This window comes from Anomaloglossus baeobatrachus, chromosome 7 (assembly GCF_048569485.1).
Source record: "Anomaloglossus baeobatrachus isolate aAnoBae1 chromosome 7, aAnoBae1.hap1, whole genome shotgun sequence".
Lineage (NCBI taxonomy): Eukaryota > Metazoa > Chordata > Amphibia > Anura > Aromobatidae > Anomaloglossus > Anomaloglossus baeobatrachus.
In genome coordinates, this window is record NC_134359.1 from 271,859,623 (window position 1) to 271,931,562 (window position 71,940).

At 49.2% G+C, this 71,940-nt stretch overlaps 2 protein-coding genes and 1 pseudogene across 2 annotated transcripts; 2 read left to right on the plus strand and 1 right to left on the minus strand.

The window, feature by feature from the left end:
• Positions 1-26,460: 26,460 nt before the first annotated feature.
• Positions 26,461-27,681, minus strand: LOC142246719 (high mobility group protein B1 pseudogene; annotated as a pseudogene).
• Positions 27,682-28,160: 479 nt separating this feature from the next.
• Positions 28,161-30,458, plus strand: LOC142246323 (histone H1.5-like). The gene is made up of 2 exons (XM_075319359.1): positions 28,161-28,606; positions 30,255-30,458. The coding sequence occupies exons 1-2, from the start codon at positions 28,187-28,189 to the stop codon at positions 30,456-30,458; spliced, it is 624 nt and encodes a 207-aa protein (XP_075175474.1). The 5' UTR covers positions 28,161-28,186.
• Positions 30,459-31,170: 712 nt separating this feature from the next.
• On the plus strand, positions 31,171-31,581 carry LOC142246324 (histone H3). Its single transcript, XM_075319360.1, has one exon. It carries the CDS (start codon positions 31,171-31,173, stop codon positions 31,579-31,581), a length of 411 nt encoding a protein of 136 aa, XP_075175475.1.
• The last annotated feature ends 40,359 nt before the right edge of the window (positions 31,582-71,940 follow it).

Here is a 71,940-nt window from a genome sequence, read left to right on the forward strand (position 1 = left end):
GATCTGCCTGCTGTTTCAGAGCTGTCCACACCTCTTCTGCATTGTGGGGTTTGTCACCTATGCAGATTAGCTTCAGCACTGCCTGTTGCCGCTTCGCCGAGGCAGTGCTGCAGTGCTTCTGTGTCGCCCTGGACAAGCCAGGGGCCACAGAGCACAACACTTAAACACCCCACACTCCCTGCAGGCATATCATAGTCAAAACACAAAATCCTTGTTGCCTTCCCCAGGGGCTGTTGTCCACACCAGGGTGTGGAGCCAGGCGGTTGGTCTCCACCCACCGAGGAGGAGGGAAAACACAGGCAGTGAGAGTTAAGCTAAGGAAGTGGAAGGAGGAAAGTAGTAGAGAGGAGAAAAGTGACAGCAAAGAGCCTGAAGTTGGTCCGGGTGTGTGGCCTGGACAGGACAGCAAGGTTGGCAGGATGTGCTGACCGTCTGCAGTGGAGGCCGATTGGAGTCTGCCGTAAGGACCGTGGACGGGTGGTGACCCGGCCGTACCGGACCGGTATACAAAGCGAAGCCAGCACCATTGGCAGAGGACTTTCGGATCCCGGCAAGGCTTGGTGTCGCCGTGAATTTGCCAAATCCGTTATTGAAGGGGACCTCAGGGTTTCCAAACAGCCAAGTCCAGATAGAAGGCAACCGTACAACCGTGAAGGGGAGACACAGCCACCGGCAAGGGCAACCGTCTCCCAGGGCCAGCGCCTGTGGGCAAAAGGGGCTCCTCCGGCCCATATCCAGGTCAGGGAGCGGGTTACCGTTGGGAAACCATCACTACCAACACTTAACTTCGGTGCAGGGAGAGACAGTCATCACTAACCTGCAGGGAGGAACAACCGCAGCCGTCCGAGTGACCTGTCCATCCAGCCACTTGTTTTACCCTGAACTGTGTCATCATCATTGGGCTGAGTGAGTACCTCCGTGCCGTGCGGCACAGCGCTGCCCCTGCGACCATGCACTTCATCAGGCCCCGCAACCCGCCTGTCATCCATCTCTACCCCATCACCAGGCCCCGGGACAACCAACCCCCCTACCCACGTAGGGGAGAAATAACAACAAAGCTGCTCCCTGTCACAGGCTCCCGGGATCCCCGTCCAGAGCAGCGGTGGTGTCCACACAATCACCACAACCGTGGGTGGCGTCACGGACAATATCCCCAAAACCCAAACCACCCCTTTTCACTCACGGGCGAGTAGCGCCGCTCGAGTCCCCGGGATCCGGCCATCGCTCGAGCCAACGAGCAGCAGCAGCCGTAGAGCTGCGTCAGCCGGACCCGAGCAGTGGGAGAGCGCACCGTCCCCTCCTCCGCCAGCGACACTTACAGCTTGGGACTGGTGTGGAGGGTAAAGTGGATCAGGATGCGCAGGAGGAGGAGGAGGCTGAGGAGCATGACATTCCGGAGCTGTAGAGTGTGTGTGAAACCCTGACTGAGGTAGGGCCTGCAAAACTTGGTGTGTGAAGGACGTATTCCGTCCCTCGCTCAGACTGGGTCCCAGCTTGCACAATATTAACCCAGTGTGACGTCAACGAGATGTAGCGGCCTTGCCCACATGCACTTGTCCACGTGTCTGTGGTTAGGTGGACTTTGGCTGAAACAGCGTTGTTCCGGGCACGTGTGATGTTTTGTGACACGTGGTTAGTTATGCAATGCGGGGACGGCACACAGGGAGAAATAGTGGCGGCTGTGGACCGAGTAACGTGGGACAGCTGCCACCATCAGTTCGCGGAATGCTTCTGTCTCAACCAGCCTAAAAGGCAACATTTCCAGCGCAAGCAGTCGCGAAATGTTAGCATTTAGAACTGTGGCATGTGGGGTGTTGGCAGTGTATTTGCGCCTGCGCTCAAAGGTTTCCTGAATGGATAACTGAACGCTGCGCTGGGACAAGGACGTGCTTGATGATGGTGTTCTTTCTGCGTAGGCAACTGCAGGTGCAGGAGTGGAGGAGGCTTGTTCGCAGGCAGCATGGACAGGGGATTGGCTCGCATGCACAACCAGCGAAGACGTAGCAGTGACATCAGCAAGCACTGCTCCTCGACTCTGTTGTACTTCCCACAAAGTCGGGTGCTTGGCTGACATGTGCCTGATCATGCTGGTGGTGGTCAGGCTGCTAGTTTTGGTACCCCTGGTGATGCTGGCATGGCAGGTGTTGCAAATGGCCTTTTTAGAATCATCTGGAGCCAACTTAAAAAACTGCCAGTGTCAGAGTTCCTGGTTTTCCAGTTTTCTTTTGAAAGAGCTTGCCCTTTGTTAACATGGAGTTTTCTGTTATGTTGCCCTACTTCCTGTCCATCTGTTTAAAAGCCGCCCCTAAAGCTTAGTCCAGTGCCTGAGTATACTGCTTCCTGTGTGCTCCTGCCCTGCTGCTTTTGGTTCCTGATTGTTATTCGGATCCTCTTGGAAAACAACCGACACCGACTCTGGACTTCATCTGGTATCATCTAGCTGTACCTGGACTCCGTTTGCCGTCTTTGGTCGGAACTTCTGCCCGGTTCCTTCCGTTTAATACCACTCTGGACTCACATCACGTACAGACATTTTTCGACTTACCTATTGCCCTTTTGTGTCCCGGCTGCTGCGCATTTAGGGCTTCTGGGGTGATTGCCAGACAGTCCCTGTATAGGGGTTTGCTGTTGGTGGTCTCCCTGGGGGAGTCCGGTGCGCGGTACCGGGAATTCCCTTTCGCTCAGTCCCTGGAAGGTATTTCCTGTATTTATGTTCTACTGTGTTTTTGTTCCGTTTATGTACATATTTGCTGGTTGCATATTATAAATGTCTTGCACCAAGAACTCGTCTCTGGTTGTCATTGCCCTAACGCAATCGAAATCCTCAATACATACAATAGTATTACAGCCAGACTCGGGAAGACCTAACATTTGTACAGGCACCTTGTGTCGTGTTGTTCCGGGGAACAGTTGACTGACGTCTGCCTGGGGCCACCACTCTGCTTCTTACTGCCTGTTGTGATGCTACGCCTCCCTCCCCCTGTGCACTGCTGTCCTCGCTCTGCATATCCTCCTGCCAGGTTGGGTCAGTTACTGGATCATCCACCACGTCGTCTTCCTCTTCCGCACCCTGCTCCTCCTCCTGACTTCCTGACAATTGTGTCTCATCATCGGCCACCCCTTGTTGAGACACGTTGCCAACTTCGTGAGAACGTGGCTGCTCAAATATTTGTGCATCTGTACATACAATCTCGTCATGGCCCACTTCAACAGGAGCTGGCGAGAGGCCAGAATTTGTGAATGGAAACGTGAACGAACAGCTATTCCGAGTGTCCAAGTGTGGGATCAGTAATGTCCGTGGACGTGTACTCGGCCTGGTGGTAGGAAGGAGGATCAGGTTCTGAAATGTGCGGTGCAGTATCACGGCTACTGACACTTGACCGTGTGGAAGACAGAGTGTTTGTGGTGGTGCCAATCTGACTGGAAGCATTATCCGCTATCCAACTAACAACCTGTTGACACTGGTCTTGGTTCAAGAGGGGTGTACTGCTGCGGTCCCCAAGAATTTGGGACAGGACGTGCGAGCGACTAGATGTGGCCCTTTGTTGTGGCGAAATTAGAGCTTGCACACAACCTCGGTGTCTGCCTGCACCACCATCACGTCCACTTCCTTGTTCGTTGACAACGCCCTTGCGCATTTTGCAATGCTGTGCTGATGTGTATTCACTAGACTTGTGTGTTATATCCAAGTTTGTGCAAAACTCACACAAATGCAGCGGAAAGCTGCCACCAACAGGCACACACGTGCAATTTTTAAATGCAAGCACGGAGGCACTAAGAACCTAACAGGTCTCTATCCAGGGACAACGTAGAGCCTCCCAATGTTTGGCTTCCCTGCCTAAGGGCTATACTATAATACACCCACTTCCTTCCAATGGGCACTTCAGGTTTACAGGCCTTCATGCACGTCTCTATCCAGGGACAACGTGGAGCCTCCCAATGTTTGGCTTCCCTGCCTAAGGGCTATACTATAATACACCCACTTCCTTCCAATGGGCACTTCAGGTTTACAGGCCTTCATGCACGTCTCTATCCAGGGACAACGTGGAGCCTCCCAATGTTTGGCTTCCCTGCCTAAGGGCTATACTATAATACACCCACTTCCTTCCAATGGGCACTTCAGGTTTACAGGCCTTCATGCACGTCTCTATCCAGGGACAACGTGGAGCCTCCCAATGTTTGGCTTCCCTGCCTAAGGGCTATACTATAATACACCCACTTCCTTCCAATGGGCACTTCAGGTTTACAGGCCTTCATGCACGTCTCTATCCAGGGACAACGTGGAGCCTCCCAATGTTTGGCTTCCCTGCCTAAGGGCTATACTATAATACACCCACTTCCTTCCAATGGGCACTTCAGGTTTACAGGCCTTCATGCACGTCTCTATCCAGGGACAACGTGGAGCCTCCCAATGTTTGGCTTCCCTGCCTAAGGGCTATACTATAATACACCCACTTCCTTCCAATGGGCACTTCAGGTTTACAGGCCTTCATGCACGTCTCTATCCAGGGACAACGTGGAGCCTCCCAATGTTTGGCTTCCCTGCCTAAGGGCTATACTATAATACACCCACTTCCTTCCAATGGGCACTTCAGGTTTACAGGCCTTCATGCACGTCTCTATCCAGGGACAACGTGGAGCCTCCCAATGTTTGGCTTCCCTGCCTAAGGGCTATACTATAATACACCCACTTCCTTCCAATGGGCACTTCAGGTTTACAGGCCTTCATGCACGTCTCTATCCAGGGACAACGTGGAGCCTCCCAATGTTTGGCTTCCCTGCCTAAGGGCTATACTATAATACACCCACTTCCTTCCAATGGGCACTTCAGGTTTACAGGCCTTCATGCACGTCTCTATCCAGGGACAACGTGGAGCCTCCCAATGTTTGGCTTCCCTGCCTAAGGGCTATACTATAATACACCCACTTCCTTCCAATGGGCACTTCAGGTTTACAGGCCTTCATGCACGTCTCTATCCAGGGACAACGTGGAGCCTCCCAATGTTTGGCTTCCCTGCCTAAGGGCTATACTATAATACACCCACTTCCTTCCAATGGGCACTTCAGGTTTACAGGCCTTCATGCACGTCTCTATCCAGGGACAACGTGGAGCCTCCCAATGTTTGGCTTCCCTGCCTAAGGGCTATACTATAATACACCCACTTCCTTCCAATGGGCACTTCAGGTTTACAGGCCTTCATGCACGTCTCTATCCAGGGACAACGTGGAGCCTCCCAATGTTTGGCTTCCCTGCCTAAGGGCTATACTATAATACACCCACTTCCTTCCAATGGGCACTTCAGGTTTACAGGCCTTCATGCACGTCTCTATCCAGGGACAACGTGGAGCCTCCCAATGTTTGGCTTCCCTGCCTAAGGGCTATACTATAATACACCCACTTCCTTCCAATGGGCACTTCAGGTTTACAGGCCTTCATGCACGTCTCTATCCAGGGACAACGTGGAGCCTCCCAATGTTTGGCTTCCCTGCCTAAGGGCTATACTATAATACACCCACTTCCTTCCAATGGGCACTTCAGGTTTACAGGCCCTCATGCACGTCTGTATGCAGGGGCATTGGTGAACCTCACAATTTAGGACTGCCCTGGCAAAGGAAAATACTACAAAGACTCACTTCCTCAAAATGGGCACATTAGACTCAAGAGGCCTTCATGTACGTCTCTTCTCAGGGACATCGGAGTGCCACACAATGTTTTCACGTAAAATCTTTCATGTATTGATCTCAAAAAGTAACATACACCAGCTCTATCTCACTATTGGGTATGTGCCCTTAACATTTCCGCCATGAAAAATCATTTTGGGGTCATTTTGGAAGGTTTTCTGGTGAGTCCGTAAAAATGGCGTAAAACGCGGACAAAATTGTTCACAGCTGTGACTTTTGAGTGATAAATGCTTCAAGGGGTCTTCCCCATGCTGTTGCCATGTCATTTGAGCACTCTTCTGAGACTTTTGTGACATTTTTAGGGTTTCTCCATGCTGCCGGGAGGTCATTTCACAAAAATACTCGGGTCTCCCATAGGATAACATTGGGCTCGTTGCTCGGGCCGAGTACACGAGTATCTTGGGAGGCTCGGCCCGAGCTTCGAGCACCCGAGCTTTTTAGTACTCGCTCATCACTAGTAAGTATGAGAGAGGGGGGAACTGACCGCCAGACAGCTAGAGGGACAGACAGACATAGAGACCGACCGACGGACTGAGGGAGAGAACGAAACATAAAAAGAAAAAAGACTGACATGACATGAAAAAAGCACAAAACATACAGGGAACAAACAGAGATGCGTCCGTGTCACTCGGACGTGCGCACAGACCCATTGACTTTCATTGGGTCCGTGCTGCGTGTTGCGTGAATAAAACGGACATGCTGGCGTGAGACACGGACCAAAAAACGCATCACGGAGACAGACTCACGGACATAACCAAAAACGCAATTGTAACCGCAGAGATATAGTAACATTGGTGCACGTTTGGCCGTGTCTCCAGTATACACGGAAACGGACCAAACACGCACGTGTTTCACGGATGTGTGTTTCAAGCCTTATACTGTCTTTTGGGCGCTGCCGACAATGGCAAAACTGCATCCGTAACTCGGCTTCTGTGCGGGTCTCAAAGGCGACCTAGAGTTTATCAAAGATGGCGGTTACCGAGGCCTGGTCCGTATCTGCCCAAGTCTCCACCTCCTGCTTGGCCGCACCGGTCTGCTGCCCTAGTGTTACGAATCGGCGCCGTCATAGCCGCAAGCAGCCTGCTGCGGTTCCAGTTGCGCTCAGGCGCAGCTGCCGTTTTTGGCCGTGCCTCGGGTCGTCCAGCTGGCTGCTTGCACCTCCACGTTTAAGTGTGCAGAGGCGGCTAGTGCGCATGCGTGTGCCGATTTACCCCAGCCGGAGCCTAAGTCCAGTGTTTCGCCTAGTGAGCATGCTCAGCCTGATAGTGCCATTTCTGAGGCTAAGTCCTCGGTTCGGGCTACTGAGCATGCTCCTACACTTAGTGCGAAAAGCCTCTTTGCACAGGTACTTGGACTGCGTGCTGTGTCAGTCCTGTGTTATCCAGGCTACTGAGCATGCTCAGGCACTTAGTGCATTGGAGGCAAAGTCCGGGAAGGACTTCACTGGGCATGTCCATGAGGTGGCAGGCCCTGATAGGCCAGAGGGCATCAGGTGTCCTGATGATGTGGCCACTCCGGACTGGCTCGCGGAGGCCCGGCCCTATGACACGACACCTCACCATTGGTTGTCAGACGATGACTGGTGAAGTGTTTGGGGCGTGGCTGCCATGAGGTCATCAGTGATGTGGCGGTTCAGGATAGGCCGCTTGTGACGTCGCTGATGGCATGGCACTCTGCTGTTGGTCCCTGGAGGTGCCATTGTGGTCCACCCTGGATTTGGGGCGGACCCAGGTTATAAAAGGGGCTGGAGACAACATGGAGGTGCGCAGTCTTCATATTTGCTCAGACAGAGCACACCTCCATGTTATAGCGTTATTGCGGCATAAGCCTGTGTTTGGAAGTAGTAGGTAGGGTTAGGCATCCGGTGCTTGTCACGCCAAGACACCCGTGGCTCATCACGTTAGAGTCAGGCGCCGGCTTCCACCTCCTGCCGTCCAGTCCTTCTTGTGCAGCCCAGTGGAGTTAACTGGGCTGTGGCTGCTGCGCCTCCTGTCCATTTGTGCCCCCTACGCACACGGACAATGTACCTGCTGCGCCTCCTGTCTGATTGTGCCCCCTACGAACACGAACAGCGTACCCCAGGACCCCTGTGGAGTTAACAGGGTGTTCCTGGTTTTGGTGTGTATTTTCCTTGGCTTCCCAGTCAACGCTACTGGTGTGATTTCTTGGCTTGACGTGTCCTCTACACACGTGGCTACTCACATAGTGACCAGAAAAGCTAATCGGAGGACCGCTCGGCCTCACGTGTCCTACACACGTGGCCGACAGGGCGCTTTCGTGGCGGTTTTCTGGTCAACGCTACCTGGTCACTATCCGGCCTGACGTGTTCCCTGCACACGTGGTCGGGGTTGCACCAATTCAACCGAAACACTAACTGGGTTGTCTTCCGGTCTGACGTGTCCCTACACACATGACCGGTTTCCTGGGTTATCTCAGAGCCATTACGCTCTATAGTCTCCGCCTAACCTTCAGGTGCTAGCAGCTCCTTTGCCATCTGGAGCACGGTGGGCCCCAACTGGCGATTAGGATATATACCCCCTGGTCCTAATCTGCCGGTCCCCCCGTAACACCTAGTACTACCGCTGCCCGCTGCTTGCCCATCATGGCATACAAGTCGAGAATCGTGCATATCTTTTTCCGGAACACCTGCAAGGTCTTTTCCCCGCACTAACTCTCTCTGCTGGGCAGTTTCACTTTTCGGCATGGCCGAGTTCCCAGGGGGCGGAGCTTCGACTTTCGCGCTCTTTTTGCGGGGAAGACGGCTTTGGCGGGAATCTTTACGCCAAAAGATGGTGGCAAGATGGCGGATTCTAAAATTTTTCAACGGGTCACCGCTGACTTCTACTTCAAGGCGCATTTCACCAGGTAGGTGATTTGGTAAGTATCCTGTTTGTGACGTCAGAAGAGTCGATGTGTACCGCCCCGCGCTCGGCTACATCCAAGCCGCTCGGATCCGGGCTCGTTTGTCGGTGGCTCGAGCGCCTCTGGACCGGGGGTCACTGCACTCTGCAAGGGGCTGGCACTTTGAAGGGGGGTTAAGGTTATGGCCGAGGCCGTGGTGTTTGTTGTTAGAGTTCGTGACACCACCCACGGATTGTGGTGAATGTGGACACCGCCGCTGCTGTTAACTAGGCACCCGAGGGAGATGTTGTGCAGCTTTGGTGTTAACCCCTCAGTGGGCAGGGGTGATTGTCCCGGGACCTGTTTGGTGTGATGTGTCGGTGCTTGGCGGTGCAATGCGATGCGTGGCCTGAGCGCACAGTGGTACTCACTATTACAGATACATAAGAGTCTCTGGTAAACCAAAAAGATGGTGGTCGGTGCCCGCAGCCGGCTGTGTCTGGTCCCCCAGTCGGGTTGGTGGTCTCTGCCTTTCTCATGCACCTTTTGTGTAGTTGTTGGCAGCCCGTGCTTCAGCAACGGGAGCCCGATCCCTGGCATTGTGTGTCGGGAGAGCCCTGGCCCTTTGGATCTCTTTGCCTGAGCGGTGGCTTTTTATCCTCTTTTGGTGGACTGTTGTCTTCAGTTGGGACTTGGGTGGGAAAGGACCTAAAGTCCAGACCTCAATCAGTTAATTAACTGGGTCCACTGGTTTCTGGACCGAGTTTCAGGGTCTGAGTACCCCCTTTTGTGCTCCAGTTCCCAGTCGGTTCCCCGGTTCGGTAATGGCAGGCCACTACCCTGTCCCGGTCCCTTACGGTTCCACCGAGCCATCTTCCCGACTTCTGCAGGCTGAGGCCACCATCTGCCTCCTAGCCAGAGGTGACTGGGCTCCGACCCAGACACCTGGCGTTAGACTGCGGCAGACCTGGGCACAGGTCTGCCTCTGCACTTGAATGTCACTCCTTCACTCCTCTACTGTCAAAACTAATCTCAGACTAACTGTTTTTTCCTGAATCAGGACCTGTGAACTCCTCAGTGGGCGTGGCCAAGTGCCTGGCTCCGCCCCCTGGTGTGAACATCAAATCCTGAGGGAGGTGACTAGGGTTTCAAGGTTAGCTGGTGACACCTTTTTAGGGGACGGGTTTTTGTGCAAGGGCCTACCTGTGACTACCTGGCTATATTGTGAGATGCCGAGGGGAGAAGTACTAGAGAACAGATATGTTTCCCCTCAGTTCATTTCATATGCCTCCATGTTCTTATTGTTGAGCGGTCAGCCCATGCAAATGGGCTGGGAAAAGCTGGGAAAGTTATATCTGGCTCAGCAATAAGTTAGTCACTGAAGCCTGTTTATTTCAGTGTAATTTTAGGCTCGGTTTTTCCTGGAGCAATCAGTAGGAATGGCGGTGGGACTGGTTGCTCTCTTCTCCACATTCAATCCAGGTTTTGATTCCTCACTGGATCAACTGAGATAATCAGGAGGCATTCAGTACAAGGAGACTGCTGAGGAGAGCAGGACAGGCTCATGGCTCCATACCTCCGCTTGCTGTGCTGAGGAACTGACACAGTAAGAGAATACTGTTTTGTTTGTTACATAGGTTTATTTTGTAGTTAGCATTCTGTTGTTAGTTAGTGGCCAGACGGCCTTAGACATTTATTTTCCTGTTTTTGCATGTGTAACACTGAGAGATAAGTGTACACAATAAACACGGCAGTGGCCGTATCTGTGTGGAACCTGCAAGTCTGCCGTTGTCATCTGTGAATCCATAGCCACTCGCTTGGACCAAAGCAAAGATCCCAGCTGAACTATATCACCTGTCTCACAATATATATATATATATATATATATATATATATATATATATATATATATATATATATATATATAATCTCTCTATGTATATATAATCTCTATGTGCAAAGGGTGTGGTGTAAATAAGTGTACAAAATTGCAAAAACAAAAACTGCGTCTAAAAATAAAATGTCTGAGTGTAATTCAATAATGTGTCAGAAAAACAGAATATAGTTGTGTGATGTATATTATTGAAAACAATATATAAATAAAGTGAAAAACAGAAACACGAGTCAAGAAATATCTTACCCGCCAGAAGAGCCGCATCATGAACAGATTTATCTCATTCGGCCATGGAGCAGGGCTGTGACATGAAGAACAATTAATCTTCCGCTCACTGAGCAAAGAGTTCATAAGATCTCGGAGCATGAACAGAACAACGGTATTATATATTACATCCTAGTATTATATTACATTCTAGTATACTAGGCCAATATACATGGGATTGGCTCCATAAAAATATATAAAGCATGCAAAAAAATAGATATGATACATATATGAGGTATTGGTCGATATTTTGGCTAAAAACACAACCTTGCAACCCACGTCAAGGGTCCTCATTGCTTTGTGAGTCACTTTGCTGTGCAATATAACAAAAAAAGGGGCAGCAGAATTTACTTGCCCGGGTCACAGAAAATGCTGCACTAAAGATGGAGGCAAAATACTGATGAGACCACCACTCACAACCTCCCGCTTCATGGAGGGGGCGACTCCTCAATATTAGATAAGGCTTGTATAGGGCGCTGGTCACACATATGAAGAGTCCAGCGCCTGTATACAAATAAATATAACATGAAAAAAATATATAATTTCTGTGGCATTGGTTGATATTTTGGCCAAAATACACAAAGCTCGCAACCCACGTCAAGGGTCCTCATGTCTTGCGAGTCCCTACCCTAAAATTAACAGCAAAGCTACAGGAGAAGAAACTCAAATTCCCCAAAATTTCCAATTTAATATACAAGAGCAACAGCATTAATCTGCCCAGATCACAGACTAATGCCCTGACATGGGACCTGACAGGATAATACTTTTGCGCTATATTATATTATTTGGAACTTATACATTTTTTGGGATTTTAGTTTGTTTCTGTAGCTTTACTTTTAATTTCTCCCTCTTTAACTAAACCTTTTTCCCCTGAATGTTGGGATCTGTCTGAGGCCGTCGGCCCCAGGAACAGGTTCATAGCCTTAAGGTTGAAAGACACAAGTTCAGCCTAAAAGCTAATGTGTTGATCCAGAGGAAGGCGAAAACCCCATGAGGCAAAAGACAATTGCCCCATATTAGGGGAAAAATTCCTTCCCGATTCCACATACGGCAATCAGACTAGTTCCCTGGATCAACGTCCCATAATCTAGTACCAATAACCTGCAAATAGTCAAGAAAGGCGCACAGGCCTCCATGACCGTAAGATAATGTGGCGGAGAGATCCATCATCTCATTGCTCACACTGTAAAAATGTCCTTTACACAAAAGGAATTAGGAGTTTAATACTAGAGCGGTTGAATTAATCCTAATGGAAATAAGCTACTACAGCTTTTTTCCTAAATATTGGGGTCTGTCTAAAGCCATCAGCTCATAAGGCTTCCTCAGACAGACATGAGCAAAGCCACTCCATCCTACAGGTTCTTTAAAGGACCCTGGCCTTCACATTACACCCCTGAATAGGGATAAAGACTTACCATAGGCCCAGGGTTGCATCTACAGAGTAGCTGCTGGCTGGAGGAGCGAGCATGAGGCTAGAGTGGTTAAATCAACCCTAAATGAAAAAAACTATCTAATGCTACTCTTTTGATAGCACCTGTCTGAGGCCGTTGGCTGAAAAAGGCTTCCTCAGACAGACTTGGCACTAGGCTCTCTATCCTTCAGGTTCCAAAGGAACCCTAGATTTCAATCTTGCACCCCTATACAGTGATAAAGATTTATCACAGAGCCAGGATTGCATCCACAGATTAGCTGCTGGCCAGAGGAGCGAGCTTAAGGCTAAAGTGGGTCAGCCAATTCTCATTAAAATAAATTCTAACTAATGCTACTTTCCTAAATAAAGAATTCTGAGGCACTTGGCTCAAAAAGGCTTCCAGCACAGACGTCGAGCAAAACCCTTCAAAGGAACCCTGGCATAGACCTTTGAACCTCAATAGAGGGACAGTTTCATAGCCTTAAGGTTGAAAGGCACAAGTTCAACCTAAAAGCTAATGTGTTGATCCAGAGGAAGGCAAAAACCCCATGAGGCAAAAGACAATTCCCCCTTATTAGGGGAAAAATTCCTTCCCGACTCCATATACGGCAATCAGACTAGTTTCCTGGATCAACGTCCCATAATCTAGTGCCAATAACCTGCAAATAGTCAAGAAAGGCGCACAGGCCTCCATGACCGTAAGATAATGTGGTGGAGAGATCCATCATCTCATTGCTCACACTGTATAAATGTCCTTTACACAAAAGGAATTAGGAGCTTGGTACTAGAGCGGTTGATTTAACCCTAATGGAAATAAGCTACTAAAGCTTTTTTTCCAAAATGTTAAAATCTGTCTAAGGCCATCAGCTCAAAAAGGCTTCCTCTGACAGACTCCACACAAGCCACTCCATTCTGTAGGTTCCATAGGAAGCCTGACCGTCACCATTACACCCCTTAACAGGGAAAAAGCCTTACCACAGGCCCAGGGTTGCATCTACAGAGTAGCTGCTGGCCAGAGGAGCGAGCTTGAGGCTAGTGAGGCCAAAACAACCCTAACTGAAATAAACCCCAACTATCAATACTAACACAAATCTGTACAAATTAACAACTTATAACCGTAATTATAAGTAGTTTCTTCTTTCGTGGTCTCTTGGACACAACCCTGACCCGAACTCGACATCTCCATATATGATACACTTTATGAGGCTGTCGATTTTAGGTCAGGGGGACCAGCACCAGGAAAGGGTTGTAAAACTGTCTGAAATCCTGAAAACGTCCCGCACACCTTACATGTGATCACTTCTCACCTTTTTACACCGGCTCTTTCATCTTTTTAAATAAAAAGTAGCAGAGCTCAGTATAATAAAGGGCACAAAAGTGGTGTAAAATATCCCTGACAGATCTTACTCCAGGGGGCGCTTCATGAAGGTCGGCGCAGAAAAGCCCCAGCCTTGATAAATTGCCCAGCAAAGGTTTACATGACATTAGCGGGTAACGAGCAGTGATACGGTCACCAGGTTCTCACGATGCTCCCGGTCCTGCGTTGTGGGGCGTTCCTATCCTGGTTACTACCCAAAAAGGCAGTAAAGGCGCAGGGCTCCACGGTGTATAATCCAGGGGCTCCATCCAAGGGCTCCTCGGTGTATAATCCAGGGACTCCATCAAATGGCTCCTCGGTGTATAATCCAGGGACTCCATCAAAGGGCTCCTCGGTGTATAATCCAGGGACTTCATCCAAGGGCTCCACGGTGTATAATCCAGGGGCTCCACAGTGTATAATCCAGGGACTCCATCCAAGGGCTCCACAGTGTATAATCCAGGGACTCCATCCAAGGGCTCCTCAGTGTATAATCCAGGGACTCCATCCAAGGGCTCCTCGGTGTATAATCCAGGGACTCCATCCAGGGGCTCCACGGTGTATAATCCAGGGGCTCCACGGTGTATAATCCAGGGGCTCCACGGAGTATAATCCAGGGACTCCACGGTTTCTGTTCCAAGGGCTCCACTTTCTTCTTTCTTGCTTGCGTAGCTCGGTCCATCGTCCTGTTCCTTTATCAAGTATAATGGCTGTTAGGCTCTCAGAGCGGATTTTTAGACTCTTTGATCACTGTGACATCACAAAGTGATGACCTAGGCAAGTGAGTGTCGCCCCTTTATGTAGTCATCGGTGTGGTCGGCTATAATTTGCATATTCCATGATGTCATAAACCTATGATGTCACCACAGTGAGAACAGACATGAACGTTCCATTCTGATCCCGGCCGTCATCATCATCTGAAAACAGCGGCGCACAGAGGACTCGGTTTTATAAAAGGCAAATGTGTGATCGATGCCACCCCCAATTCACAGCTCTGGAGCCGCAGATCGGCCACCGAGGATTCGGGGGAAACTGAGTGACAGATGATGAACTAAATAAAAACTCTGAATTTTTAGAAATCCGGGAGAGACCCCTGGAGATGTGATGGGGCCGCGTCTGGTGTCATACAGCCTGAGACAAAAACTATGCACAATAAATATATAAAATACCCCAATAACCTTTATTATGGGGATCGCAGGACACAGGGGGAAGGGTCTCACAACAACAACCCATCTGATGATTTTGTTCTGTTCTCATGTTTTGCACAAAACATCAACTCTCTTATCCCGTTATATACAGGCACTTACTGCAGAACATCACTCCTCAGCCCCATTGTTACGGGGGAACCGGCAGATTAGGACCAGGGGGTATATATCCTAATCGCCAGTCGGGGCCCACCGTGCTCCAGATGACAAAGGAGCTGCTGGCACCTGAGGGTTAGGCGGAGACTATAGAGCTGGATGGCTCTGAGATAACCCAGGAACTCTGGGAACCGGTCACGTGTGTTGGGACACGTCAGACCGGACGACAACCCGATTAGCGTTTTGGTGCACCTAGCGCTACACCAACCACGTGTGCAGGAAACACGTCAGGCCAGGTGGTAACCAGGTAGCGTTGACCAGTAGACCGCCACGAAAGCGCCCTGTCGGCCACATGTGTAGGACACGTCAGGCCGAGCGGTCCTCCGATTAGCGTTTCTGGCCACCTCTCGACTGGCCACGTGTGTGTAGGACACGTCAGGCCAGATGGGTACACCAGTAGCGTTGACCGGGAAGCCGAGGAGGATAAGGAACACCCTGTTAACTCCACAGGGGTCCTGTGGTACGCTGTCCGTGCACGTAGGGGGCACAACCGGACAGGTGGCGCAGCAGGTGCGTTGTCCGTGTGCGTAGGGGGCACAATCGGACAGGTGGCGCAGCAGGTGCGTTGTCCGTGTGCGTAGGGGGCACAATTGGACAGGAAGCACAGCAGCCGCAGCCCAGTTAATGCCACTGGGCTGCTATAGCAAGACTGGAACGGCAGGAGGGAAGCACGGCGCCTGACCCTGATGTGCCGAGCCACGAATCTTGGCGTGACAGGCACCGTTCGCCTAACCCTACCTATCACTTCCCAACATAGGCTTATGCCGCAATGAGGCTCTAACATGGAGGTGTGCTCTGACTGAGCAAAAGTGAAGACTGCGCCCCTCCATGTTGTCTCCAGCCCCTTTTATAACCTGGGTCCGCCCCAAACCCAGGGTGGAACCACCAAGGTCCAATAGCAGAGTGCCATGTCATCAGTGACGTCACATGCGACCTATCCGGAAACGCCACGTCATTGATGACCTCATGGCAGCCACGCCCCAAACACTTCACCAGTCATCGTCTGACGACCAATACTGAGGTGCCAGATCATAGGGGCGGGCCTCTGCGAGCCAGTCCGGAGTTGCCACGTCATCAGGACACCTGACACCCTCTGCCCTATCAGGGCCTGCCACCTCACGGACATGCTCAGTGAGGTCCTTACCGGACCTAGCCTCTGATGCACTAAGTGCCTGAGCATGCTCAGTAGCCTGAGCCACAGGCTTAGAAAGCAGACTATCAGTTTGAGCATGCTCAGTAGGCACATCCCAGAACTTAGACACAGCATGAAGTCCAAGTACCTGTGCAAAGAGGCTGTTAGGGTTAATTGTGGGAGCATGCTCAGTAGCCTGAACTGAGGACTTAGTCTCAGACATAACACAAACAGGCTGAGCATGCTCACTAGGCAAAACACCGGGCTTAGACTCTGGCTGGGGTAAATCGGCGCACGCATGCGCACTAGCCGCCTCTCCACACTTAGACGTGGTGGAAGGAACAGCCAACTGGACGACCTGAGGCACGGCCAAGAACGGCAGCCGGCGCCTGGGCGCAACAGGAACCGCAGCAGGCTGCTTGCGGCTATGGCGGCGCCGGTTCGTAACACCCATCCTGCAGTACATCACTCCTCAGCCCCATCCTGCAGCACATCACTCCTCAGCCCATCCTGCAGCACATCACTCCTCAGCCCATCCTGCAGCACATCACTCCTCAGCTCCATCCTGCAGCACATCACTCCTCAGCCCCATCCTGCAGCACATCACTCCTCAGCCCATCCTGCAGCACATCACTCCTCAGCTCCATCCTGCAGCACATCACTCCTCAGCCCTGCAGCACTGAGGTCTCTGGTTCAAATCCCACCAAGGACGACATTTGAAAGTAGTCAGTACGTTCTCCCCGTGTTTTCATGTGTTTCCTCCAAGTTCTCCAGTTTTGTCTCACACTCCAAAGACTAATAGGGAATGTAGATTGTGAGCCCCGATGGTGATAGTGACGATCACGTCTGTAAATCGCTGTGGAATTAATGGCGCTATATAAGTGAGTAAAATAAATATCATCATCGCCATCTTCATGCCGCCCTATGGCTGTAGCCTGAAGGTGCGGTGAATACCAGGTCCTGATCCACCGGGCGGCACACAGATGATGTCCCCCATCATCAGCAGTCATGGAGAGACGTCCGCTCTCAGCTCCACCTCCCGGTATGACGGATGACGTTACCTGCTCAGGTAGCTCCATGCGTCAGAGGCGGCGTGCTGGGGAATGACACCGCTCCAGCACAACAACGCCGTGAATTACAACATTACAGACCCATTAGTAATTCCACATTACCTGGAAATGTCGAGAAGACAAGTGGTAAAACCGCAGATTTATATCCTGGATCTCCGGCTGATTGTACCGCAACACAGTGCCTCTTAAAGGGGAAGTGCATATAAATATTTAGGCGTTCCTATGTATATAACCTACAAAAATGGCAACAAGCCAGCGCTCTGTAATGTGCTGGAGCACGAGACTGATTCCATGAGAATCCATCCATCCGTCCATGAGACCTTTTTTTGTGCCCCATTGGAGTCCATAGGTTTCTATGGGAGCCATATTTTGTCTCTATAAATCACAGATGCAGAATACAGTGCGTACGTAAGACCAAACCATAAGTGAGTATTCATATGAGATGATCACAACGTGTAAACCTTAGTCCATGGCAAATGATTACAGCTCAGTGCGGCACTGTGTGCTCACTGCCATGATTGCATTACTTAAAGGGGACATTTTCCATCTTCATAAATGGATATTGTTGGATAGAGCATGTAAAAACAAGCACTTTTGCAATTTACTGCTTGTTAAAATTTTCAGTCGTTCTTGAGATATTAACACTTTACTTTTATTTACAGCTGGTCGCCTTGCAGACCGACCACCGCTGCCAGACAAGAAAACATGCTCAGTGCTTACAATTGCTTTTCTGTTGAGCTTGTAAGAAAGGTTTTTGAGACTGGCGCGTATTGCTGGAGCCTGACGAGTATTGCTGGAGCCTGGCGAGTATTGCTGGAGCCTGCCTGCCTTAGGAGCAATGCTTAAAAGTGAGAAACCAGCGGTGGTCGGTCTCCTAGGCAACAAGCTGTAAACAACAGAAAAGTGTTAATATCTTAAGAACGGCTGCAAATATTAACAAGCAGTAAATTGCAAAAGTGTTTGTTTTTACAAGCTCTATCCAGTAAAGTATCCATCTATGAAGATGGGAATAACCCTTTAATGAATGAAGCACCATTATTTATTAGACGCCTGTCATCTCCAGGATTATTCCTCTGCATTTATGTTACTCATACACCTTTAATTGCCTCCTATTAAGCCTCATTGTTTAGGTCATTGATGCAAAGTAAACTGGAAACCTAGAGAAGGCGTCATACTCTGATCATTTATATGGAGTCTGCAGAATATTGCAGGAATGCTAAAAATGTGAGGTCTTATGGCCCAGTGCTGGGGTGGGGGAGGGCAGGGGGCGCAGGGTGACCAGGACCATAGGGCTCCCCTTTAATAGGCAATGGATCCAGGTGGGAGGACAAACTGGGAAGAGCGGAGCAAACCTACCCTGGAAAAAGCAAAAAAAGGATGCCCCCTACCTCTCCCCCAGTGCACACGCCCCGTCCCTGGACATGAAGGTGAAGCTGCAATGCAAGTGTTAAAAAAGAGAAGCCCCAAACCATGATGCAATGGCCCATATTTAATATACATCATAGGGGGGCATTAGAAAGATTATATAGACCATGAGCAGGTATTGCCCACCTGACTATTGCAAAACTACAACTGTCAGCATGGTCTGAGCTGCTGGGAGGTGTAGTTCTGCAACAGCTATAGGGCCAAAGGCTGTCAGGTCTTGCTGGGAGTTGTAGTTTTGCAACAGGTATAGAACTAAAGGCTGTTACGCCTTGGTAAGAAATGTAATTCTGCAACAGCTATTGAGCCAGAGGCATTGAGACTTGCTGGGAGTTGTAGTTCTGCAACAGCTATATGGCTAGAAGCTGTCAAGTCTTGCTTGGAAGTTGTAATTTTGCTAATCAAAAGTTATTAGCGCATAGTGGGAGTTGTAGTTTTGCAAAGTGATAGGGTCAGAGACAGTCAGGGCTTGCTGGGAGTTTTAGTTTTCCAAAAGCTTTTGAGCCAGAGGATTTAAGGCTTGCTGGGAGTTGTAGTTCTGCAACATCTCTAGGGCCAAAAGCTGTCAGCTCTTGCTTGAAAGTTATAGTATTGCTATCCAGAGGCTATTTGTGCATTGTGGGAGTAGTAGTTTTGCAAAGTGAAAGGGTCAGAGACAGTCAGGGCTTGCTGGGAGTTTTAGTTTTCCAAAAGCTTTTGAGCCAGAGGATTTAAGGCTTGCTGGGAGTTATAGTTCTGCAACAACTCTAGGGCCAGAAGCTGTTCAGTCTTGCTTGGAAGTTATATTTGTGCATAGTAGGAGTAGTAGTTTTGCAAATCAATAGGGTCAGAGGCAGTCAGGGCTTGCTGGGAGTTGTAGTTTTGCTAGTCAGAGGCTATTTGTGCACTCTGGGAGTAGTAGTTTTGCAAAGTCAAAGGGTCAGAGGCTGTCAGGGCTTGCTGGGAATTGTAGTTTTCATAGCCAGAGGCTATTTGTGCATAGTAGGAGTTGCAGAGGCATTTAGGATTGCTGGGAGTTGTAGTTTTGCAACAGCTTTGTTCAACATGTTGCATACAACCGCACTATAATGCTCTGCTCTCATCTGCTATATAGTAATGGAAACTTGGAATTCAACCCAATGTCTCGCCCGTGACACGGCAGACACAGGGGCGCCCAACAGACCCTACTGACATGTAATAAATCACAGTAAACATCATTTTATATGAAGAACAGTGAATATGATGAAATCTGCAACTGAGGTCCCCACAATGTGAACAGAACCTATAACTGAGCCGTGAGACTCTGCTGCCACCTGCTGGTAACTATTAAGACCGCACCATGGGAAATAAGGGACACAGCCCAACTGCAAACAAATCCATCCTGATAAAACACGACAATAACAGACAAGGAGGCGGAAGCTTTTTTCACCAGGACGGGCTCTTCTGTGTTTGTCCCCTCCTCAAATAGACAGATAAGAGCAAAAATGACATCCGACAAAAGCACAATGACTCCGTCTGCGTCATTACTGACAATGGCCCCGAGCAGGGGCAGAATAATCCTATTTTTTTGTGCAAGGGCCACATTGTCTTAGCTGCAGCATCTCCAGACTTGTCCTGTCATGGCTGCAGTATCTCCAGACTTGTCCTGTCATGGCTGCAGCATCTCCAGACTTGTCCTGTCATGGCTGCAGCATATCCGGACTTGTCCTGTCATGGCTGCAGCATCTCCGGACTTGTCCTGTCATGGCTACAGCATCTCCAGACTTGTCCTGTCATGGCTGCAGCATCTCCAGACTTGTCCTGTCATGGCTGCAGCATCTCCAGACTTGTCCTGTCATGGCTGCAGCATCTCCAGACTTGTCCTGTCATGGCTGCAGCATCTCCGGACTTGTCCTGTCATGGCTACAGCATCTCCAGACTTTTCCTGTCATGGCTGCAGCATCTCCAGACTTGTCCTGTCATGGCTGCAGCATCTCCAGACTTGTCCTGTCATGGCTGCAGCATCTCCAGACTTGTCTCCCATGGCTGCAGCACCTCCAGACTTCTCTCCCATGGCTGCAGCACCTCCAGACTTCTCTCCCATGGATGCAGCATCTCAGGACTTTTCCTGTCATGGCTGTAGCATCTCAGGACTTGTCTCCAAAGGATTCAGCATCTCCGGACTTGTCCTGTCATGGCTGCAGCATCTCCGGACTTGTCCTGTCATGGCTGCAGCATCTCCGGACTTGTCTCCTGTTTTAGTAGTTCTGTTCTCCGGTCTATGTCATGTCACTTAGTCCCGGTCACCACTTTTAATGATCAGCTGATAACTAATCGCAGCCTTCAGACTACTTGGATCTCCTCCTACATCACCGCACACATCCCGACATTACTGCCTACATCACTGTACACATCCCACCATTACCGCCTACATCACCGCATACATCCCGACATTACCGCTTACATCACCGCACACATCCCAACACTACAGCCCTCATCATCCCTGCACACATCCCGACATTACCGCACACATCCCGACATTACCGCCCACATCACCGTACACACCCCGACATCACCGCATACATCCCGACATTACCGCTTACATCACCGCACACATCCCGACATTACCGCTTACATCACCGCACACATCCCGACATTACCGCTTACATCACCGCACACATCCCAACACTATAGCCCTCATCATCCCTGCACACATCCCGACATTACCGCCTACATAACCGCACACATCCCGACATTACCGCCCACATCCCCGCACACATCCCGATACTACAGCCTACATTACTGCACACATCCCGACTAGTGATGAGCGAGCATGCTTGTTACTACTCGGTACTCGCACGAGTATCACTGTACTCGGGCTACTCGGCGGGTACCGAGTAATTTTGCAATACTCGTGCTTTACTCGTGGTCTTCATTTCTGCATGTTGGCGCTCTTTTGAGAGCCAGCCCTCATGCAGGGATTGGCTGGCAGACCACTGCAATGCCACAGCCCTGTTAGTTGTGGAATTGCAGTGATTGGCCGGCCTGCACAGCGTGACCGAGCCTTTATACCGGCCGGCGCGCTGTGCTCTGTACACAGCCATCTCATATTCCCTGCTTTCCACGCCCACAGGCGCCTATGATTGGTTGCAGTGAGACATGCCCCCACGCTGAGTGACAGGTGTCACACTGCACCCAATCACAGCAGCCGGTGGGCGGGTCTATACTGTGCAGTAAAATAAATAAATAAATAATTAAAAAAAAACGGCGTGCGGTCCCCCCAATTTTAATACCAGCCAGATAAAGCCATACAGCTGAAGGCTGGTATTCTCAGGATGGGGAGCTCCACGTTATGGGGAGCCCCCCAGCCTAACAATATCAGTCAGCAGCTGCCCAGAATTGCCGCATACATTATATGCGACAGTTCTGGGGCTGTACCCGGCTCTTCCCGATTTACCCTAGTGCGTTGGCAAATCGGGGTAATAAGGAGTTAATGGCAGCCCATAGCTGCCACTAAATCCTAGATTAATCATGTCAGGCGTCTCCCCGAGATTCCTTCCATGATTAATCTGTAAATTACAGTTAAAAAACACACACCCCCGAAAAATCCTTTATTAGAAATAAAAAACACTAACAAAGTCCCTCATTACCAATTTATTAACCCCGACAAACCCTCCATGTCCGGCGTACTCCACGGACTCCAGCGTCGCGTCCAGCTCTGCTGCATGGAAGTGACAGGAGCTGCAGAAGACACCGCCGCTCCGGTCACCTCCACGCAGCTAATGAAGGGAATAGCGCGATCAGCTGCTGTCAGTCAGGTAACTCCCGGCCACCGCTGGATCCAGCGGTGGCCATGATTAACCTCAGTGACAGCAGCTGATCGCTATACTCACCTCAGTTGGTGCATGGAGCTGACTGGAGCGGCGGTGAGTAGCGCGATCAGCTGAGCTGTCACTGAGGTTACCCGCAGCCACCGCTGCATCCACCGCTGGATCCAGGTAACCTCAGTGACAGCTCAGCTGATTGCTATACTCATCTCATTAGCTGCGTGGAGGTGACCGGAGCGGCGGTGTATTCTGCAGCTCCTGTCACTTCCATGCAGCAGAGCTGGACGCGACGCTGGAGGACTGTGGAGTACGCCGGACATGGAGGGTTTGTCGGGGTTAATAAATTGGTAATGAGGGACTTTGTTAGTGTTTTTTATTTCTAATAAAGGATTTTTCGGGTGTGTGTGTTTTTTAACTGTAATTTACAGATTAATCATGGAAGGAATCTCGGGGAGACACCTGACATGATTAATCTAGGATTTAGTGGCAGCTATGGGCTGCCATTAACTCCTTATTACCCCGATTTGCCAAAGCACCAGGGTAAATCGGGAAGAGCCGGGTACAGCCCCAGAACTGTCGCATCTAATGTATGCGGCAATTCTGGGCGGCTGCTGACTGATATTGTTAGGGTGGGGGGCTCCCCATAACGTGGAGCTCCCCATCCTGAGAATACCAGCCTTCAGCCGTATGGCTTTATCTGGCTGGTATTAAAATTGGGGGGACCGCACGCCGTTTTTTTTAATTATTTAATTATTTATTTCACTGCACAGTATACACACACCGGCTGCTGTGATTGGGTGCAGTGAGACAGCTGTCACTCAGTGTGGGAGCGTGTCTCACTGCAACCAATCATAGGCGCCGAAAAGCAGGACAGCAGGGAATAGGAGATTGATTAATGAGCGGCCGGCTTTTTCAAAAGAGGAAAAGCCACCGGAGTTTGAACAGCTGTGCAGCGCCGCGGCAGTGATCGGGGAACGGTAAGTAAGAGAGAGGGGGGGGAACTGACCGACAGACTGTGAGAGGGGGACAGACAAGACAGAGAGAGACAGACCGACGGACTGAGGGAGATAGAATAAAAAAAAAAAAATGACCGACATCGCTAGTAAAAAGCACAAAACGTGCGTTTTGGACATCGGAGTGCCACACAAGGTTTTCATGTAAAATCTTTCATGTATTAATCTCAAAAAGTAACATACATTAGCTCTATCTCACTATTGGGTATGTGCCCTTAACATTTCCGCCATGAAAATTCATTTTGGTGTCATTTTGGAAGGTTTTCTGGTGAGTCCGTAAAAATGGCGTAAAACTTGGACAAAATTGTTCACAGCTGTGACTTTTGAGTGATAAATGCTTCAAGGGGTCTTCCCCATGCTGATGCCATGTCATTTGAGCACTCTTCTGAGACTTTTGTGACATTTTAGGGTTTCTACATGCTGCCGGGGGTCATTTCACAAAAATACTCGGGTCTCCCATAGGATAACATTGGGCTCGGTGCTCGGGCCGAGTACACGAGTATCTTGGGAGGCTCGGCCCGAGCTTCGAGCACCCGAGCTTTTTAGTACTCGCTCATCACTAATCCCGACATTACCGCCTACATCACCGCACACATCTCGACACTACAGCCCTCATCATCACCGCACACACCCCGACACTACAGCCCTCATCATCACCGCACACACCCCGACATTACAGCCCTCATCATCCTCGCACACACACACACCGGCATTACCTCAGTGACGTCCCCCCTGACAGCACGATTCACTTTAGTTGCTGCGTGGAGCTCACAGGAGCGTCGGTGTTCTACTGCAGCTCCTGTCAGCTTTATGTAGCAGAGCTGGATGCGTCACGGGACCTCTGTGGATTACGGCGGACCTGGAGGGGTATTTGGGGATTTTAATAAAGTGGTGAAAGAGGGTGTTTTTTGTCTTTTATTACAAATAAAGGATTATTTCATGTGTGTGTTTATTTACTTTCACTTACAGGTTAATCATGGAATGTGTCTCATAGACGCCTGCCATGATTAACCTAGGACTTAGTGGCAGCTATGGGCTGCTGCCATTAACTCCTTATTACCTCGATTTACATCGCAGCAGGGCAATTCGGGATGAGCCGGGTAGAGTCCCGGGATTGTGCTATCTAAAGGATGCGGCAATTTCGGGCGGCTGCTGGCTGATATTGATAGGTTGGTGGGCTCCCCATAACGTGGGGCTCCCCATCTTGAGAAAACCAGCCTTCAGCCGTGTGGCTTTACCCTGGCTGGTATTAAAATTGGGGGGGACCGCACGTCGTTTTTTTTTAATTATTTATTTACTTATTTTACTGCACGATATAGACCCGCCCACCTGCGGCTGTGATTGGTTGCAATGAGACAGCTGTCACTCAGCGTGGGGGTGTGTCTGACTGCAACCAATCATAGGCGCCGGTGGGTGGGGAAAGCAGGGAATACCAGATTGAATAATGAGCGGCCGGCATTTTCAAAAGAGGCAAAGCCGCTGGAGCAGTGTGACAGCCGTGCAGGGCCGCGCCGGTGATCGGGGATCGGTGAGTATGAGGGGGGGGGAAGACTGACTGACAGATAGAGAGTGGGACAGACAGACAGAGCGACCAACTGACAGAGAAAGAGACCGACTGACAGACAGAGGGAGATTCACAGACATCCACAGACAGACATTGACAGAGAGAGACTGAAAAGTCCTACGTTTTGTTTGTCAAAAAAGCATGCGGAACGCAACAAAAATGCAGTCCAAGTGCATTTTGGTTGTGTTTTGATCCACATCATTGATTTCAATGGGTGGAAAACGCAGCTACAACGCAAAAAAGAAATGACATGCTGCTTTTTTTCCGCAGCGATTTTGGGCATCCAAAACTCTGCGTCTACAAACGCAGCGTGTGCATTGATTTTTCGGCTCTCATAGACTTTGCTGGGGAAGCTGAATGCGGGAAGCTGAATGAATGCAATTTAGCACTGAAAACGCTGCAGTTCAAAACGCAGCATTTCCACGGAAAAAAATGCAACGTGCGCCCATAGACAAGTGACCGCCCGTGAGCGCATGTACATAGCGGTCTAGAGCTTAGATCTGTCCTGATCACTCCAATATCAGTCTTATCATCGCCACAAAGTTCACTTTCAAGAACTGATCCTTCACATCTGCCTGTTATTTTGCTCTGAGTCCTTTTGTTCTATAAAGTCATAACAATTGTAGTCACAACCATAAAGTCATTCCATGAAATAATAAGCATTTATATATAATGTGCTACAATGCAGCCGGAATTTATTTTGCAAAAAAACAGGGATTATATACCTAACCAAAATAGAGTTTAAATCAATGCAGGGAAAAAGTGTCAGCAGTGCAAGGGTCTGGATCTGGCAACAAACCTGCTACATACCTATTTAATTACATGAATGATATATAGGTAAGTACTACACTGCTAACAAAGTCATAATTGCAGTCACAAACATGCAGTCATTCATCAAATAATAGGTATTGATTGACCTATAAAGTGCTGAAAAGCAGGAGGAATATTTTTGCAAAAAACAGGGATTAAATACCTAACCAAAATTAGAATGAATAGAAAAGACTCCCCTCACGTCTGGTCTGATGAAGCCTGCTCTGTGACAAAATGCGGTTACCTCTCCTGGGCGGACTCCAGACCCTTGCACTGCTGGCACTTTATCCCTGCATTGATTTATATTCTATTCTGTTTTGGTATGTAATCCCTGTTTTTTTGCAAAACAATTCCTCCAGCATTGCAACACTTGTCAATACTTAATATTTGATGAAATTACTGTTTGTGAGTACAACTGCTATGAGGTTTTTTTTTTGTTTGTTTGTTTTTTAAGCAGGGCAGTACTAATTGTATAAGTTTGTAGGGGTTTTGTTAAAAGATCCAGACCCTAGCATTGCTGGCACTTTATCCCTGCATTGATTTAAACTCTTGTTTTTTTGGTATGTAATTCCTGATTTTTGGAAGAAAAAATCCTCCTAAATAGTATCACTTTATATATCAATAATTATTATTTGCTGGAATGGCTACATGGTTGTGACTACAATTGTTATGACTTTGGCAGCAGGGTGGTACTTACCCATATGTAATTACACAGGTCTGTAGTGGGGTTTTTCCTGCCAGAAGTCTCTTGCATCTGTCATCTTTTCTTCTTCTTTTATTTATATTTATTTATACACAAAACCGGTGACGTTACAGCGATGTCCTTTGCGATGTTGCAGTGTGTAGACCCAGCTTTACTCTTCATCTTGAAAATAATCCTCATAATCCTCCTCTTGATCTACATCGTCATCTTTATGTTTGTTTGTTTTTTTGCTCTATCTAGTTTGCCTTTAGACCGATACAATGCCATATCCTTCTGCTTCTCCTTCAGTTTGGAGGCTTTCTTCTGGAAAGGCATCTTGTCCTCTGATGAAATGTTATTCCACATCTTTCCTTTCCTTGCAACGTCCCCAATGGTCAGACCTGGCCGCTCTCCTTTGACTTCAGGACGGAAATCGGAGCAAACAAGAAGAAAGTAGAGGACGGTCTCTTGGCTGCATTTGGGTCCTTAAACTTATTTTTTTTCCCTCCTTTTGGTGTTATGTAAGCTTACATTTCTCTTTGATAATGAACCTTGTCAGATTTCTCCATGTCTTCAAACTTTCCCTTCTCTTTAGCAGACAGAGTCTTCCATTGTTCGTAGCATTTCTTGGAGAATTCGGCAAAGTTCACAGGAGCAACAGGAAAATTCCGTGTGCTCTTCTCTGCAAGTCTGCACAAAGTAAGCATAGGAGGAAATTACACTGTACACGCTGATGTATATATTAGAAACACTGCTGTAACAACTGTCCAAACTGGTGTGTATACTTTAGACACTATTGCATATGTTATACATACTGCTCTATATATTGTACACAATAGTGCCCATACTGTACAGTGCTGTATATACTGTGCACATTGCTTTATATAATGAACACACTGCAGCATATTCTGTATACACTGCACACGCTGCTCTATGGACATTATGGACAATTATAAGACTGTTGATCTGTGCTGTGCAGTATATACAGCTGTGCTCTGTGTGTGGATTTTGCATATTCGCTTCTTCCTCAGTATTTCACCATTTCCACAGCAGTTTGTTTCACATGCGTGAATTAATATTTCCGTGATTACACAGGGATTTTTCTGCTTTTAGATGATGGAGTGAGTCACATTGTGAAGTCATCGCCTCATCACAGCTCTTCCCACCAGTACAGGCCTCAGAGATAAAAGCTTCAGAGGATAAGACACAATATTCTGCAGGAGATTGCACTCATCTACCTATGGGCATGATCTACTAATGTGGAGACCTGGTTACCCCAATACGCTGCACACACGGGGTAGATTTATATTCCAGCTCAGGGAGGTGCAGGCAGCGGAGGCCATCGCCTGTGTTACCCTTCTGCGCTCTCAGCAGCTCCAGGTCGCCCGCACATAGTATAATCTGCAGCCTGTACGATATAAATTGTAGTGAAGAGCCCGGTGGTGGTAACAAGGACCCGGAATAGGAGGACGAGATCCCGCAGCAGTTTTATTTCCTCGGACACCTTAGTGATGAGCAGATCGGGAGGACGGCGGCGATGATCCCGGGACCTTCTCTCCGCTGTTTCCCGGCTTCTCTGGTAGTGACGGCTACAAACGCTCAGTGGAGATGTTGGAGGATGGGAAGTGCTGGAGAAAGCGCGCTCACCCGTCCGGCTGTAGCCGATAAAGGGCTTTTATCCCGGGCAGGGAAGCACAAGGGGAGAGCGGAGCTTCACTCTGGTACGGTCGGGAGAAGGCGGGGCCTGTGCTCAATGTCAGCCAATAGAAAGTCAGGACGGTGCAGCTCAGCAGCCAATCAGTGCGCAGTAAGACTGTATATAGAACAGACGCCTCCAGCTCCGGCCTCAGTGTTTTCCTCACAGGAGATTTTTTTGTGTTTTATTTCCGCATCACACGATGGCAGAGACCGCACCAGCCGCCGCTCCTCCTGCCGCCGAACCGGCCGCCAAATCTAAGAAGCAGCCGAAGAAATCCGGGGCCGCCAAGAAAAGCAAGAAATCCTCCGGTCCCAGCGTCTCCGAGCTGATTGTCAATGCCGTGTCCGCCTCTAAGGAGCGCAGTGGGGTCTCTCTGGCCGCCGTGAAGAAGGTCCTGACTGCCCGAGGCTACGATGTAGAGAAGAACAACAGCCGGGTGAAGCTGGGCGTCAAGAGTCTGGTCACCAAAGGCGTCCTGCTCCAGGTGAAGGGCAGCGGCGCCTCCGGATCCTTCAAGCTGAACAAGAAGCAGGAGACCAAGGACAAGGTGGCCAAGAAGAAGCCAGCAGCTGCGGCCAAGAAACCCGCTGCAGCCAAGAAAGCGGCCAAATCTCCTAAGGCTACATGCGCACGCTGCTTCTTTTTCGTGTTCACAAACTGCAGCCAAAACTGCACCTTGTCAGAGAGAGCCTGGAAATGTCACAAAAAATGTAGGTGCTTTTTTGGTGCATTTTTGCTGCTTTTTTGGTGCGTTTTTGGCTGCAGTTTTGTCAACAATTGTTTCATGTATTTTTCAGTTCAAACAAGCCCATAAAGCTTGTTGAATTGGAAAAAAAAAAATTAGAAATAAATAAATAATTAAAAAAAACGGCGTGCGGTCCCCCCCAATTTTAATGCCAGCCAGATAAAGCCATACGGCTGAAGGCTGGTATTCTCAGGATGGGGAGCCCCACGTTATGGGGAGCCCCCCAGCCTAACAATATCAGTCAGCAGCCGCCCAGAATTGCCGCATACATTAGATGCGACAGTTCTGGGACTGTACCCGGCTCTTCCCGATTTACCCTGGTGCGTTGGCAAATCGGGGTAATAAGGAGTTATTGGTAGTACATAGCTGCCAATAAGTCCTAGATTAATCATGTCAGGCGTCTATGAGACACCTTCCATGATTAATCTGTAAATTACAGTAAACACACACACCCGAAAAATCCTTTATTAGAAATAAAAAACACAAACACATTCCCTCATTACCAATTTATTAACCCCGACAAAGCCCTCCTTGTCCGGCGTAATCCAGCATGCTCCAGCGTCGCATCCAGCTCTGCTGCATGCAGGTGACCAGAGCTGCAGCAGACACCGCCGCTCCGGTCACCTCCATGCAGCTAATGAAGACAATAGCGCGATCAGCTGAGCTGTCACCGAGGTTACCCGCTGTCACTGGATCCAGCGGTGGCCGCGAGTAACCTCTGACAGCTCAGCTGATCGCGCTACAGCGTGGAGCCGGCGGCAGGAGCGTGGAGCCAGCGGCAGGAGCGTGGAGCCGGCGGCAGGAGCGTGGAGCCGGCAGGAGCGTGGAGCCGGCGGCAGGAGCGTAGAGCCGGCCGGCGGCAGGAGCGTGGAGCCGGCCGGCGGCAGGAGCGTGGAGCCCGGGACTGTCAGCGGCGGCGGCGGTGGCGGTGAGAGGGGTCCATCATCTCCCCTGTGCGGGGACCGCGGTACTTCGGGGAACACGGGGAGGACGGGACTATCAGCGGCGGCAGCAGCAAGAGGGAAAAATCAATGTTTTCAGCTGCCAATGTCCATCCCCCTCTCGCTGCCGCTGCTGATAGTCCCCGTCCTCCACATCATCTCCCCTGGGGACAGCGGTACTTCGGGGAACACGTGGAGGACGGGATGGGACCACTTGCCTGACCTCACTTCCTGACAAATCACCTGCGTTTTTGCTAGCAAAAACGCAGGTAAAAGGCAGGTAAAATGCACCACTTTTGATTAGCATGCATTTTTCCTGCGTTTTTGATGTCCTCATTGATTTCAATGGGTGACAAATGTTGACAAAAACGCAGGAAGAATGAACATGCTGCATTTTTTTTGTCACAAACTTTTGACAAAAAAAACGCTGACAAATAAACTGCAACGTGCGCATGACAAATCTGACTTCTCATAGACTTTGCTGGGAAGTCAGATGTCAGAAAGATCTGCTGACAAAACTGCAGCCAAAAAAGCAGGAAAAAAGCAGGAAAAAAAGCAGCGTGCGCATGTAGCCTTAGAAGGCCCCGACCGCGGCCAAGAAGAGCCCGAAAAAGGCCAAGAAGCCCGCAGCTGCCAAGAAGGCGGCAAAGAGCCCCAAGAAGAAGGCAGCTCCGAAACCCAAGAAGGTGACCAAGAGCCCGGCTAAGAAGGCGGCAAAACCCAAAGCTGCCAAGAGTCCGGCTAAGAAGGCGGCGAAAGCCAAGAAGCCCGCGGCTAAGAAATAAGCTGCAGCCGCCCTGATACTTCCTCACAAAGGCTCTTTTCAGAGCCAACACCTTGTCCCGGCAGAGCTGTGATCAGGAGCGGACATTGTATTTTCATTCTTCCGCACAGTGTCGCCATCTACAGGATCCCGCACACTGGTGTCACTATAATGAGGGTTATTATTCCCCGGCTCTGGCGCTGTATTCCCGCCATATCACGTGTGCAGCTGATCACACCCGGCCGCGTCCTGCAGGTCACAGCAGCGGGAGTGATGCGCGTGTAATGAGCTCTTCTGTCGCTGCTCCCTTGTGAGCGCAGATTGGAGCCTACAAGTCACATGTACTAGAGTCACTATCATCAGATTTTGGCGCCGGGAACATGAAACCCGCGTTAGGAGGAGTAGGAGGAGGAGCGGCGCTGTACAGCTCTGCGGGAAGATACACAGGCACATCGGCGGCTCCTGTAACACCCGCTGCTCTGATACAGACACTACCCACAAGGGGGAGCTGCGGAGACCCCACCCGCATCTGTAGGGCGGGATTACTGGCCCTCAGGCTCCGCCTCCTGTGAGCAATGATTGGTCGCGGACATCACACCCTATTGGCAGCTCGTGTTATTTTATAAAATATCCAATGGGGTGCTCTGCATGAAGCGGGAAAACGAGCAGCAGAGTATAAATCTCCTGCTCTCTGCGCTGCTCCTCATCACATCTGTTCTCCTCTATACTGAGCTATGGCCAGAACTAAGCAGACCGCCCGTAAATCCACCGGAGGGAAAGCTCCCCGCAAGCAGCTGGCCACGAAGGCCGCCAGGAAGAGCGCTCCCGCCACCGGCGGAGTGAAGAAGCCTCACCGCTACCGGCCAGGCACAGTCGCTCTCCGTGAGATCCGCCGGTACCAGAAGTCCACGGAGCTGCTGATCCGTAAGCTTCCCTTCCAGCGCCTGGTAAGAGAAATCGCCCAGGACTTCAAGACCGATCTCCGCTTCCAGAGCTCGGCCGTCATGGCCCTGCAGGAGGCCAGCGAGGCTTATCTGGTGGGGCTGTTTGAGGACACGAATCTGTGCGCCATCCACGCTAAGAGGGTCACCATCATGCCCAAAGACATCCAGCTGGCCCGCCGCATCCGTGGGGAGAGGGCCTAGATCTTAGTGATGGGTAGCTCCTGAACGAGCCGGCTCTTCATAGTGAATCATATGAGTCGGCTCCTGGCAGGGAGCCAATTGAAATGTAAACGGCTCTTTGCCAGTTCCGTTCCACAGTCAGTCCCCTCTTGCCCCGCCCCTCTCGGCCCCTCCCTCCCGGCAGTAGTCACTCTGATCTTATCCAGGAGACTGAGAATGCTCCTCCTGCTGCCGCACATAGCACTGACTCACAGCCCCGCCCCCCTCCAATCTGTGACAAGCAGCAGTCAGGCACTTTATTAAAGGAACACTGACATCTGGATTTAGCCTGATTATAGTTATTTACCGCCAGCTTGTAAATCCTCGCTGAGCGAGGGAGAAACAGCGGATGTAAATGTGCGTCCCTTGTTCTCTCCCATTCACTTGAATGGAAGAGAACAAATGATCCGCGATGCTGGATTGAGCATCACTGGATCGCAGGCTCGGGGGCTGCATCGACTGTGTAAATGCACCATTAGCTAGTGCAACTTGGAATGGTTCTGTTGTTTCTGGTATGTGAATAACCTCCCAGCAGCCCCTGTTACATGATAGCAGTGCCAATCTGAGGGACCAACTTCATGCACAGAACTAGTCCTATACAAGGCAGTACAGCACTCTGACATCACATCCGATTTTGCATACAATTGCCAGTAGTGTTGAGCGAATTGAATTGCACTTGTTTGATTTCTGAATTTTTTTTTTTATCAAACATTGTGTTTGTTAAAGTTTTTACAGCAAATAATATAAAATCTGGTTATTCTGGAAACTATTCTGTTTTATGTCATAAATTGGCACATGTGTAGATTTTTACTAAAAGGTATACAATCATGGGTTAAAACATACCAGAATTGGGCTTCAAATTTAAAGCCAAAGGTAACAGGAAATGAAGAGCCGTTTTCGGAGCCAAAAGAGCCGACTCTTTTTGGTGAGCCGATCCAAAAGAGCCGGCTCACCAAAAAATTGCATTTTACCCATCACTACTAGATCTGTCCTGCACCCCGAGTACAACACAAAGGCTCTTCTCAGAGCCACCACATCCTCCTCATCAGAGCTGGTGCCGCTTCTATCCGCCATTATGTTCCGTACTAGTGTTTGCACCAGACGGTTTATATAGCAATGTCGGTATCTACATCCGTCCTCCATTACTGCGATTACTGCGGAGCTGGAAGTCAATGCGGGAAATATTCGGATTGGTCTAGGGCCATATCCCTGAGATCAGACACGTGCGGGCAGTGAGTGATAAAGTACATTTCACCCTAATGCAAGATTCTAGGTGACCGCCCGTGTGCGCAGGTACATAGAGATTAGATCTGTCCCGATCACCTCAATATCAGTCTTCTCACCAAGATGAATTTGAAGAGCTGATTCTTCACATCTGCCTGTTATTTTGCTCTGAGTCCTTTTGTTCTACAAAGTCATAACAATTGTAAAACATAAGGAACCGTGGATAACAGTTAAAGGCAACAACTCAATAAATTACTATATTCATAAATAAAAGAGTCTTTAGATTTACCAAAGTATGAAAATACCCAAGAGACACCGTAATTCAAATGTATAAACCTTTTTATTTTTATAAATGCATAGGATATACATAAACAATGATCAAGAGGAGAAAACCAGAGTGAGTAAGTGATAGAGGGGAAGAAACCCCACGTGGCCCAGGGAAGGATGTCAGATCTCACAGAGGATCTGCACAGATGTTTGGATAAGCAAAAAAATATCCACATGCAAGTGCAAAAGATTGCTAGCAAGGAGAGACCCAATGCAACTAGAAAGCCTAGGAGGCTGCTGGACACATGTTTGAAAGTTGCTGGTTTGAATCCAAGGTGGTGAAAATAAAAAATGTATTTGTCTTTTTTTACTCATTTCTTTATAATAGTTTTATCAGAAGAAATGAATCCGACTCCTTCACCTACAAATAGATGCAGTATTTATCTATCTATCTATCCATCTATCCTCTATCTATCCTTTATCTATCCTCTCGCCTTCTATATAATCTATCCTCTATCTTCTATCCTTCTATCTAATCTATCCTCTATCAATCATCTATCTATCCTCTATCCTTCTATCTAATCTATCCTTCATCCTCTATCTAGCCTCTATCTATCCTCTATATATCTATCATCTATCTATCCTTCTAACTAATCTATCCTCTATCTATTCTATCCTCTATCCTTCATCCTCTATCTTCTATCCTTCTATCTAATCTATTCTCTATCTTCTATCCATCTATTCAGCAGGTGAATGTGACAGGCGGAGAGATTGGTGGTGTGCGGGTGATGGATGCGGCGCCTTTGGTGGTGCGACCGTGGAGCGAAATGATAATCTGGTGTAGGGTAGCAATAGGAGCCCAAGGACAGGATTACCCGGCAGTGGTGGAGCCCTTGCCGTCGGAGCATTGGCCCACAGTTATGGCAGCCAGGGGAGTGATTGATGTCAAGAAGGGGAGAGTGCCCGTGCGAGTGATGAATTGCGGAGAGGAAGAGGTCAGGCTCCTCCGCTACGCCACCATAGTCAAGTTGTTCATGATAAATGCACATGATATCCACACCACCACTCCCACGACCACTACACTCTACCCCGATAGTGATCCTCAACCCGCATACAAGGAGGAGTGGTGCCAGGAGCTGCATGTTGACACTGAGGCCACGCCCACACATCACAAAGAAGGGGTGTATAGAGTAGTGCAGGAGTACGGGCAGGTCTTCAGCAAGCATCCACTAGATTTCGGGACGATAAAAGGAGTTCAACACCATATCCCCACGAGAGCCCATCCGCCCATTAACCCCTTCACCCCCGGCCACTAAAACACCCTAATGACCGGGCCATTTTTTGCAATTCTGACCAGTGTCACTTTGACAGGTTATAACTCTGGAACGCTTCAACGGATCCTGGCGATTCTGAGATTGTTTTTTCGTGACATATTGTACTTCATGTCAGTGGTAAATTGAGGCCGATATTTTTTGCGTTTATTTGTGAAAATTTAGGAAATTTGGCGAAAATTTTGAAAATTTCGCAAATTTCAAACTTTGAAAATTTATGCCCATAAATCTGAGAGATATGTCACACAAAATAGTTACTAAATAACATTTCCCACTTGTCTACTTTACATCAGCGCAATTTTCGAAACAAATTTTTTTTCCGTTAGGAAGTTAGAAGGGGTCAAAGGTCATCAGCAAATTCTCATTTTTCCAACAAAATTTACAAAATAATTTTTTTAGGGACCACATCACATTTGAAGTGACTTTGAGAGGCCGAGGTGACAGAAAATACCCAAAAGTGACCCCATTCTAAAAACTACACCCCTCACACTGCTCAAAACCACATCCAATAAGATTATTAACCCTTTAGGTGCTTCACAGGAACCAAAGCAATGTGGAAGGAAAAAATGAAAATTTTACTTTTTAACACAAAAATGTTACTTTAGCCATAAAATTTTCATTTTTACAAGGGAGAAAAGAGAAAGTACACAATACAATTTATTGTGCATGTTCTCCTGAGTACGCTGATACCCCATATGTGGTAAAAATCAATTGTTTGGGCGCACGGCAGAGCTCGGAAGGGAAGGAGCGCCATTTGAATTTTTGAACGCAAAATTAGCTGCACTCATTAGCGGACGCCATGTCGGGTTTGAAGACCCCCTGAGGTGCCTAAACAATGGAGCTCCCCCATAAGTGACCCCATTTTGGAAACTAGAGGCCTCAAATAATTTTTCTAGATGTTTGGTGAGCACTTTGAACCCCTGGGGGCTTCACAAAAGTTTATAGCGTTGAGCCGTGAAAAGAAAAAAAATTTTTTTTACCACAAAACGGTTGCTTCAACTAGGTAGCTTTTTTTTTCACAAGGGTAACAGGAAAAAATGCACCATAAAATGTATTGTGCATTTTCTCCTGAGTACGCAGATACCTCATATGTGGTGGAAATCAAATGTTTGGACACACAGCAGTGCTCGGAAGGCAAGGAGCGCCATTTGAATTTTTGAGTGCAAAATTAGCTGCACCTGTTAGCGGACGCCATGTCGGGTTTGAAGACCCCCTGAGGTGCCTAAACAATGGAGCTCCCCCACAAGTGACCCCATTTTGGAAACTAGAGGCCTCAAATAATTTTTCTAGATGTTTGGTGAGCACTTTGAACACCTGGGGGCTTCACAAAAGTTTATAGCGTTGAGCCGTGAAAAGAAAAAAAATTTTTTTTACCACAAAACGGTTGCTTCAACTAGGTAGCTTTTTTTTTCACAAGGCTATCAGGAAAAAATGCACCATAAAATGTATTGTGCATTTTCTCCTGAGTACGCAGATACCTCATATGTGGTGGAAAGTAATTGTTTGGGCGCATGGCGGGGCTCAGAAGAGAAGGAGCGCCATTTGACAGCAAAATTGGTTGGAATCATTAGCGGACGCCATGTCACGTTTGGAGACCCCCTATGGTGCCTAAACAGTGGAGCTCCCCCACAAGTGACACCATTTTGGAAACTAGAGCCCTCAAATAATTTTTCTAGATGTTTGGTGAGCACTTTGAACACCTGGGGGCTTCACAGAAGTTTATAGCGTTGAGCCGTGAAAAGAAAATTTTTTTTTTTTACCACAAAACGGTTGCTTCAACTAGGTAGCTTTTTTTTTCACAAGGCTATCAGGAAAAAATGCACCATAAAACGTATTGTGCAATTTCTCCTGAGTACGCAGATACCTCATATGTGGTGGAAAGTAATTGTTTGGGCAAATGGCGGGGCTCAGAAGAGAAGGAGCGCCATTTGACTTTTCAAACGCACAGACGCAGTGCACTGATCGGCCGCTGCAGGACGCACGGTCGGATGCGATAAAAAAAAGCGTCGGGGATACGTAAAAAAAAAAGTCACGCCAAAAATTGACCATGGATGCAGATACGTTATGTGCATCCCTGATCAGCGCTTGGCGGGACGCACGGACGGATGCGATACAAAAAGCGTCGCAAATACGGAAAAAAGTCACGCCAAAAATTGAGCAGGGATGCCGATCCGTTATGTGCATCCCTGATCAGCGCTTGGCGGGACGCACGGACGGATGCGATACAAAAAGCGTTGTGAATACGGAAAAAAGTCACGCCAAAAATTGACCATGGATGCCGATCCGTTATGTGCATCCCTGATCAGCGCTTGGCGGGACGCACGGACGGATGCGATACAAAAAGCGTCGGGGATACGGAAAAAAAAGTCACGCCAAAAACTGACCATGGATGCCGATCCGTTATCTGCATCCCTGATCAGCGCTCGGCGGGACGCACGGACCGATGCGATACAAAAAGCGTCGTGAATACGGAAAAAAAAGTCACGCCAAAAATTGACCATGGATGCCGATCCGTTATCTGCATCCCTGATCAGCGCTTGGCGGGACGCACGGACGGATGCGATACAAAAAGCGTCGTGAATACGGAAAAAAAAGTCACGCCAAAAATTGACCATGGATGCCGATCCGTTATCTGCATCCCTGATCAGCGCTTGGCGGGACGCACGGACGGATGCGATACAAAAAGCGTCGGGGATACGGAAAAAAAAGTCACGCCAAAAATTGAGCAGGGATGCCGATCCGTTATCTGCATCCCTGATCAGCGCTTGGCGGGACGCACGGACGGATGAGGTGTAAAAATTGACAGGGGATACGGAAAAAAAAAAAAAGTTATACTCACAGTACCCAGAGGACTAGCAGGAGGATCACTGACCAGAAGAGCTGCAGAGGAACAGATGGCAGAGAGATGGACAGCTTTACAGGAGCAGCAGGCAGATCAGCAGAATGCCCAGGAAGGACCCAGCGATGGACGCAGATGTGATCAGGCCGGTGAAGACAGGTAAGAGGACGTCGGGGGAGAGCAGAGGGGGAGAGGGGGGGGGTGAGAGCAGAGGGGGGGGGGTGAGAGCAGAGGGGGAGGGGGTGAGAGCAGAGGGGGAGGGGGGGAGAGCAGAGGGGGAGGGGGGGAGAGCAGAGGGGGAGACCGGAGAGGGAGCTGCAGAAGCAGAATAGAAATAATGGGGGAGGCAGTCAGATCGCGGGGGGAGCGGATCGGGATGTCGGGGGGGGGGGGGGGGTTGGGGGGAGCAGATCGCGGGGGGGGGCACGGCAGGGGCTATCACGGCAGCGCGCAGGGGCACCACGGGAGCGCGCACGGGCTGCAAAGTGAGCACAGTACTCACTTTGCAGCAGCAGCGGTGACCTCAGCAGCAGCGGTGGTAGCAGATCGGGATGCCGGGGGGGCAGATCGGGGCGTAGGGGGGCAGATCGGGGGGGGCACGGGCACGGGCCTTCAAGGGAGCGCGCAGGGGCCTTCACGGGAGCGCGCAGGGAGCGGAATACTTACCATTAGAGCTGCAGCGGCGGAGACATCAGAGGCGGCGGCGGCGGCAGCAGCGGTGGCGTGGTACCACAAGTACCAGCCACTGCACGCTGCAGCCATGTTGGGGGAGGGCTCGCAGGCCAGCACAGGCCTGGGGAGGGCGGCCACCGGCAGATCAGACCGCCCCACTGCACACTGATTGGAGCGATTGCGCGTCATAGCACGATCGCTCCAATCAGTGCTGCAGGGGCTGGGGGCGGCATGTTTGAGGTCCACCTATGATATGCTGCTGCAGCTGCGGCATCTCATAGCTGGATCTCACAGGATCGCACTAATTCGGGCATTATTTTTGCCGAAATTAGTGCGATCGATGTGGTTGGCGGTTCAGATTTGAACAGCCAATCACATCGATCGTCGATAGGGGGTGGCGATGCCGCCCCCCCTGGGGTCAAGCAAAGGTCCCCTGCTGTAAGAAACAGCAGGGGACATCATTTGAAAGCCGTTGCTATGGCCACGGCAATCAAATGAAGTTTAGGCCGTAAAATTACGTCCCTGGTCGTTAAGTCACGTTAAAATAGGACGTAATTTTACGGCCCGCGGTCGTGAAGGGGTTAAGGAAAGGTATAGGCCCATTCCCCCGACGTACTACCAGTGCGCTAAGGATATGCTGAGTTACATGAAAGAGCCAGGGGTCATTCGGGATAGTTGTAGTCCCTGTGCAGCTCCCTTGGTGCTAGTAAGGAATAAGAACGGCACCATGAGGATGTGTGTGAACTACCGGAAGATCAATCAGGTAACACATAAAGACGCTTACCCACTCCCACGCATTGAATCGCTTGCTGCATTAAGAATTGCTAACTATTTCTCTACCCTTGACCTCACCAGCGGCTACTGGCAGGTGGCGGTTGCCCCAGAGGATCGCGAGAAGACCGCGTTTGCTACTTCCATGGGACTCTGTGAGTTGAACAGTATGCCGTTCGGGCTGTGCAAAGCCCAAGGCACCTTCCAGAGGCTGATGGAGTGCTGTCTGGGGCATCTGAACTTCGAGACCGTTTTTTTGTACTTGGACGATGTGATTGTGTATTCTAAGACGTACGAGGCCCACCTGGAACACCTGGCAGAAGTGTTTGTGGCCCTAGCCAAGTATGGGATGAAGTTGAAACTCTCGAAGTGCCATCTGCTAAAGCCCAAAGTGCAGTACCTCGGATATGTGGTGGGTGCGGATGGCGTAGCCCTGGATCCCGAGAAGATCACTACTATCCAAAGCTGGCCGCGGCCAACCTCGGTGAAGGAGGTGAGACAGTTCCTGGGCCTGGTGGGTTACTACCGCCGCTTTATCAATGAATATAGGAAGATGGCTGCGCCGATGCAGGACCTCCTCGTGGGACAGACCAAGAATCGCAGATCTCGGGGACCCCCGTTTGTCTGGGACGCCAAGCACGAGGAGTCCTTCCAACAGTTGAAGTCGGCCCTGACAGGAGATGAAATCTTAGCCTTTCCGGACTATGGCCTTCCCTTCGTCCTCTACACCGACGCCAGCAATGTAGGCCTGGGTGCAGCCTTGTCCCAGGTCCAAGGCAGAAAAGAGAAGGTGATTGCCTACGCCAGTAGGAAGCTCCGACCCACCAAGAGGAACCCCCGAGAATTACAGCTCCTTCAAGCTCGAGTTCCAGGCCCTTGTGTGGGCAATAACAGAAATATTTAAACATTACCTCGCGGCGGCAAAGTTTACGGCCTATACCGATAACAACCCATTGACTCACCTAGACACGGCCAAGCTGGGCGCCCTGGAGCAGCGGTGGATGGCCCGACTGTCCAACAACGATTTCACTATCAAGTACAGGGCTGGCCGCAAGAATACCAACGAGGACGCCCTATCTCGGATGCCCCATCTACCCGACGAGGGGATGGAGGAAGACCATTTGGAAGTGATCGAGTTGCCCGCGTTCCATCGGCTACATGGTGAGAAGCCTCGCACTAACCAACAACAAGCAAGCCTGGATCCGCTGTCCAGCCAGGGGTGGCAGGATGCCCAAGACCAAGAGCCTGCAGTCCAGCTGGTCAAAATGCTGTTTCCCCAGGGTTCTTCCAGGATGAGTTCCACAGCCCCCTCTTAGGCCCAGCAGTTGTGGAAGGAGAGAGACCGCCTGTATCTACATCAAGGGAAGCTGTATAGGGGATCAATCAACCCAAAGACCCACGAGAAGGTTCGCCAACTGGTGGTGCCCAGGTATGTGTGCCTAAGGTCCTGCAGGACTACCATGACGGTGCAGGACACTTCGTATGGAAGAAGCTGGAGATGCTGCTAAGGGAGCGGTTTTACTGAAGTGGGATGCGGGAGTCCGTGGAAGCCTGGTGCCGAGAGTGTGGTCCCTGTACGTTGAGAAGATGGGACGAAGCCAGCCAGATAGCCCCGCTACAGCCAATTGTCACCCACCAGCCACTGGAGTTGGTCACCCTAGACCATGTTAAGCTCGCTCCCAGCCGGAGTGGGTATACCTATGCCCTGACCATTGTGGACCATTACTCCAGGTTCATGGTGGTTGTTCCCGTTAAGGATTTGACAGGTCGCACGGCGGCCCGAGCCTTTCAGGCCTACTTCTGCCGACCGCATGGCTATCCGGAGAAGGTGCGCACAGACCAAGGCCCGGCCTTCGAAGCAGAGGTGTTCCGGAAGTTTTGCCAATTGTACGGGTGCAAGAAGATCCGGACCACGCCCTACCATGCCCAAACTAATGGGATGTGCGAGAAAATGAACCATCTGGTCCTTAATCTCCTTAAGACCTTGCCCTTGGAAGAGCGGAACTTGTGGCCAGAGAAGCTGACAGATTGAGATCTGAACTTTAGGTCCTTTCCCACCCAAAGTCCTGAAAGAAGGAAACAGCCCACCGATTCCGGATAACGGCCACTGCCAATGTCCAAGAGATCCAACGGGCCAGCGCCTGCAAGCAATGGGCTCTCCTGACGTACATGCCATGGAGCGGGACTCCCGTCGCTGAAGCGCGGTTGTCCAATCTTACACAAAGGTGCAGGAGAAGACGGACACCATCAACCATTTGGGGACCGAAGCGACTGGCTGCAGGCACCGACTATCCACCGTTTGGCTTACCAGAGACTCCTGTTTGTTTGTCTGAGTGAGTACTACTGGGCCCGCGGGCCGTGCACCAACACTGCACCACATCAACCGGGTCCTGGGGCCACCATCCCCTGCCCACGGAGGGGTTAATGACTCGCCCTCCCCAGGGCTATGGGACACCCGGTGCCGGGCCGGACTAGTCCGGTGGTAGTCAGTGGTGGCTGGGCCCGGCTCCGTGGCCCTGGTGGGTGTCAGTAGAATATGGGGCTTGATGAATAAAGTTTGTGTTCGTGACGCCACCTGTGGTCTGCGGCTATTAAGCCGCCGCTGCTGTGTGATGCCTCCGGGGTGATGTTATAGCAGCAATGGTGGTACTGCTCCCCACAGGTGGAGCAATGCCCGGGGCACTGTTAGTGCTCGTGAGAGTCTATGATGTAGTGGAAGTTTAAGCAGCTAAAATAACAGAGACCACTCCAAGGGTGCAGTTCAAGTTCTTTACTCACAATTCTTGTCTGGGCCCAGGGGCCCTTGGACTGCTGGGACCACTGTCAGGGACCTCCGCCGTTTACTGTTTGGAGATGATCTTTGCACTCCTCCAGTCTCTAGGGACCATCCCCTGTTGCAGCTTGATCCCTCCACCGATGTTCTTGTGGAGCAGGCCACCGCAGCTCTACAACTACCCGTGGCACCTCTAGGACTACCCGTGGCCCTGGGACCCTTTCTGTTCTCTGCGTGGTGTCACCTGGACCCTCTGAGTCCCAGGATCTTCACCAGGAAGCGTCTCTTTCTTTCCTTTCAGCTCCTGACTGACTTGGAGCTTTCTTTCCGTTACTTCTTCTCCTCCTTGCCTGCCTCCAGCAGGCCTCCTCCTCCTTCCCCACTTTCTCTCGTTCTCCTTCTCCAACTACATGCTGGCTCCTCACTCTCTCACTCCCTGAGGTAGACTGACTAAACTTGACCTTCCTCTCTGTGTCTGCTCTCAATGGCTCCTCCCACCTCCCCAATTGCCCTGTTCTACCCTATAGGAGCAGGGATGGGTCTTACGACCCCTCCCAGCATGCAGCATGGGAGGGTTGTCTGCCACTTTCCCTGGTCCAAGTGTGTTCCTAGCAATGGGTGTAGTGCGGATTTACCAGGGGACCGGAGTTCACTCTCTTCCTCTCCCAGAATGGGGCATCACACCGCTGGATGGGGTGCAATGACCTGTGGCGACGGAAGCCTCAGGGGCGCCACATTAACATCACAAGCTGCCCCCAACATCTCCCCGGGGTGCCCAGTAACCGGCAGCGGTGGTGCCTACATTCACCACAACCAGTGGGTGGCGTCGCTTTAATCTACACAAAACCCCCACTCGACAAGCCAGTCCCCTTTACAGAGCGACGTGACCCCCGGTCCGGAGACGCTCGAGCCACCGACACACGAGCCCGGATCCGAGCGGCTCGGCTGCAGCCGAGCGCGGGGCGGTACAATACAAATATGTAAAAAAAGGAAAAGATGACAGATGCAATAGACTTCTAGCAAAAACCCACTACAGACCTGTGTAATTACATATGGGTAAGTACCACCCTGATGACAAAGTCATAACAATTGTATTCACAACCATGTAGTCATTCCATCAAATATCAAGTAATAACATATAAAGTGCTACCATGCTGGAGGAATTTTTTTGCAAAAAAAGGGATAACATACCAGAATACAATGTAAATCAATGCAGGGATAAAGTGCCAGCAGTGCAAGGGTCTGGAGTCCCGCCAGGAGAGGTAACCGCATTTTGTCACAGAGCAGGCTTCATCAGACCAGAAGTGAGGGGAGTCTATTCTATTAATTCTATTTTGTTTTATATAATCCCTGTTTTTTTGCAAAAACATTCCTCCTGCATTGAAGCACTTTACATGTCAATCAATTCTTATTATTTGATGGAATGACTGCATGGTTGTGACTACAATTATGCCTTTGTTAGCAGTGTAGTACTTGCCTATATACCATTCATGTAATTATATAGGTTTGTAGGAGTTTTGTCGCCAGATCCAGACCCTTGCACTGCTGGCACTTTATCCCTGCATTGATCTACTTTGTTTTTTTATGGTCGGTTTATTTTTGCAAAAAAAAAAACAAATTCCACCTGCATTGTAGCACTTTATATGTGAATACTTAATATCTCATGGAATTACTTTATGGTTGTAACTAGAGATGAGCGAACCGGTCCCGGTTCGGCTCGAGGTCGGTTCGCCGAACGGAGGTCCCGTTCGAGTTCGTTTCATCGAACGTTCGACGAACCGAACTCGAACTGCATAGGAAACAATGGCAGGCAATCACAAACACAGAAAAACACCTAGAAAACACCCTCAAAGGTGTCCAAAAGGTGACAAACAACTCACAACACAACACAAACACATGGGAAAGTGACAAGGACATATACTCATGCGAAAACAAAACAGCTGGACAAGGAAAAAGAGGAGGACACACAGATATATGAGTATATGCAAGGAAACATCGATTCCATTATTATGCAACTTGAGCCCTGCTCATTTTAGGCTTCCAATCTTGATAAATTGCCTGAGCTCGCCACGTACGCCTTGGGGATCTTGTCGTGTCCTGCAGCCAGCGTTCTCTCGGAACCTGTCTTCAGTGCTGCTGGGGGTCTGCTGGCAGATAAGCACATGTGTCTGTCCACTGACAATGTGGACATGGCTCTCAGAGGACTTTTCTTCCCCTGGGTCAGCCAGGGGACGGGAAAGGCACGCGTATTTTTGAGAGTGCTTCATGCAAAGCATCTTTTTCTTTTTCAAAAGGGGGGGTCAACTGATGCCAGTCAAGTGGGGTGTGTGTGGCCCAGTTAGTGGCAACGAGGGAGACTGTGGTTGGAGTCCCCTCGCTGTGTTTCTAAAAGAACCAAGATGAACAAGTCATGGCTCTCAGAGGACTTTTCTTCCCCTGGGTCAGCCAGGGGACGGGAAAGGCACGCGTATTTTTGAGAGTGCTTCATGCCAAGCATCTTTTTCTTTTTCAAAAGGGGGGTCAACTGATGCCAGTCAAGTGGGGTGTGTGTGGCCCAGTTAGTGGCAACGAGGGAGACTGTGGTTGGAGTCCCCTCGCTGTGTTTCTAAAAGAACCAAGATGAACAAGTCATGGCTCTCAGAGGACTTTTCTTCCCCTGGGTCAGCCAGGGGACGGGAAAGGCATTCGTATTTTTGAGAGTGCTTCATGCAAAGCATCTTTTTCTTTTTCAAAAGGGAAGGTCAACTGATGCCAGTCAAGTGGGGTGTGTGTGGCCCAGTTAGTGGCAACGAGGGAGACTGTGGTTGGAGTCCCCTCGCTGTGTTTCTAAAAGAACCAAGATGAACAAGTCATGGCTTTTAGAGGACTTTTCTTCCCCTGGGTCAGCCAGGGGACGGGAAAGGCACGCGTATTTTTGAGAGTGCTTCATGCAAAGCATCTTTTTCTTTTTCAAAAGGGAAGGTCAACTGATGCCAGTCAAGTGGGGTGTGTGTGGCCCAGTTAGTGGCAACGAGGGAGACTGTGGTTGGAGTCCCCTCGCTGTGTTTCTAAAAGAACCAAGATGAACAAGTCATGGCTCTCAGAGGACTTTTCTTTCCCTGGGTCAGGCAGGGGACGGGAAAGGCACGCGTATTTTTGAGAGTGCTTCATGCAAAGCATCTTTTTCATCTTGAAAATTGGGTCAACTGATGCCAATCAAGTGGGGTGTGTGTGGCCCAATTAGTGGCAACGAGAGAGACTGTGGTTGGAGTCCCCTCGCTGTGTTTCTAAAAGAACCAAGATGAACAAGTCATGGCTCTCAGAGGACTTTTCTTCCCCTGGGTCAGCCAGGGGACGGGAAAGGCACGCGTATTTTTGAGAGTGCTTCATGCAAATCATCTTTTTCTTTTTCAAAAGGGAAGGTCAACTGATGCCAGTCAAGTGGGGTGTGTGTGGCCCAGTTAGTGGCAACGAGGGAGACTGTGGTTGGAGTCCCCTCGCTGTGTTTCTAAAAGAACCAAGATGAACAAGTCATGGCTTTTAGAGGACTTTTCTTCCCCTGGGTCAGCCAGGGGACGGGAAAGGCACGCGTATTTTTGAGAGTGCTTCATGCAAAGCATCTTTTTCTTTTTCAAAAGGGAAGGTCAACTGATGCCAGTCAAGTGGGGTGTGTGTGGCCCAGTTAGTGGCAACGAGGGAGACTGTGGTTGGAGTCCCCTCGCTGTGTTTCTAAAAGAACCAAGATGAACAAGTCATGGCTTTTAGAGGACTTTTCTTCCCCTGGGTCAGCCAGGGGACGGGAAAGGCACGCGTATTTTTGAGAGTGCTTCATGCAAAGCATCTTTTTCTTTTTCAAAAGGGAAGGTCAACTGATGCCAGTCAAGTGGGGTGTGTGTGGCCCAGTTAGTGGCAACGAGGGAGACTGTGGTTGGAGTCCCCTCGCTGTGTTTCTAAAAGAACCAAGATGAACAAGTCATGGCTCTCAGAGGACTTTTCTTTCCCTGGGTCAGGCAGGGGACGGGAAAGGCACGCGTATTTTTGAGAGTGCTTCATGCAAAGCATCTTTTTCATCTTGAAAATTGGGTCAACTGATGCCAATCAAGTGGGGTGTGTGTGGCCCAATTAGTGGCAACGAGAGAGACTGTGGTTGGAGTCCCCTCGCTGTGTTTCTAAAAGAACCAAGATGAACAAGTCATGGCTCTCAGAGGACTTTTCTTCCCCTGGGTCAGCCAGGGGACGGGAAAGGCACGCGTATTTTTGAGAGTGCTTCATGCAAATCATCTTTTTCTTTTTCAAAAGGGAAGGTCAACTGATGCCAGTCAAGTGGGGTGTGTGTGGCCCAGTTAGTGGCAACGAGGGAGACTGTGGTTGGAGTCCCCTCGCTGTGTTTCTAAAAGAACCAAGATGAGCAAGTCATGGCTCTCAGAGGACTTTTCTTCCCCTGGGTCAGCCAGGGGACGGGAAAGGCACGCGTATTTTTGAGAGTGCTTCATGCAAAGCATCTTTTTCTTTTTCAAAAGGGAAGGTCAACTGATGCCAGTCAAGTGGGGTGTGTGTGGCCCAGTTAGTGGCAACGAGGGAGACTGTGGTTGGAGTCCCCTCGCTGTGTTTCTAAAAGAACCAAGATGAACAAGTCATGGCTCTCAGAGGACTTTTCTTCCCCTGGGTCAGCCAGGGGACGGGAAAGGCACGCGTATTTTTGAGAGTGCTTCATGCCAAGCATCTTTTTCTTTTTCAAAAGGGGGGGTCAACTGATGCCAGTCAAGTGGGGTGTGTGTGGCCCAGTTAGGGGCAACGAGGGAGACTGTGGTTGGAGTCCCCTCGCTGTGTTTCTAAAAGAACCAAGATGAACAAGTCATGGCTCTCAGAGGACTTTTCTTTCCCTGGGTCAGGCAGGGGACGGGAAAGGCACGCGTATTTTTGAGAGTGCTTCATGCAAAGCATCTTTTTCTTTTTCAAAAGGGAAGGTCAACTGATGCCAGTCAAGTGGGGTGTGTGTGGCCCAATTAGTGGCAACGAGAGAGACTGTGGTTGGAGTCCCCTCGCTGTGTTTCTAATAGAACCAAGATGAACAAGTCATGGCTCTCAGAGGACTTTTCTTCCCCTGGGTCAGCCAGGGGACGGGAAAGGCACGTGTATTTTTGAGAGTGCTTCATGCAAAGCATCTTTTTCATCTTGAAAATTGGGTCAACTGATGCCAGTCAAGTGGGGTGTGTGTGGCCCAATTAGTGGCAACGAGAGAGACTGTGGTTGGAGTCCCCTCGCTGTGTTTCTAAAAGAACCAAGATGAACAAGTCATGGCTCTCAGAGGACTTTTCTTCCCCTGGGTCATCCAGGGGACGGGAAAGGCACGCGTATTTTTGAGAGTGCTTCATGCAAAGCATCTTTTTCTTTTTCAAAAGGGAAGGTCAACTGATGCCAGTCAAGTGGGGTGTGTGTGGCCCAATTAGTGGCAACGAGGGAGACTGTGGATGGAGTCCCCTTACTGTGTTTTACATGCTTTTAGAAGGGCATGACATGGCTTAGAGGTTGACTTACAGCATCTGGAAACTGTTGGCTACCAAAATGCTGCCTTTCCAACCTTTTTAACCGAGGATTTCCGAGACCTTATGCCCATCGCAGTGCCCCAAGAGCCGATGCCCAGGCGCCACTCCTTCTCCAACAAAGGCGTGCACGCGCTACACCAGCATGTCGCACTAAACATCACTGATTCCTTGAGAAACTCTGTGTGACAGGGTGCATTTCACCACAGATAATTGGCCCAGTAAGCATGGACAGGGGCGTTACATGTCGCTGACTGGGCAATGGGTTACTGTGGGGAGAGATGGAGAAGGGTCTGCTGTACAAGTCTTGCCGTCCCCACGAGTTGTGTCAATCCTTCTTCTGTATGTAGAAGTTAATACACTGCTTCTGCCTCTTCAACCTCGTGTGGGTCCTCCACCTTGGAGCAAACCCTGTGTGGTCAGGCCACCCTTCCTTGTAACTGCGCACAAGGACTACCACACACCTCCTTACTATGCTGGCAGCAGAGCTCAATGCCATCAGGCGGTCAAAGGTTTACTTTGAAATGTATGGGAAATGTGAGTCACACCGCTGAGAAGTTGTGGACGGTTAGCTCTGGAGACCGAGTTTCATCAATGGTTGTCTCCACTCAACCAGCAGCCAGGGAAGGCCGGGTGCGATAATGATGCAAACATGGGTGCGGCCCTTCGCTGTGACAATGTGACACACGTGCCTTGTGTGGTTCACGTGTTGAACCTGGTTGTCCAGCAATTTTTAAAGCACTATCCTGGCCCACATGGCCTTCTGCAGAGAGCACGGTGTAACGCCTTCCTTGATCCACACACTCAGATGGGCTGTAAATGATAGGCTAGAGGGAAGCCACTCACCAAGCAGGACCCCTAGAACCCTGAAACCCTTTAACCCCTATACAGGGATTAGGAATTACACAGGGCCCAAGGTGATCAATACCTGTGGAAGGCTGCAGTTCCAGAGAATAGTAGTCAGGCAGGGTCAAAACATTAATTGAGGAACAGGAACAGAATGGGACGGCCAGGAAAGAATCAGAAAACAAGCAGAGTTGAAATGCGTATCGGCCAACAAGGTACATAAACAGCAAGCAGGAAAAGTAGTCAGGTAACAAGCACACAAAATCATAAAACTGAACTGGGGGTAAAATTAACCAGAGGTTCATAGCTATGTCTGGCAGTGGTCTGCAGACAGGATGGGCATAAAAAAGGGTGTGGTGTCTTCCCATTGGTTGTAGCTGAATGATGGTATTTCATCTGTGAGATACCCACCAGCTACATTCAGCCAGAGATTCTGCATCTGTCAAGGTAATGCAGCCCAGTGGGTGAGCATAACCTGCGTCCACCTGCGCCGCTGGCATCGACTCCTCTCCCATCATCAGCACTATGCATGAAAGGAACACGTTGTCACCTGGCGACCGGAGTACAAATTGACGGAGCGGACTCCGTTGGTGACTTAACAGCCGGGTGCGGCAATGATGCAAACCTGGCTGCGGGCCATCGTCAGGGCAATGTGACACACGTGCCTTGTATGGCTCACGTGTTGAACCTAATTCTCCAGCAATTTTTAAAACACCACCCCGGCCTACATGGCCTTGTGCAGCGGGCACGCTCGCTATGTGCTCACTTCCATCGTGCGCACACAGCAGCTCAGCAACTTTCATCGCTCCGGAAGTCTTAGGGTCTGGCAGTTAAACGCCGGAAATGCGATGTTCCGACACGCAGGAATTGGAATCTGCACATGTTGCAGCGTGTGTGGCAGCACCGCAGAGCCCTGCTGAAATACGTTATGACATATAGCCTGGGATAACTTGATCCAGAGGTGGTGCAGATCACGCTGCTGGAGTGTTGTCAGATCAAGGACCTATGCACCCTGCTACACAGTTTACAAATGTCGACGAAGATGTTTAGCAATGGCAATGTCATTCTCAGCGTGACAATTCTGGTCATCTACATGATGGAGCACACTGTAAGCATTATTCGGAGTCAGGTGTTGGGACAAGAGGAAGGGGAGGAAGTACAGGAGGAGTCATATGCGGAAGGGATAACAAGATCTACGAGGTCCAGATGGTCAGCGGCACCTAGGCGGCAGTCATGGTGAGGGAGAGGGATTAACAAGGGCGCATAGTATCAGCAAAAAGTGTTGAGGAAAGTGCAGGAGCCCATGAAGAAATGGAGGACGAACTGGCGATGGGCATGGAAGACAGCAGATGAGTGAGAGCTTGCTCACATTTCGGTTGTGCGAGGTTGTGGGGAGAGGGCAGAGGAAGGAGGCACGATTCTCACCTCTCTGCCACCAACACACCAAGGACTTGGTCCTCCTGGATGCACAAGACACATGAGCGCCTTCTTGCTGCACTACCTACATGACCCTCGGATTGTACGAATTCGAAGTAATCCTGAATACTGGGTTGCCACACTGTTAGATCCCCGGTACAAGACAAAATTTGGCGAAATAATTCCTGCCATAGAAATAGACGCACGTATACAGGAGTATCTGCAGAATGTGGTACGCAATCTTAGATCTACTTTTCCACTAAACACCAGTGCTGCACAGAGTGAATCTCAACGCTTTGTCATGGATAGGAGGAAATGGTCTTTTACTTGTCCACATCTGAGGGACCGAGGGCTGCCTGCTGTGCTGAGATGGCATTGAGTACGGTGTCCCTGCAGAGTTGCACTTTTGGTCATATACCAAAATGAGTTGAAAAAGGACAGATGCTGGTGGAAAGGGGAACAGGTGTGTTGGAAAGGGGAAAAAAGTTTTGGTCCGTGGATTTGGTGGTTAAGCAACAGTAACATTTGATGAAGAAACACCATCTGTTACAGTGGGACTGGCAGATTTGGATAAGGTGGTATATACTATGTTACCGCTATATAACGAAAATGAATAAGAAAAGAAAGAGAGAGGTATATATCCCCATCAGCAGTCAGTGTCCACCGTGCTCCCAGTTGGAAAAGGAGAGGTTGGCAACTGGAAGGTTTGGTGGAGGATACAGAGCTGTGTGGCTATGAAACTAATAGTAGCCTGAACCGAGTTAGACGCCATTCGGATCTGGAGACTGGGAGCCCTGTTAGCGTCACAGGGTCCACACGCCCACCCAGCCCAGGAACTCCCTGTTAACAACACAGGAGCCATTGAGTACGCTGACCGTGTGCGTAGGGGCCACACCTGTGGACAGCAGGCGCATCAGCAGCAGCAGGCCTGTTAATGCCACTGGGCTGCACAAGCAGGACTGGTAGGACAGGAGCTGGTCTTAACCGTTCTGCGTTACCAACTGTGGTGGCGGCCTGCATCCACCACCCGATCCCTGCCTACCTCTGGCCTAAAGCCGCAATGGGTTCAACACATGGAGGTGTGCTCTTTCAGAGCATAATAGAATACTGCGCACCTCCTTGTTGGCTCCAGCCCCTTTTATAACCTGGGTCCGCCCCAAACCAGGGTGAACCACAATGAACCTCCTGGAGACAAAAGTAGAGTGACACGTCATGAGTGGCATTGTGGCACCCCTGACCTGGTCAGGCACCACAGAGTATTGCACCCATGCGGGAGCAATGCTTCCAGGTAATCTCCAAAGGCCAGGATGAGGTGCACACACAAACATATAGTGACCAGGCCTCCCACATTACCAGAGGGGACCCTTGGGTAGCCAGAAGGGGTTAACTTTCAATTCCCAGCTGGGGGTGTGTTCAGGGGCTGGTTGCTAGGAAGCAGGGCAGAGAGAGAGAGGAAGAGAAGGAGTCTGGAGGAAGAAGTTGAAGTGTGTGGAAGGGAGCAGAGGAGCTCTCGTGTCAGACAGGTCCTGAGGAGTGCAGTAGCTGAAAGCGGGGGAGAAAGGAGTACCGTGGGTCGGCCTGAAAATCATCCAGAGAGAAGGGTGGCTGAGTACGGAGATCCCGGTATCCGAGCACACAAGGGGAACTAGGTCCCCAGTACAGGCAGCAGATCATCCAGAGCTGCTTAACCTACAGGTGGAGGGGGTACTTCATGCCCTCACCACGACTACACAGAGCTTGAGCCAAGCAGCAATCACCAGGCCCATAAGGGGACAGGGCCAGAAGCCATCCCACCAAGGCCACGCTGCCGGCAGACGAGCCAGAGAGAGGGGAGCAGGGTGGTAACAGCTTCCCTGGAGGGGTCCTACCACGCTTCAAGCAAAGGATCCTCCTAAAACAGAAAGAGTGCAAGGAAGGCGAGTGGACAGCTACCCTCAGAACGGCCTCCTGGAATTCCTGGTTCAACCTGGTTATCACAGTGTCGCCCGGGCATCTCACCGTGACCTCCAAACAGTGAGTAAACACGTTGAAAGACTTCTTGGACTGTGTTTGAGTCATTCTGCGACCTGTGGTCCCACACACATACACCGGGGCCTGGGGCTTGCCTCACTCTCAGGGGGCTAATATACTGACTGCACCCACCATCAGCCCCAGGCATCCCTTAATCTGCAGTGGCGGTCCCCGCTGACCGCAATACTGAGAGTGGCGTCACGACAATCCCAAATAGAAGATTTCCTACCTGTGACCAGACTGTTCCATCCACGTGGAGTCCCTGAAGGTAATGCACAGACACATACTAGCGGGGCTTCACAACTTCTGGCGTCACGAACAGGATAAGGACTAGACCTGTTCAGACAGGTGACCGTGTGCCTCAGAGGTCCGACCGCAAAAATTGAACCGCCGCCATATTGCCATCTTCAAAAGCGCGCGCTGCAGCCCGCGCGAGGGAGAAGAGCACCGCCCACGAAGAGGTGTGGCCGCCCCAGAACCCCCACAATTCGGAGAGTGTTCTGACCCAGGAAGTGGAAAGGGAGCGCGCAGATTTTTGTTTTTTTTTGAAGAAAAATGGACGCTGCAGGAGGTAATGCCCCTGGTCAGGGCGACGCAGCCCAAGCGATGCCAGCCCCCGTCGCACTGGACGCAGCAGCGCCTGGTGCCGGTGCCGCGGTCGCAGCCGCGCCGGCTGAAATCTCCCCCATAATGCCAGTTTCCTTGCTGTATGTCCCAGGAGCGCAATGGCTGCCCCAATATGCCGGTAAAATAGACACGCTGACCGGGTTTAAGAAGAAGATCAACACCCTGCTAGATATGCACGCGATGACTGGTAAGCAGAGGGCCGCTGTGGTGCTGGGACAATTGACTGAAGCAGCAGAATTGGAAGCTGAGTCCTGGACCAATGATGACCGGAGCTCTGTTGAGACCATCTTTGCCAAACTAGCAGCTGCTTTTGAACACCGCACCGAGGGAGAGCTGAGGACGGACTTCTATAACTGCCGGCAGAAGCCCCAAGATAGCATAAGAGCCTATGCCCTCAGGCTGCAGGCTGCACTACGGGCTCTCAAGCTGGTGGACCCTGTCAGTGATCAGGAAGGAAACCGGATGATGAAGGAACAATTTTTGCGGGGCCTGCGCTCTCCTGAGGATGGGAAGCAGATGAAGCTGTGGTCCCTGGAACACCCTGACGTGGACTTTGCCATTCTGAAAGACAGGGCAGTGAAAGCACTCCAACCTCCTGTGGACACAGACCCCGTCGCACCAGCATGGCCTGCCAGTTCCACGGCTGCAGGAGCGGAATCCTCCTCGCAGGCCCTGGTAACTGCAAAAGGACTCAACACGCCAGCAGAGACCATAAATACACTATCCTCCCAGGTGCAACAGCTCACTAAGGACGTCGCACAAATCCTGAAAGCAATGCAGTTGCCCTCAGAGACCAAAGTCCCTCATCGGATCCTGCTAGCTGACAACCCAGAGGACGTCCCTTGGATGCGGAGGAGAAGAGGTCCCCCAACCCGAGGCAGGAGCAGTGATCGCTAGAGTTGAGCGCGGTTCGTGGTTCGTGGTTCTCCAGTTCGCGGCTCGAGTGATTTTGGGGCATGTTCTAGATCGAACTAGAACTCGAGCTTTTTGCAAAAGCTCGATAGTTCTAGATACGTTCGAGAACGGTTCTAGCAGCAAAAAGCAGGGCTTTTTACAGCTACAGTGTGCAGGAGCCATCGCTGGCAGCCTGCCACAAGCTGGTAACCAAGATAAACATCGGGTATCCAAGCAAAGCGCTTTGGTTAGTAACCCGATGTTTATCTTAGTTACGTGCAGGAAGCCCACACTTTCCCGCTCAGCTCGCTCCGCCCCCTCCTGCCCGCGGCATGTACACATACATACACAAACACACACACACACACACATCCCCCCCCCCATCCCCCCCCATCCCCCCCATCCCCCCCCGCCCGCCCGCTCGCTCGCTCGCTCGCTCGCTCGGCTTACCTGCGGTGATGAAGTCCCGCCATCCCGACCTCAGCGCTGTCACTGTCCTCCATGGCCGCCGCTTGTCACATCACCTATCGCTTCCGACCCGAGACTGACTAGCGGTGACGTCACGGACCTCTCGCGATACTTGCTGTGAAGGCGCCGGTCATTGACCTCAGTGACAGGGGCTGTCAGTGTGCTGGAGATCAGCGCAGGTAATGTACCTCGCTGACAGCAGCACTTGTCACCCCCCTGCAGTGACCTGGGCTGACCCATTGATGTTAGCTCAGGTCACTGCACTGCTCTCCCAGTCAATGGGGAACATCCTGCTCTTCATTGACTGGGACAGTGTGGATCGTCATGGCAACCCCTTGGATTACACCAGACCTGGATTTGTTTTTCAATCTAATAAATTGGTTAAAGAGGGAATGTTTTGGGGAGTGTTTTTTCAAATAAAAATGTGTTTGTCGTGTATTTTTTTTTATTACTGACTGGGTTGGTGATGTCGGGTATCTGATAGACGCCTGACCTCACCAACCCCAGGGCTTGATGCCAGGTGACATTACACATCTGGTATTAACCCCAAATATTACCCCGTTTGCCACCGCACCAGGGCGCGGGATGAGCTGGGGCGAAGCACCAGGATTGGCGCATCTAATGGATGCGCCACTTCTGGGGCGGCTGCGGCCTGCTATTTTTAGGCTGGGGAGATTCCAATAACCATGGACCTCCCTAGTCTGAGAATATCAGGCCCCAGCTGTCTGCTTTACCTTGGCTGGTGATCCAATTTTGGGGGACCCCTACGTGTTTTTTTTTTTAATTATTTATTTAATTTAAAATAACAGCGTGGGGTGCCCTCAGTTTTGGATTACCAGCCAAGGTGAGGTTGCCAGCTGTGGTCTGCAGGCTGCAGCCGTCTGCTTTACCCTAGCTGGCTACAAAACTAGGGGGAACCCTATGTCATTTTTTTTTCATTTTTTTGGCTAAATACAAAGCTAAGCACCCCTTAGTGCCACATGAAAGGTACCAAAGGGTGTTCCACTTTTTCTCCATTTTTTTCTCCACTTTCTCTCCACTTTTTCTCCACTTTTTCTCCATTTTTTTCTCCACTTTTTCTCCACTTTTTCTCCACTTTTTCTCCACTTTTTCTCCTCTTAATCTCCACTTTTTCTCCTCTTATGCTCCACTTTTTCTCCACTTTTTCTCCACTTTTTCTCCACTTTTTTCTCCACTTTTTCTCCTCTTATGCTCCACTTTTTCTCCACTTTTTCTCCACTTTTTCTCCTCTTATGCTCCACTTTTTCTCCACTTTTTTCTCCACTTTTTCTCCACTTTTTCTCCTCTTATGCTCCACTTTTTCTCCACTTTTTTCTCCACTTTTTTCTCCACTTTTTCTCCTCTTAATCTCCACTTTTTCTCCACTTTTTCTCCACTTTTTCTCCACTTTTTCTCCACTTTTTTCTCCACTTTTTCTCCACTTTTTCTCCTCTTATGTTCCACTTATTCTCCACTTTTTCTCCACTTTTTCTCCACTTTTTCTCCTCTTATGCTCCACTTTTTCTCCACTTTTTCTCCACTTTTTCTCCACTTTTTCTCCTCTTATGCTCCACTTTTTCTCCACTTTTTCTTCACTTTTTTCTCCACTTTTTCTCCTCTTATGCTCCACTTTTTCTCCACTTTTTCTCCACTTTTTCTCCACTTTTTCTCCTCTTAATCTCCACTTTTTCTCCTCTTATGCTCCACTTTTTCTCCACTTTTTTCTCCACTTTTTCTCCACTTTTTCTCCTCTTATGCTCCACTTTTTCTCCACTTTTTTCTCCACTTTTTTCTCCACTTTTTCTCCTCTTAATCTCCACTTTTTCTCCACTTTTTCTCCACTTTTTCTCCACTTTTTCTCCTCTTATGCTCCACTTTTTCTCCACTTTTTCTCCACTTTTTCTCCACTTTTTCTCCACTTTTTCTCCACTTTTTCTCCTCTTATGTTCCACTTATTCTCCACTTTTTCTCCACTTTTTCTCCACTTTTTCTCCTCTTATGCTCCACTTTTTCTCCACTTTTTCTCCACTTTTTCTCCACTTTTTCTCCTCTTATGCTCCACTTTTTCTCCACTTTTTCTTCACTTTTTTCTCCACTTTTTCTCCTCTTATGCTCCACTTTTTCTCCACTTTTTCTCCACTTTTTCTCCATTTTTTTCTCCACTTTTTCTCCACTTTTTCTCCACTTTTTCTCCACTTTTTCTCCACTTTTTCTCCACTTTTTCTCCTCTTAATCTCCACTTTTTCTCCTCTTATGCTCCACTTTTTCTCCACTTTTTCTCCACTTTTTCTCCACTTTTTTCTCCACTTTTTCTCCTCTTATGCTCCACTTTTTCTCCACTTTTTCTCCACTTTTTCTCCTCTTATGCTCCACTTTTTCTCCACTTTTTTCTCCACTTTTTCTCCACTTTTTCTCCTCTTATGCTCCACTTTTTCTCCACTTTTTTCTCCACTTTTTTCTCCACTTTTTCTCCTCTTAATCTCCACTTTTTCTCCACTTTTTCTCCACTTTTTCTCCACTTTTTTCTCCACTTTTTCTCCACTTTTTCTCCTCTTATGTTCCACTTATTCTCCACTTTTTCTCCACTTTTTCTCCACTTTTTCTCCTCTTATGCTCCACTTTTTCTCCACTTTTTCTCCACTTTTTCTCCACTTTTTCTCCTCTTATGCTCCACTTTTTCTCCACTTTTTCTTCACTTTTTTCTCCACTTTTTCTCCTCTTATGCTCCACTTTTTCTCCACTTTTTCTCCACTTTTTCTCCACTTTTTCTCCTCTTAATCTCCACTTTTTCTCCTCTTATGCTCCACTTTTTCTCCACTTTTTCTCCACTTTTTCTCCACTTTTTTCTCCACTTTTTCTCCTCTTATGCTCCACGTTTTCTCCACTTTTTCTCCACTTTTTCTCCACTTTTTCTCCTCTTATGCTCCACTTTTTCTCCACTTTTTTCTCCACTTTTTCTCCACTTTTTCTCCTCTTATGCTCCACTTTTTCTCCACTTTTTTCTCCACTTTTTTCTCCACTTTTTCTCCTCTTAATCTCCACTTTTTCTCCACTTTTTCTCCACTTTTTCTCCACTTTTTCTCCACTTTTTTCTCCACTTTTTCTCCACTTTTTCTCCTCTTATGTTCCACTTATTCTCCACTTTTTCTCCACTTTTTCTCCACTTTTTCTCCTCTTATGCTCCACTTTTTCTCCACTTTTTCTCCACTTTTTCTCCACTTTTTCTCCTCTTATGCTCCACTTTTTCTCCACTTTTTCTTCACTTTTTTCTCCACTTTTTCTCCTCTTATGCTCCACTTTTTCTCCACTTTTTCTCCACTTTTTCTCCACTTTTTCTCCTCTTAATCTCCACTTTTTCTCCTCTTATGCTCCACTTTTTCTCCACTTTTTTCTCCACTTTTTCTCCACTTTTTCTCCTCTTATGCTCCACTTTTTCTCCACTTTTTTCTCCACTTTTTTCTCCACTTTTTCTCCTCTTAATCTCCACTTTTTCTCCACTTTTTCTCCACTTTTTCTCCACTTTTTCTCCTCTTATGCTCCACTTTTTCTCCACTTTTTCTCCACTTTTTCTCCACTTTTTCTCCACTTTTTCTCCACTTTTTCTCCTCTTATGTTCCACTTATTCTCCACTTTTTTCTCCACTTTTTCTCCACTTTTTCTCCTCTTATGTTCCACTTATTCTCCACTTTTTCTCCACTTTTTCTCCACTTTTTCTCCTCTTATGCTCCACTTTTTCTCCACTTTTTCTCCACTTTTTCTCCACTTTTTCTCCTCTTATGCTCCACTTTTTCTCCACTTTTTCTTCACTTTTTTCTCCACTTTTTCTCCTCTTATGCTCCACTTTTTCTCCACTTTTTCTCCACTTTTTCTCCATTTTTTTCTCCACTTTTTCTCCACTTTTTCTCCACTTTTTCTCCACTTTTTCTCCACTTTTTCTCCACTTTTTCTCCTCTTAATCTCCACTTTTTCTCCTCTTATGCTCCACTTTTTCTCCACTTTTTCTCCACTTTTTCTCCACTTTTTTCTCCACTTTTTCTCCTCTTATGCTCCACTTTTTCTCCACTTTTTCTCCACTTTTTCTCCTCTTATGCTCCACTTTTTCTCCACTTTTTTCTCCACTTTTTCTCCACTTTTTCTCCTCTTATGCTCCACTTTTTCTCCACTTTTTTCTCCACTTTTTTCTCCACTTTTTCTCCTCTTAATCTCCACTTTTTCTCCACTTTTTCTCCACTTTTTCTCCACTTTTTCTCCACTTTTTTCTCCACTTTTTCTCCACTTTTTCTCCTCTTATGTTCCACTTATTCTCCACTTTTTCTCCACTTTTTCTCCACTTTTTCTCCTCTTATGCTCCACTTTTTCTCCACTTTTTCTCCACTTTTTCTCCACTTTTTCTCCTCTTATGCTCCACTTTTTCTCCACTTTTTCTTCACTTTTTTCTCCACTTTTTCTCCTCTTATGCTCCACTTTTTCTCCACTTTTTCTCCACTTTTTCTCCACTTTTTCTCCTCTTAATCTCCACTTTTTCTCCTCTTATGCTCCACTTTTTCTCCACTTTTTTCTCCACTTTTTCTCCACTTTTTCTCCTCTTATGCTCCACTTTTTCTCCACTTTTTTCTCCACTTTTTTCTCCACTTTTTCTCCTCTTAATCTCCACTTTTTCTCCACTTTTTCTCCACTTTTTCTCCACTTTTTCTCCTCTTATGCTCCACTTTTTCTCCACTTTTTCTCCACTTTTTCTCCACTTTTTCTCCACTTTTTCTCCACTTTTTCTCCTCTTATGTTCCACTTATTCTCCACTTTTTTCTCCACTTTTTCTCCACTTTTTCTCCTCTTATGTTCCACTTATTCTCCACTTTTTCTCCACTTTTTCTCCACTTTTTCTCCTCTTATGCTCCACTTTTTCTCCACTTTTTCTCCACTTTTTCTCCACTTTTTCTCCTCTTATGCTCCACTTTTTCTCCACTTTTTCTTCACTTTTTTCTCCACTTTTTCTCCTCTTATGCTCCACTTTTTCTCCACTTTTTCTCCACTTTTTCTCCACTTTTTCTCCTCTTAATCTCCACTTTTTCTCCTCTTATGCTCCACTTTTTCTCCACTTTTTTCTCCACTTTTTCTCCACTTTTTCTCCTCTTATGCTCCACTTTTTCTCCACTTTTTTCTCCACTTTTTTCTCCACTTTTTCTCCTCTTAATCTCCACTTTTTCTCCACTTTTTCTCCACTTTTTCTCCACTTTTTCTCCACTTTTTTCTCCACTTTTTCTCCACTTTTTCTCCTCTTATGTTCCACTTATTCTCCACTTTTTCTCCACTTTTTCTCTACTTTTTCTATGGTCGGTCTACCCATTAGCTCTGCCATGCATAGTGTAGCTCTACACCTACTGCACATGTTACTTTATGATTGACATCTCTTTCGTACCAGAGCTGTCTAAGTCTACTCTGACCCCATATTTGTCATTACTATATTGTCCTTGTACTGTATTATGACATTTGTATCATGTGTTTCATTTCTTGCTGTGTTGCAATTTTTTTGCTGCATCCCAATTGTACCTCTACATTGTTCGAGTTTATGTTATTGTTCTCTCACTCTTATGTGATACTGATTATTGTCATTTTTCATGATTACATGCAGATAAGTCCAATCTGACGAAGGCTCAGGCCGAAACGTCATTTGTAACTTGTTTTGGACAAAAACATATATGCTTATGAAAAAAAAATTTTCTTAATACGGACCAATAAAGAGTGATTTTGCATTACTATCCATTGTGACTTACTGACTTAGTCTGGGAGATATAGAGTGCCGAGGTTACTCACTAATTTTATCTATTATTACCTCTGAGCACCTATATACCAGTGAGCAGAGCTTCCTCTACAGTAGTTCTCCTGATTAGGCATGCCCTTACCTCATGAGCAGGGCATTGCAGCTTTGGTAGCAACCATTACGACATGGACTCTGCTGCTGTGGACCCGGGGAGAGTGAGTGCAGATTCATTGCACCCACACTCCTCACATGAAGGGTCCGCACTCCTAGAAAATGGGGGATACGTTCCCTGAGTGTCTCCCCCCCATATTCTAGACGGTCCAGAGTCGTCGTGGGACCCCTTTATTTTTTTTCTTACAATAAATTGGTGAAAGAGGAAATGTTTTGGGGACTGTTTTTTCAAATAAATTTCTTTTGTCGATTTTTTGTTTTTGTTAGTACTGACAGTTTATGATGTTGGGTATCTAATAGACGCCATGACATCACAAACTGCTGGGCTTGATCTCAGGTGACTTTACAGCTAGTATCAACCCGATTTATTACCCCGTTTGCCACTGCACCAGGGCACGGGATGAGCTGGGGTGAAGCGCCAGGATTGGCGCATCTAGTGGATGCGCCACGTCTGGGGTGCCTGCGGCCTGCTATTTTTAGGCTGTGAAGGCCCAATAACTATGGACCTTCCCACCCTGAGAATACCAGACCACAGCTGTCCGCTTTACCTTGGCTGGTGATCCAATTTGGGGGGTCCCCTACTTTTATTGTGTAATTATTAATATTTATAAAATAATTATAAAAAAGAGCCTGAGGGGACCTCCACATTGGATCCCCAACCACGGTAAAGCTGCCAGCTGTGGTTTTCAGGCTACAGCCGTCTGCTTTACCCTAGCTGGCTATCAAAAATGGGGGGACCCAACGTAATTTTTTTTTTTTAACTATTTTTTAAATAGAAAAAATTAATGGGCTTCCCTGTATTTTGATTGCCAACCAAGGTAACGGCAGGCAGATGGGGGTGGCAACCCATAGCTGTCTGCTTTATCTGCGCTGAGAATCAAAAATACCGCGGAGCGCTACGTCATTTTTTTAAAGATTTATTTTTACAGCACTGTGATGTCCAGCAATCAAAATACAGGGAAGCCCATTTTATTTTTAGTTATTTAAATAAATAATTAAAAAAAATATATGTTAGCTCCCACTGCATTTTTTGTATTGCTAGCTAAGGGTAATCCAAGCAGCTACTGGCTGCTAACCCCCACTGCTTGGTGTTACCTTCACTGGCAATGGAAAATCCAGGGAAGCATTTTTTTTTTTTTTGCCAAAAAGCTACAAAAAAAGGACGTGAGCTTCGCCATATTTTTGTATGCTAGCCAGGTATAGCAGGCAGGTGCTGGAAGAGTTGGATACAGCGCCAGAAGATGGCGCTTCTATGAAAATGCCATTTTCTGAGGCGGCTGCAGACTGCAAATCGCAGCAGTGGGGCCCAGAAAGCTCAGGCCAACCTGTGCTGCGGATTCCAATCCCCAGCTGCCTAGTTGTACCTGGCTGGACACAAAAATGGGGCAAAGCCTACGTCATTTGTTTTCTAATTATTTCATGAAATTCATGAAATAATAAAAAAAGGGCTTCCCTTTATTTTTGGTTCCCAGCCGGGTACAAATAGGCAACTGGGGGTTGGGGGCAGCCGTACCTGCCTGCTGTACCTGGCTAGCATACAAAAATATGGCGAAGCCACATAATTTTTTCAGGGGGCAAAAAACTTCTGCATACAGTCCTGGATGGAGTATGCTGAGCCTTGTAGTTCTGCAGCTGCTGTCTGTCTGTATGGAGAAGAGCAGACAGCAGCTGCAGAACTACAAGGCTCAGAATACTCCATCCAGGACTGCATGCAGAAGTTTTTTGCCCACCAAAAAAATGACGTGGGCTTCGCCATATTTTTGTATGCTAGCCAGGTACAGCTGGCAGCCACGGGCTGCCTCCAACCCCCAGTTGCCTATTTGTACCCGGCTGGGAACCAAAAATATAGGGAAGCCCGTTTTTTTTAATTATTTCACTTATTTCATGAAATAATTAAAAAACAAATGACGTGGGCTTCGCCCTATTTTTGTGTCCAGCCGGGTACAACTAGGCAGCTGGGGATTGGAATCCGCAGCACAGGTTAGCCCGAGGTTTGTGGGCGCCTCTGCTGCGGATTTCAGTCCGCAGCCGTCCCAGAAAATGGCGCTCTCATAGAAGCGCCATCATCTGGCGCTGTATCCAACTCTTCCAACAGCCCTGGAGCCGGGTGGCTTGTTGGGTAATCATGAGTTAATACTGGCTTTGTTTTACCAGCCAGTATTAAGCCAGAGATTCTTAATGTCAGGCACGTTTGACCCGGCCATTAAGAATCTCCAATAAAGGGTTAAAAAAAGACACCACACAGAGAAAAAATACTTTAATAGAAATAAATACACAGACACATTAGAGACTCCATCTTTATTACCCCTGTCAGCCCTCCACGATCCTGCTCTTCTGTCTTCTTTCTTTCTAGTGTAGTAGTAGTGACGATTGTAGTGAGGGGCATCACTTGGGGCTGGGGAACCTCCATCCTAACTACAATGCTCACTACAATCGGGAAGCAGCGTGCAGCCTTCACTCCGTGAGTGATCACTGCTGGCTGCTAGCGGTAACAGCGGTAACGCTGACAGACGCGTTACCATAGCAACGGTGCTCCCGGAGCCGCGGTTAGCGGTGACGTCACCGCTAACTGCGTTGCTATGGCAACGGTGATCTCCGTTAATGACCGGCTGTGTCAGCCGGTCCCTAACGGAACGGGGAGTCGACCGTGTGCTAGAGCATGTCGCCGGTACACGGCGATACACATATGTGCACCGTGTACCGGAGAGATGCACTCGCAGGTCCTACATGACGTGTCATAGTCATGTGACCAGTCTGTAGCCAATGAGATAATAGCCACGTGACTGGTCACATGGCTATTTTGACGTCACGATAGGTCCTGCTTCTCTGCTGGCAGTGCAGGTCACCGGGAGGATTCAGCGATCATCGGATGGAATAGCGGCAGGAGACAGAGTGCAGAAGGGATCGCGAGGACCGGTAAGTGTTATGGCAATGTTTATTAACTGTTTGTGTACATTTATAATGCATTTTTATGTGTTTGTGATTGCCTCCCATTATAGCCTATTGGTTCTAGTTCGGTTCGTCGAACGTTCGACGAGCCGAACTCGAGCCAGACCCCCCGTTCGGCGAACCGCCTCGAGCCGAACCGGGACCGGTTCGCTCATCTCTAGTGATCGCTATGACTCATCTGGACAACCCATCTGTCGTCGTTGCCAGGAGGCAGGACACTATGCAAGGGCCTGTCCTTTAAACGAGCCAAACCTGGGGCCGGGGGCCAGTCCTCAGGATTAAGAAGATCAGGCCCAGTTCGCTGCTGTGATCAGTACGTGGGTGGACGTCCTGTCCTGTCCATCGTCCTCGACGGGATCCCTACCCCGGCATTATTGGACACCGGCTCTCAGGTCACCACGATCCCGTATGTCCTTTATCGTAGGTTTTGGTCGGACGACGATCTCCGACCACCGGACCCCTCCCTCACCATCTATGCTGCCAACGGACAACCTATAGACCAGATCGGGGTCAAAGAGGTAACCATAAAGGTGGGAAGGCAGGAAATGAAGGGACAAGGACTGATTGTTGTGGACACTGATATTAGAGAAAGGAACCCGCAAATGATTTTAGGCACTAATGTCATAGAAAATTGCCTAGGGGAAGTGTTGTTGTTGCTTCACCAGATTGTTGAAGGTGCTGAGGGCAGGTCGCAAAGAGCCTTGCAAAAGGAGATCCGAATCATTCTGAGGAAGCAACAGGTAAAACAGACTGGCGGTGAGATTGGTAGTGTGCGGGTGATGGATGCTAACCCCATTGTGATACCCCCACGGAGTGAAATGATGATGTGGTGTAGAGCAGCGGTAGGTCTCAGAGGACAGGATTACCAGGCTGTACTAGAGCCCACTCATTCAGACCACTGGCCCACGATTCTGACAGCCAGGGGGGTAGTTGACGTACACAAGGGACGAGTGCCTGTACGAGTGTTGAACTGTGGGGAGGAGGAAGCCAGACTACCAAGGTACGCTACCATAGCCAAACTGTTTACATGCTCAAATGACGCCATAACACCTGTGGGTCCCCTGACACAAGCTGACTCAAAAGAGGGCGAGACCTCCCAAAAGCAGTTAGAGGATTGGTGCCAGAAACTACACGTGGGGACTGACTCTACACCCGACTACCAGAAACATGGGGTTTACAGGGTCGTGCAGGAATACGAGCAGGTCTTTAGTAAGAACCCACTAGACTTTGGTAGGATCAAAGGGGTGCAACATCACATACCCACAGGCAGTCATCCTCCCATTAAGGAAAGACATAGGCCTATTCCACCAGCCCATTACCAGCGCACAAAGGACATGCTGAAGGACATGAAGGAGGCAGGCGTCATAAGGGACAGTTGTAGCCCCTGGGCGGCTCCCCTGGTCCTGGTGAGGAAGAAGGATGGCACGATGAGGATATGTGTGGATTACAGACGGATAAATCAGATAACACACAAGGATGCCTACCCTTTGCCAAGGATAGAGGAATCCCTCGCTGCCTTGAAAACCTCTAACTACTTTTCTACCCTAGATCTTACTAGTGGCTACTGGCAAGTATCTGTAGCAGAAGAAGATCGGGAGAAGACGGCCTTCACCACCCCAATGGGCCTCTGTGAGTTCAACAGCATGCCATTTGGACTCTGCAATGCCCCCGGGACCTTCCAGAGGCTTATGGAATGCTGCCTAGGGCACCTCAACTTTGAAACCGTCCTGCTCTACCTGGATGATGTCATCGTGTACTCCAAGACCTACGAGGACCACCTGAAACACCTGGCTGAAGTCTTTGAAGCGCTATCCCGATATGGAATGAAGCTGAAACCATCCAAGTGCCATTTACTGAAGCCAAAGGTCCAGTACCTAGGTCACGTGGTCAGTGCAGAAGGAGTAGCACCGGACCCAGAGAAGGTCACAGTCATCCAGGAATGGCCCACACCTACTACCGTTCGGGAGGTACGTCAGTTCCTTGGCTTGGTAGGCTACTACAGAAGGTTCATCAAGGGCTACACGAAAATGGCAGCGCCTTTGCAAGAGCTCCTGGTAGGCCACCCAAAGAAGAAAGGAAAGATCTCCGGCCCGCCATTTCACTGGGGAGAAGCAGAAGAACACTCCTTCAGACAAATGAAAGGGGCCTTGACGGGTGAAGAGATCCTAGCCTACCCTGACTACGGTCTGCCATTCGTACTGTACACAGATGCCAGTAATGTGGGACTGGGAGCAGTGCTTTCACAGGTGCAGGAAGGCAAGGAGCGTGTGATTGCTTACGCCAGCAGGAAGCTCAGGCCTACTGAAAGAAACCCGGAGAATTATAGCTCATTCAAGCTAGAGTTCCTGGCCATGGTATGGGCTATCACAGAGCGGTTCAAGCACTACCTGGCAGCCACCAAATTCACTGTCTTCACGGACAACAACCCCCTGACCCACTTGGATACTGCTAAATTGGGTGCCATGGAGCAGCGTTGGGTAGCCCGACTGGCGAATTATGACTTTACTGTCAAGTATCGAGCTGGCCGCAAGAACGGCAACGCAGATGCTCTGTCCAGGATGCCTCACCTAGCAGACGAGGGTGAAGATGTAGATGATCTTGAAGAGATTGAGCTGCCAGCGTTCCATCGCCATGGAGCAAAACAGTGTCGGCAGTCGCGTGCCAACCGCCAAGAGGTGACCCTGAACCCACTACCTCACTACAACTGGAAGGAGACCCAGGAAAATGATCCAGCGGTAGGCTTGGTAAAGAAACTGATCAGCCAGCCGGGCGCCAGCCTTGACAAAGGAGCCCCACCTGAGGCACAGTACCTATGGAAGGAGAGGGGTCGATTATTCATCTATCAAGACAAACTTTACAGGAGCATCATTGACCCGAGGACGCATGAGAAGGTGTGGCAAGTGATTGTACCACAGAAGGATACGAGGATGGTGCTAGAAGCCTATCACAATGGTGCAGGCCACTTTGGTTGGAAGAAACTGGAGGCCCTACTTAAAGTAAGATTCTACTGGGTGGGCATGAGATCTGCCCTAGAGAAGTGGTGTCGAAACTGCGGGCCCTGCAATCTTAGAAGAAAAGACCAGCACAGCCAGAGAGCACCACTCCAGCCAATCCAAACTAAACGGCCCCTGGAGATCGTGGCCCTGGACCATGTAAAGTTGGCACCCAGCAGACAAGGCTACAACTACGCTCTCACTATGGTTGACCACTACTCCAGATTCCTGGTGGTAGTACCAGTCAAGGACTTGACAGGTCAAACTGCAGCCAAAGCTTTCCAGACACACTTCTGTCGACCACATGGCTATCCAGATCAAGTGCTCACTGACCAAGGACCAGCCTTTGAAGCTGAAGTGTTTAAGGAGTTTTGTAACCTATACGGCTGCCAGAAGATCCGTACTACGCCTTACCATCCTCAGACCAATGGCATGTGTGAGAAAATGAACCACATCATTCTCGACCTTCTGAAGACTCTCCCATTAGAAGAACGAAGTCAGTGGCCAGAAAAACTGCCCGATCTAGTGGACATGTATAACAACATCCCTGTGAGTTCCACGAACTGCACACCGGCATACCTGATGAGGGCCAGACCAGGGAGATTGCCAGTAGATCTGGAAATGGGAGTTGAGACCCCTGAAGACCATCTACAAGGTGCTGATTGGGATTCCAACCGCCAAGCCCAATACAAGAAAGTACAAGAGTGTGTGGAGCGAAGCCTGACTCAGCAGCGTGAGAAACAAGAAAAGGCCTACAATCGAAAAGCACCTGCTGTTCCTTTGATGCCAGGAGATATAGTTCTCAAAAGAAAGAGAAGACGTCATAAACTTGACAATCACTGGGAAGAAGAACCCTATACTGTGTTACCATCGACGCTTAGCAATGAAAAGACATGCCTTATCAGCAAAGATGGAGGAAAAACAACAGCTGTCGTTTCTAGAGATCGCTTAAAGAAATGTCCTGAACAACTAAGAATCCCTGAAGAAATTCCCAACCCTTTGCCAGTTCAAGAACCAAAAGAAAAGATGATCCATACTGTACTTGGAGATTTTCCAGCAAGTTGGCCTCAATACAATGGAGCAGTAGTTATTCCGGTTATTACATTCCCTCAATCTGGAGAAGTAAGAGACCCAGAAGAACCTGTTCAGAACATGGAAGAGCCAAATGTAGCTGAAGCAGAAGACCATGCACTGGTATCAATACCTAGTACACCTATTATTCACATTGAGACACATACATCGGGTGGGAGGACACAACCTCAGACAGATGACAGTATAGTACTGCGTAGATCAACCCGCAGCAACTTTGGTCAGCTCCCATTACGCTATAGAGAAAGTACAGTTTAGTTCAAAGTGACGGTATGAAATGTAATGTTTAACCTGTTATAGTTAAGTAACGTTTAAGCGAAATGTGCCCACAAGGACTATTGTGAGACCTCCTTAAAATGTTAGACCACTGGTTATGAACTGGCTTTAACCACAAACTTTGCATTGTAAAAAGTTGCCTCCTTGGTATCAACCCCAGAGTCTGCCTGTTGAGGGGCATGGCTCTGCACCAACAAGGGGGCACGCCTGTTTATGGGGCCTGCCCTCCAACACTCGGAAGCGGGTACGCCTGTTTATGGGGCCTACCTTACACCACTCTCCTCAGGAGAGGAAGATTGGAGGAAAGGTCTGGGGAATGTGATGGCCCAGCCCTGGTCACCAAAAGGACCGGCGACCTACCTCCTGGAGGTTTTTGGGTGGGTTTCGGACATGTGGGTGGTTGGTAGTGGAATGGTACCTGGCATGTTTAAATGTAAATAATTGCCCCTGTGTGGGAAAAGTTTGTATTTACCTTTTTCTCTTGTCTTTGCAGCCCGAGGACGTGCTGATGATAACTAAGGGGGAATGTGGCACCCCTGACCTGGTCAGGCACCACAGAGTATTGCACCCATGCGGGAGCAATGCTTCCAGGTAATCTCCAAAGGCCAGGATGAGGTGCACACACAAACATATAGTGACCAGGCCTCCCACATTACCAGAGGGGACCCTTGGGTAGCCAGAAGGGGTTAACTTTCAATTCCCAGCTGGGGGTGTGTTCAGGGGCTGGTTGCTAGGAAGCAGGGCAGAGAGAGAGAGGAAGAGAAGGAGTCTGGAGGAAGAAGTTGAAGTGTGTGGAAGGGAGCAGAGGAGCTCTCGTGTCAGACAGGTCCTGAGGAGTGCAGTAGCTGAAAGCGGGGGAGAAAGGAGTACCGTGGGTCGGCCTGAAAATCATCCAGAGAGAAGGGTGGCTGAGTACGGAGATCCCGGTATCCGAGCACACAAGGGGAACTAGGTCCCCAGTACAGGCAGCAGATCATCCAGAGCTGCTTAACCTACAGGTGGAGGGGGTACTTCATGCCCTCACCACGACTACACAGAGCTTGAGCCAAGCAGCAATCACCAGGCCCATAAGGGGACAGGGCCAGAAGCCATCCCACCAAGGCCACGCTGCCGGCAGACGAGCCAGAGAGAGGGGAGCAGGGTGGTAACAGCTTCCCTGGAGGGGTCCTACCACGCTTCAAGCAAAGGATCCTCCTAAAACAGAAAGAGTGCAAGGAAGGCGAGTGGACAGCTACCCTCAGAACGGCCTCCTGGAATTCCTGGTTCAACCTGGTTATCACAGTATCGCCCGGGCATCTCACCGTGACCTCCAAACAGTGAGTAAACACGTTGAAAGACTTCTTGGACTGTGTTTGAGTCATTCTGCGACCTGTGGTCCCACACACATACACCGGGGCCTGGGGCTTGCCTCACTCTCAGGGGGCTAATATACTGACTGCACCCACCATCAGCCCCAGGCATCCCTTAATCTGCAGTGGCGGTCCCCGCTGACCGCAATACTGAGAGTGGCGTCACGACAATCCCAAATAGAAGATTTCCTACCTGTGACCAGACTGTTCCATCCACGTGGAGTCCCTGAAGGTAATGCACAGACACATACTAGCGGGGCTTCACAGCATAACTAGCGTCCTATTTGGAACCGCAACTTCAATGATGACCTCATGGCTGCCATGACCCAAACACCTCACCAGTCATCGTCTGACCATCAATAATGCGGTGACAAGTCATAGGGGTGGGCCTCTGCAAGCCATTTGGGAGGACACCTGATGCCCTGTGGTCTATATGGGACCCCCACATCAGGGGCAGGGCCAAAGAGTTCATTACCGGACCTAGTCTCTGATGCAGTAAGTGCCTGAGCATGGTCAGTAGCATGAAATACAGTCTCTGAAAAAAGACTATCAGCTTTAGCATGGTGTCTCGGCACAAAACAGGACTTAGACCCGGCGCGGAATGCAAGTACCTGTGCAAAGAGGCTTTTGACACTTAGTGTGGGAGCATGCGCTGTATCCCGAAATGAAGACTTAGCGTCAGGAATGGCACAGTCAGGCTGAGCATACTCACTAGGCGAAACACTGTAGTTAGGCTGCAGCTGGGGTAAATCGGCACACGCATGCGCACTAGCTGCCTCTCCACACTTAGACGTGGAGGGGAAATTGCTCTTCGGGTGTGAACTTGGAGATGCTGTCTATGAACAGAAGGAAAAGCTAAAGGAAGCCTCACTTTATATCCCTCCGAATTATCAAATGCAGCAATGAATTCCCTGAGTTTGCTATAACATTAGCGTAGCAAAATGTGCATGAGGGTGTCATGTAGAGGTGCTAGAAATAGCTTGTCACCAGTGGGGCACTAATGGAATACAACAGCCAGTTCTATGATGCCACTAAATGGCAGTATTTTTTGCTATCATTATAGCTTATTAAAAACAGAGCAGGAGGGTGTCATGCACAGGTGCTGCACATAGATTGGCACTAGTGTGACTAGACAAAAGTCCAATAGCCACGTTTAGGATACCACTAGGTTCACTGACTGTTTGCTAATATAATGGCTTAGTAACAATGAGTTTGAGTGTGCAATGCAGGCAGAGGTGCTGCAAATATCTTTGCACTAGTGGGACTATACAGAAGTCCAATAGCCACGTTTAGGATGACACTAAGTTCACTCAGTGTTTGCTAGTATAATGGCTTAGTTATAATGAGTTGGAGTGTGCAATGCAGGCAGACGTGCTGCAAATATCTTTGCACTAGTGTGACTACACAAAAGTACAATAGCCACGTTTAGGATGCCACTAGGTACACTGACTGTTTGCTAGTATAATGGCTTAGTTAAAAAGAGTTGGAGTGTGCAGAGGACAGGAGGGTACAGTGCCAGGATTGTGGGGCTCTGGGTAGAGGAATGGAAGCCTGCCTTTCTATTCCCTCCTAATGGGGAAATGCAGCGACGAAATCCCTGACCTACTCTGTTTTCAGGACCTGTCACCTATGGCTCTGACCCTGCCGGTTTGAGCCCTTAAAAGGACTGATAGAAAGTGCTGTCTAGCGCTGTGTATGGAGCGCATACAGCAGTATCGGCGATAGGACAAAGGACGGAGCTGCGACAGTGATGTCTGACACCCATGACGCAGAAGAGATAATGGCGTCCTGGAGGAAAATGTCCGGTTTTATAATGCAGGGACATGTGACATGGACATCCTATCACACATGCCGTTGCTTCTCTGGCTAAAAGTCCACTTAGCTGTGTGTCTGGGATTGGCTGACATGCTGGCCCGCCCCACAAGACGCGCGCGCTCATATATGTTTGGTTCCACTATGTATTTTTATGCTTATGATTAAGGACTTATCTATATTCCAACTGTCCGAAACGCGTCAAGCCATGATTTTTTTCATGGAACCGATGATGTTTTTCTTGGATTTTTAATCATTGAATAAAGTTTCTACACTTTTATATATTTTTCGTTGGATTTATATTTTTGCTATCCTGGAATTGGTGCTGAGTCCCGTCCTTTCTCCTTGTTATGTGTCTGGGATTGGCTGACATGCTGGCCCGCCCCACAAGACGCGCGCTCTTAGGGAAGGAAGACAAGGGGAAAAAAAAAAAAATGGTGATCGCCATTATACAAACAGGAGTGATCTGAAGGCGCTGTTCACGCACACTATACACTGAAATGTCATAATAGTGTGAGTCACAGAGTGACTTACACTATTACAGCGGAAAGCCAGCTAGGAATTAGCTGTTTTTTTGCTGCTAGAACCGTTCTCGAACGTTTCTAGAACTATCGAGCTTTTGCAAAAAGCTCGAGTTCTAGTTCGATCTAGAACAGGCCCCAAAATCACTCGAGCCTAGAACTGGAGAACCTCGAACCACGAACCGCGCTCAACTCTAGTTGTAACTACAATTGTTTTGACTTTGTCAGCAGTGTATTACCTTACCCATTTGTAATATGGTTTTGCCAGACGTGTATTGCATCTGTCATTTTTTCCTCTTTTTTACATATTTACATATTTATATTTCATAAGATTTTTGTACCCAAAGAGATATGTCATTGTTTTGCATGATACTCCACTTGCTTCGGTTTTATCATTAGAAATAGAAGCTCCGGCCCGGAGAGCCGCCGCCAGTCCAGACATTGGGTGGGATCCCCGCCAGAGTTATGCGATCACGTGATCTTTCTGTAAGGTGCGGAGACTGCCCCGAACACCAGAGAACAATTCCTAGGGCCATATTAGGGCCAGGAGGGATAGTCGACGTAGAGCGGGGGCGCCAATTGCGCAGGTTCTTAGGGCGCCGACCTCCGCGGCAAGGAAGGGGTGAATCTAGGGCATTGTAAGGGTCAAATCCCCTCCCCCTCCCTTGTATTTTCTTAATATTGATATTTATTTCAATTTGAAGGAAATTTATGATTTGGTGTTGGAAGATTCCCTTCCCTTTTAATCGGATACCATTAAAATTTGAATTTTAGGAGTTTCTTTTGTTTTTCCGCTATGTACCTGCGCACACGGGCGGTCACCTAGAATCTTACATTAATGGGTGAAATTTACTGTATCACTCACTGCCCGCACGTGTCTGATCTCAGAGATATGGAGCATAATCAATCCGATTATTTCCCGCATTGACTTCCAGCTCCGCAGTAATCGCAGTAATGGAGGATGGATGTAGATACCGACATTGCTATATAAACCGTCTGGTGCAGACACTAGTACGGAAGATAATGGCGGATATAAGCGGCACCAGCTCTGATGAGGAGGATGTGGTGGCTCTGAGAAGAGCCTTTGTGTTGTACTCGGGTGCAGGACAGATCTAAGCCCTCTCCCCACGGATGCGGCGGGCCAGCTGGATATCTAGAGTCAAAAGAACTGCAGAAGCACAAAGGGCGGTAAATTCAAACTCCCTAACAGTTCCGCATTCAGCCAATCAGCAGAGGAAAGGGCGGAGTTCTCAGTCTGTAAAACACGCCCCGGACACGCGTTATCTCCACAGTTCTCCTTCTGGTCCGACCATCCTCTACATAAAGGAGGAGCCGGCGGCCGTTCATCACTTGTTCTGTTCTATCTGCTCTGAAGATGTCTGGTCGCGGTAAAGGAGGAAAAGGTCTCGGGAAAGGAGGGGCCAAGCGGCACAGGAAGGTGCTCCGTGATAACATCCAGGGCATCACCAAGCCCGCCATCCGCCGTCTCGCCCGCAGAGGAGGCGTCAAGCGCATCTCCGGCCTCATCTACGAAGAGACTCGCGGAGTCCTGAAAGTTTTCCTGGAGAATGTGATCCGTGACGCCGTCACCTACACCGAGCACGCCAAGAGGAAGACCGTCACCGCCATGGACGTGGTGTACGCGCTGAAGCGCCAGGGCCGCACTCTCTACGGCTTCGGGGGTTAATTCTGCTCTATTCTGTTCTGACAACACAAAGGCTCTTCTCAGAGCCACCCACATCTACCTGAAAGGCTACAATGTC

Coding starts and splice junctions, on each gene's coding strand:
- LOC142246323 (XM_075319359.1), top strand. CDS start 28,187: ATGGCAGAGACCGCACCAGCCGCCGCTCCTCCTGCCGCCGAACCGGCC. Junction 28,607..30,254: donor AAGCGGCCAAATCTCCTAAG/GCTACATGCGCA, acceptor TAGCCTTAGAAG/GCCCCGACCGCGGCCAAGAA.
- LOC142246324 (XM_075319360.1), top strand. CDS start 31,171: ATGGCCAGAACTAAGCAGACCGCCCGTAAATCCACCGGAGGGAAAGCT.